Source organism: Lepus europaeus, chromosome 5 (assembly GCF_033115175.1).
Source record: "Lepus europaeus isolate LE1 chromosome 5, mLepTim1.pri, whole genome shotgun sequence".
NCBI classification, from domain to species: domain Eukaryota; kingdom Metazoa; phylum Chordata; class Mammalia; order Lagomorpha; family Leporidae; genus Lepus; species Lepus europaeus.
Genome location: NC_084831.1, coordinates 26,838,787 through 26,908,559, shown reverse-complemented (window position 1 = coordinate 26,908,559; position 69,773 = coordinate 26,838,787). Strand labels below are relative to the sequence as shown.

Sequence of the window (69,773 nt, the reverse complement as noted above, 5' to 3'; positions counted from 1 at the left end):
TGGCCTGGCCCAGTGCTGGCTGTTTTGGCCATCTGGGAAGCGAACCAGCAGATGGAAGAGTCTCTCTCCCTCCCTACACCCTCCCTCCCTCTCTCTCTCCTTTGTGTGTAACTTTGACTTTCAAATTAAAAAAAAAAAAAAGACTCTGGCTAATGGACACACAGGTCAGGGGCAAGCCAGGCTGAGTTGTGGGCGGGGTCTTTAGACTTTAGAAGGGAGCAGGAGGCTGTAGATTTTGATGTCCTGAAAACGGGTGTCTCCACCTGGGCCCACCCCCTTCAGTGTGTGTGTACCCGGAGGAGGATAAAGGCCTGGCTTCCCTCCTGGCAGCCATGCCTCTGTGGGACGCCTGACAAACAGGAAGCACTGGTGCTCTGGGTTCAAGTGCCTGATAATAAGAATCTATCAGGGGTAGGGAGTAGATTAATAAACTGCATCAAGACAGGATAGGCAGACTTGGTTTAAAGATAGCTAAGCTGCTGCTTGGGATGCCTGAATCCCATATCAGAATGCTGGTTTGTATCCCAGCTGCTCTACGTCCAATCCAGCTCCCTGCTAATGCAACTGGGCAAACCGCAGAAGATGGGCCAAGTGCTTGGGTCCCTGCTACCTATATGGGAGGCCCAGATGGAGTTCCAGGCTCCTTGCTTTAGCCTGGCTCAGCCCCAGCTGTTGCGGCTGTTTGGGGAGTGAACCAGGGGATGGAAGATCTCTTCGTCTCTTTCTGGAACTCTGCCTTTCAAATAAATCTTTTTTTAAAAATAGTTAATCTTTTTCTTTTTAAAGATTTATTTATCTATTTGAAAGAATTACAGAGAGAGAAGGAGAGACAGAGAGAGAGAGAGAGAGATCTCCCATTCACTGGTTCATTCTCCAAATGCCTGCAATGACTAGGACTAGGACAGGCCAAAGCCAGGAGCCAGGAGCTTCATCCAGGTCTCCCATACACTTGGCTCATCTTCTGTTGCTTTCCCAGGTGCATTAGCAGGGAGCTGGACTAGATGTGGGGCATCTAGGATTCAAAGTGATGACCATACAGGATGCCAGTGCTACAGGCTGCTGCTTAACCCACTGTTCTACAGCGCTGGCCCCTAAAAAAATATAGTTAATCTAAAAAGCAACCTTGGGGCTGGAGGCAGGTTCTCAACAAGGGAGTGGAGGGCAAGGGCTTAGGCTGGTGACGGGGAAGTCCCTGGGATGTGTGCTGTGAGAGGAAATGTCCTCCCCAGTTAGACGTCCTGAGTTCTGGGTGCTGCTCCTCCCCCTGCTCCCTGGGAAAAGCCCTCAGGGCAAGTTCTGGCTGGGTCGCTCGGTCCCCAGCAAAAGCTGGTACCAGGTCATTGGCCCCGGAAGGGAGCACACAGAGGTGGTGTCCTTGGGGGCCAGGATCAAGGGTCAGCTGGAGGCTGCGACAGGAACATGGCAGCTGGGAGCTCCCTGGAGGAGAAGCTTTTGACCTCAAGCCTGTGACCTCAAAAAGGCCCTTTGCCCTGGGACCTAAGGCGAGGAGGTGCCACCGTGACCTGCTGTGTGTCCTGCTGGCTTTCGTTCTCCATGAAGAGACGCTGAAGGCCAGGCTGAGGCACGCGCACGCACATGGAGGCACACTCACCCACATGCACACAATCCCGGGCACGTGCAGCCCACATGGCACACGGGAACCCTGACGCATCCTTCCTGTCTGCAGCCATTCCCTCTGCAGACTTCACCCAGGCCCGGGGCTGCCTGTCCCCTCCTGCTCTGCCCTCACACCCCTCCCCCCAGCCAGCCCCACCCCTGAGAAAGGACGGCTCAGGGGTCCCCAGGGCTGCACAGGAAATGCCTCACACACTGAGGGTCAGCCAGGCTATTTTCTGTCCCAGGCTCGGGGGAGGCTGGGCCGGGAGCAGCCAGTCACGACACAGTCAGCTGTTTGCTGGCTCTTTCTCCGGGGCTGTTTCTCCGCCAGGGCGGCTTGCAGTCGGGGATTGTCTCTCTCTTCTCTCTGCTTTTCTCTTCCAGGCCTCAGGGTGTTTTTGACCCAGCGCCTTGCCAGCTTTCCCTCGATGATGGCTCCAACACTCGGCGCGGGGGTGGGCCTCGTGGGTTAAGTGGGTTAAGGAAGACCTGGTTCGGATCCCGGCTGCTCCATTTTCAATCCAGCTTTCTGTTATTGCATTCTGAGAAGCAATAGGAAACGGCCTGAACGCTCGCATCCTTGCCACCCATGTGGGAGACCCAGGTGGGGCTCCTCGTTCCTGGCTTTGGACTGGCTAGTATGGGCCTTTGTGAACCAGCAAGTGGAAGCGCGCTCTCTCTCTCTTGCTCTCGCTCTCTCTGCCTTTCAAATAAATAAGTACATAGTGTAAGACACTCAGCACAGTGCCGTCTCTTCCAGGAAGCTTTCCCTGACCCTTCCTGTGCCCTTTGAATTCCTTTTCGCTTTGCTCTCCGAGCACTGTGCTGCTGGGGGTGAGTCACGTCCCTGGCTGCCGAAGTGGACTCTGAGGAACCAAGGGCAGGTACCGGGTCTAAGGACTGTTCCTCCGCCTGTGTACTCGGAGACAGACGCCCGCGTGTGCATCCGCCTGAACCTCGTGTGCTTGCTGGGAGACAGTGTGCCGAGCCCCGACTCCAGAGGCAGACTGCCTGCGGGACAGTCCCCTCCGTGTTCAGCCTCTGCGCTGCGTTCCCTGACAGTGGCCTCGGCCCCCAGCCCACGCCCACACACGCCGGCTATGTTGTTATCTCACTAGCGCTATGAGGAGGATGGGGTCAGCGGCCCTTCCTCTAGGGAGAGCACTGGCTGCGAGGGACACTTGGAGCAGCTGCTGGGGCCTGAGCCCTCGCACGGAGCCTTGAGGCCTTGAGTCCCAACAGGTGGTTGCTAAGCTGCCTTTATTTCAGGAAGGCCGGTCAGTCTGGCCAACTGCAGGGTCTGTGCTTAGCTGCGTGAGAGGTGCAGGTCTGGGGCCAGAGCAACTGCTTGAGACAGGAGGGTCTGGGCATGGCATGTGGCGAGAGCGAGGAGGATGGGTTGGTGCATGGCTGCAGCCAGAGCAAAAGGCCACACACTTGGTGGCTTGAAGCAACACCCGTATTGCTAGTTGCAATCTTAACTAGTTACAATCTTAACAGTTTCAGTTATAATCTTGACATTAGTCCCGGTATTGGCTTAAATCATATGCAGAACATAGACAAACTACATCTTTATCATTCACACAGGTGCAGCCTCTCTGCTTCCAAGCTTGAGCGATCGTGCTAGGGGGTTTCTATGCTCTGCCAAGTGTGATGCAGGTTGCCAGGTGTGATGTAGTGAACTGCTATTGTCCGAGTGTTTTAGATCATAGTTGCAGAGCAGAGTCTCACGGCGGGGTGGGGGTGGGGGTGCTTTCTCAAGATGGAGTCTCAGGTGCTCCAAAATGGAGTCCCTACCGTCAAGGTGTTACTTCAGAATGTATGTGTGAGTGTGAGAGTGTGTATGTGTATGAGTGAGTGTGTATGTGTGTATGAGTGTGTGTGAATTCAAGCACAGCTCCTGGCCTCCAACAACCCTCAGTAAATGCTTCAGGAGCGAAGCTGAGCCCTCTCTGTTTCATGGCCGGTCATGGCTCTGTCAAACTTAACCAAACAGCAGACATCTCTGGGGCCCGCCTACCGCCATGGCGTCCCCGAGAAGGCTGCCATCAGAAGAGGAGCGTTTGTTCCTGCGCCATCTCCCGCGTAGCCATGACTCCTGAAGGCTTCGTACCTAACGGGATGCATGTGGTTGAAATGTCTCAAGTGACCCTCCCTCCTCTCCCACTGCTGAACACAGAGAGGCTCAGAGAATTCGCCACCCCCTCCCAAGGCCACAGCCAAGTAACAGGTGCAGGACTGGACTCCAGCATCCCTGCTTCCCAGCCGGCCCCCAGCTGGGCCCCCTCCCCCTTCCCAGGCTACCAAGGAAGCTGGAGGGTGGGTCCAGGTGGCCTCGAGCTGCCCAAGCTGTGGTCAAGGCTTCCTGAGGGTGGAAGTGAAGCCCGCGGGCATGGGGAGTATGCATTGTTCAGCCGCACCTGGAGAGTGAGCTCATGGCAGCAGGCAGGATGGGAAGGCGGCCACAGGCCCTTGGCCCAGGTCCTGGCCTCCATCGTTGAGTCTCGGGCAGTTAGGAGACCAGGGACCAAGCGAGGCCAGGAAAGTCCCTTCATTTCCCGCTCTGACAATGAGCAGGTTGGGTTATGTCGGGGTTCCCCTATGTCTGGGCTGCTGAATGTTAGCCCCACAGAATACACTGTCGAGAGACGGGCTGCTTAAGCCGGGGGAGAGGGGACAATCTCTTCTGCCCTGGGGCATTCACAGTGCACGGAGGCATAGGAAAGGCTGAGAAGTCCTGCAAAGAGAAAAAGATCCCCACGTTTGCCAGTGTTTCTCAAAGGACCTATTCGACCACAGACCCTCTCTCGTGCCCCTGACCTCACAGGGTCCATGGATAGCACTTTGGGAAATGCTGGACCAGCCGACCCCTAAGGCCCGTAATCTTCCCCCACCGTCCTGGGGGCTCGGCACCTTGCTTCTGTGGTCTCGGCTGCCTCGCGTCCTGAGCATGCCCGCGTTTGGTCGGGGCCTCAGGGGAGCCCTGGGTGGAAGCAGAGCCCCAGTTCTCAGGGCAGAGCTCTAGGGGAGTGAGACAGGGCCTCCTCCCTCAGGGCTCTGCACCCGGGCACACGGGGACGGCAGAGCATTCCTCCCAACAACTGCAGGCCTGGGCCCGCACAGCAGCCTGCTCCGGGCCTCTGCCCACCTCATCACCGCAGCCAGGGCTGCTCTGCCAGGCCTCCCGGGACTCCTGACTGTTCTCAGGGCCTCAATATATTTTTAAAAACATCCATTTATTTTACTTGAACTCACAGTTACACACAGAGAGAGGGAGAGGGAGAGGGAGAGGGAGAGGGAGAGAGAGAGAGAGAGAGAGAGAAAAGCGAGCACTTCCATCCTCTGGTTCACTCCCCAGATTGCAGCAACAGCAGGAACTGGGCCGATCTGAGCTGATCTGAAGCCAGGAGCCAGGAGCTTCTTCCAGGTCCCCCACATGGGTGCAGGGGCCAAGCACTTGGGCCATTTTCCACTGTTTTCCCAGGTGTATTAGCAGGGAGATGGAGCAGAAGTGGAGCGGCCGGGACTTGAACCAATGTCCATATGGGATGCTACCCTGCAGGTGGTGGTGGCTTCACCTGCTGCATCTGAGCCTCAGTTTCCTAATCTGTAAAAATGGGCACGACACAACTCAGTGCAGTTGTCGGGTTCCTGTGCTGGACGATGACTCCCTTCTGGGACTGAACTACTTCTTGAGGGGAGGGACTGTGCCTTTTCTCTCCCTCTTCTTACGTAGTGCCTGGGGCAGAGCCACTGCCAGCTGACGGCCTTTGAATGGGAGACGCCTGGACAGAGAGCAGCGGCTGGGGCTGGGGTGGAGGAAGGAACAGAGAGCGAGATTGTTGGCAGCCAGGCTGCTGTGGGAGGCACCCAGGCTGGGGATGAGAAGCCAGCCAGCCCTGGAGAGTGATGTCTGGCTGGAGGAAGCAGCACCCTCACTCGGCAGTGCGTGAATGCAGGGCTGAGGACGAGCGAGCCTTCGGAGAACTGGAAGGCCCTTGCCCTGTGCACACCGAAGGAGAAAAGCTTTCTGTTTTGGGCATTCTGGCTTGCAAGCGTCTGGTGCACACTTCGATGAACCTGCAGTTGAGCCCGACAGAGGAGCCGCGCTGCTTTTGTGTGGCTCGAGGAGTTTCAGGGATGGAAGGACACGGAGCGAGAGTTTAGCTCGGACGATGGACAGAATTTGGGAGCGATTGCCTTGGAAGGTGATCAGGTTTCTGTTAACAGAGCAGAAGCCGCTCAGCCACTAGCAGAGAGGCCAGAGTACAGCGAGGTCGGTGCTCATCTCTGGTGGGGGCAGGGGGACGGGGGCCCATTCGGCAGCTTTTGCCGCTTGTGAACCACGAAACCTCAGTGGCACCCCTCAGGGAGGATTTGCGGCTCTCAGGTCTGGAGTATGCTGGGGGTTGGCTCACGGCTCTGCTGAACTTGGATGGGCTCATTCACAGCTCTGCGGGTTGGCCGGGCAGCAGCTGACCTACACTGCCCTGCCTCGGGGAGCTGGTGTGGCCCAGCTCGGCTGCACCTGCCTGTGTCTCACCCCGTGGTGTGCCGGCCTCTTGGCTTTGGTGGCAGTGCAAACAGACGCAACCTTGCAAGGCTCCAAACTGGCACCCAGGGCTTCTGCTGCGCCTTGTTGGCCTGAGCAAGCCCAAGGCCTGCCCAGTATTCAAGGGGGGGTGGGGTGGGGTGGGGACAAGACTCTGCCTCTTAGATGAGAAAAACTGCAAGCCCCATGGCCAAGGCAGTGGGTGCGGTAAGGGGTGTGGAGCGAGGATCACTCACCCAAGCCAAAATGCGTGGTGCTTAGAACAGCGGTTTTGAATCTGAGTGCTCTGCAAACCTGAGCTTGAACATTTTCTTCTGAGGCCCTTGTCAGGTGAAGGGGAGGCTGAGAGAGTCGGCATTTCCTCCTGCGCTATCATAAAAGCCTTTTAACCTAGAATCAATAATGGCCCGCACTCCGGGAGCTTGCTGCACACCTGGCATGTTTGCTCTCCCTCTTTCACCCTAGAAGGACCCTTGGGTATTTTTACTTTTGCCACTTTGCTGATGAGAGGACCCTGGCTCCTAGAGAGGTTAAGTACACGGTCCACGGTCACAGGGCTGGTGGGGTCCGAGCTCGCAAACCCTCTGCTTCTCCATCTCCTGGGTTTGCACCCCTGGGGTCACCGGTTGGTTGGACAGGGAAGCAGAGGACTGGTGAGAACACAGGGGGAAAGCAGCAGAGCACAGCAGAGGCTGGAGCAGACTTGGGGGTGGGGGGCCAGGGGCAGCAGCCTGGAGCTCTGTGGGGTGAAGGGCAAGTGTGCAAGGAGAGGGCTCGGGGCTGAGGTCCAGAGCCAGAGCCATCTTGGACACTGAGGCTGTCCCCGGCGGATCTGGACCTCTGTGGCCAAAGAGTGGGCCAAGGAAAGCCCGTCCACTTCTTCCATCGCCTGAGAGCTACTGGCTGAGCACCTGCTGGTCCTGCGGACTCAGCAGCAAAGAAGAGGGACCAATCTTCCCTCTGGGAACTTCCACTCTGGTGGAGGGACACAGACACCAGGCCTGTAGGAGCAGGTGCATAATAGCACTTCAGAGGAGGATCAGAACACAAGGCAACATGTCCCCAGGGCGGTCGAGATTAGATGGATGACACAAGGCACAGGTGAGAAGTCACCTTCCAGTGCTGTCTGACCACACAGAGAGCACAGTGCACAGGCCGGCGGGCAGGAGGCCAGGACTTTCTGGATTGAATTTTTGGGCCAGGACCCTAGGTGCCTTGTGGGCAGGAAGCAGGTGTGCCGTTGGATAAGCACAGGGTAAAAATAGAGCTGAGGACAGTGAGGAGAGATTAGTGGGGACTGTGAACTCAGCCAGGTGGGCTCAGGGCCCAGCTGGACCCCTCCAGCCCAGCATACAGCCTGTGGACCCCTCTCGATCAGAGCCTGGATTAAGACCCTTAGGTCCCAGAGATCTTGGGTGCCAGGGGTCATTTCTGATGGCAGCTTAGAGTGTGGGTGCTTAGAGTAATATGTGGAGGGTTCTGAGGCAGCATTTCACTTCCAGGGATTACATTTTTTAAAAAATTTGTTTCAGAGAGAAAGAGAAAGGGAGGGAGGGAGAGAGAGAGAGAGAGAATGGTGGGGCTGAGCTGGAGCTGAAGCCAGGAGCCAGGAACTCAATCCAGGTCTCCCATCTTGGGCCATCACTACTGCCTCCCAGGGACTACACGAGCAGGGAACTGGAATCAGGAGCTGGAGTCAGGATTCGAACCCCGGCACTCCAATGAGGGCTGCAGGGGTCTTTTAGGGCAGGGTAACCCCTGTGCTGAACACCTGCCCTGACAGATCTGACTCATTCCTAATGTCCACAGGGCTGCAGAATGCATGGTGCATCTCAGTGTGAGGAGTCAGACGGTTAACCGGCAGTCAGGGTGGTCCCGGTGGAAATTTAGGGTGCAAAATGCTTCTTTCCCAAAAGTTACCTTTAGCAAGGTCAAAGTGCCTGCCCCACCCCTGAAGGATTTCCAATTTCACCATGAGAATAGCAAGGGAGTTGTGATTCCACCCTTCTGAGCTCCCAGTTTACTGTAAAACAAGTTAGGTGTCCCACCCTTCTAATGGCTCTTTTGTTTTATCATGAGCAAGCCAGAGTAAAAGATTACAGATCAGGTCTTTTGGTGGCTTTGACCCCACCTTGTACTGATTGACAGTTTCTTCCCCAAAATTGTGCTTTAAACCCCAGGACCACCGGCGCCTTCGGGTTTTGCCTCTCTTGGCAGAGTGGCCAGGCGGTCTCTAACTTGAATAAATCTTGCTTTTAAACACATTTTGCTTTCCTCTTTGCCTTGTCCATTTTGGAATTCTTCCATGAAGAAGAACCAGGGTGATCTTTTCTCTGCCGCCATTTCACCCATAACATCAGGTCCCTACCCCGACAAGGAGGGAAAAGAAATGCTGCCCCAGCTTTCCAGAGGGAGAGTTGTAGGCAGAAAAGCAAGGCATTTGGGGAGCTAGGGAGGAATCTAAGGACACAGACTCTGGATAGGATAAGAATCAGCAGGGACCCCAGCCTGTGGGGTTGGTTGCAGGGGCTGCTGTGTCCCTGGGAGAGAGGTCATCCCTTTCCTTACAGCTGAGAAGGGTCCCAGCATGCACAGGGTATGGGGATGGTGTGGCCTGGAGGGACCAGGGTGACATCTACTAAATGGGTGTGATGCTCTGTGTGTTTTGGATTGGCACGGGGTCATGCTCAGCCCCTCCCCTGGCGGTCTGGAAGCCTGGGGATTAAAGCCCAATGAACAGCTCTCACCCGGTGGTGGCGAGGGTAGCAGGTCAATATTCCAATTCCCTGGCATCTCTGGGGGTCAGTTCTATTCCAGGCTGTCTCCCCAGTGGGGTTGGGCCCCAGTGGCCTCAAGCAGTCCCTGTTCATGACTGCAGCCTGTATTGGTTTCCTCCTTCCTTATCTCTCTCCTCTTACAAGTTTCTGGGGTCAGTCCCCCAAGTAAACCACTTTGCACTCAAATTCTTACCTCCAGCTTTGGTGGGAGTGGGGGAGTTCCCAAACTAAGACTTTGACCTAACTGGTCTGTTGGATGCTACTTGGCCAAAAAAATGAGCGAGAGCAGTAGCAGATGGGTAATGGTTTTCACTGCAGCTGCAGCAGCCTGAGACATGCTTTGGAAACTACAGGCCCCCCTCAAATGTGAGGGACTCGGGGACTGGCCAGGGACTTGGTGCTCGGGCAGGTGCGGGCTGATATCCCAAGTGGACAGGGACTGCTGCATGACGCTGGGCGTCTCTTAGCCTCTGGGAACCTCTGCTCCCTCATCTGAAAAGCTGATGGGCAGCAATGCATACATCCCATGTTCTCTATGAGCATGGACACTGGTGCTGCTGATTAGGGGCCTGGTGGAGGGACCGGCCAGGGAGCAGGTGCCCAGTGGAGCTCTCCCGCTCTGAAAGGGCTGCCTGCCGGGCTTCTGAGGGCAGCCACTGCGTCTGTGAAGACGGACTTGGAGTTGAGCGCTCTGTCCCTGGAAGACCCAGCACAACTCTGAACCTGGCAGGCCGGCCTGGGTGACCTCAGGCGTGGCCCACCCTTGGCCTTGCCTCTGCAGCGCTGCTGACTGCCTGGCCGCCAGCTCTGTCCCTGCTTATCAGCTCCTGTGTTTGCTCAGGATGGGCACAGGCCTCCGCCTCCCCCTCAGAAAACAAGCAAACATGTTTTGCCAGTGGCGGGGGTACAGTGGGGTGGCCTCCCTGGCTCCGGGCCGGCCCCCAGCGAGGCGGCCAGCGGGCACGCAGTCTGTTGTTGTTGGAGCCAAGCGCTGGCTCACGGCCGCCGGCTCCCTCCAGCTGTCCAAGCACGGCAAGAGCTGGAGAGGAAGTCCCCGGCCGCGGGCCCCAGCCGAACCCCCTGTCACAACAAGGGAACAATGGCTTGGTTGGGCTGGTTAGGGGGTGGGGTGGGGGAGGGCAGTCCCTGTTCCCTGTCTCCACCAGCGACAGACAGGTTGCTGAAGGCGGCAGGCAAGGCTTCCCCCTGCCTCCCCCCACCCCTGTCTTGTTTTCCACTTTCTTGGGCACACTTGTCTCCCACTTCAGGGGCCAAGGAAAGCAGCAGTCTCTCTGTTGCTGGGGTTCTGCAGCTCTTGGAGGCCACAGAGCTGGGGAGGGGACCAGAAAGAGAGGCATAGGCAGGGCACGGGCTCCGTCTTCTGTGGGTCCTGGGCCTGTTTGCCCCCTGCACCTCGAGGGCTGTGTCTGCTTGCATCTTCGTGTCCTCAGGCCCAGCATGTGGCCCGGCAAGGAGCAGATGGCAGACAGTGTGTCGACTAAATCAACCAAAGATTGGACACCTGCATACATTCATTTTCTAGCTCTGCTACCTGTGTGATTTTCTGCAGGTTCTGTGGCCTCTCTTAACCTTATTGTCCTCATCTGCAGAATATGTGCTTCACAGAAATGCTGCAAAAATTGAGTGTGCTTCTAGCATCCCGACTCTGTCCAGGGGAGCATCCCATCCAATAAACCAGGGAGTTGTTGGTTGTGGTGCATGCGTGTCACCGCTGCTGGTGGTGTTGCTGTCGGTATAAGATGTAGAGGAGGTTGCCACACTATTTCCAAGAAGAGGCCTGTAGCTTTGTCTGCAGGGTGCAGGAGAGCAGGCTAAGCAGATGCTTTGCCTTCCCTGGTCAGGAGCCCATCTCTCCACCTGCTCACGGCCCTCTGTCCTTAGGCTGGTTTCAGGGAGCCGGGTCAGCTCTGGTAGCCCATGGGAATGAGGGCAGTAGTCTGGGGTCTACTGAGACCCATGTGTAGCAGTGGCTATGCAGGGCCCTTTACACATCCATTATCTAGTTTATTCATTATTTCTCCCATCTTACAGATGGTGACACTGTGGCAGGGACACACACACCCCCGCCCCGACCCGAGAAAGAGAAAAACTGGCTAAGGCAAAAATGATAGAAGCTTTCAAGCAGGGACTTTCTGGGAACAGGGGGTGGAAGGGGGCTCTCTGAGAAATACTGCAATGCAACTAGGCCAACTGCAGGGCTTCAGGTGCACAGAGGTGTGACACTGGGTGACGGTTGTGTAAGTGGTGCTGTAGCTCTAAGATAGCCAATCAAAAGTTATATAACTGAATATGTATTAGAAGACTTACAAGTTGTTTGTGCTATGGTGTATACGACAACACCCTGAATTTGGAGACAAAACTCTCCCCTGGGCCTGCCAACAAGAATAAAGGCTGTTTTTCTATTAAGAGCCTTGTCCTGCGTCCCTGCCCCAGAATCCCACTACATTTCTGTGGACTTGTCTGGGATTCGGAGCCGGCATTCTCCACCTTGTTTGTCCTGGGGGCGCTACACCAGGTGCCAATGGACCACTTGCTCTGAGGGTGACTAGCCCCTCCCAGCTTGCCAGGAAGCACAAAGGGACCTGTGGAGGTGCAACAACCAGCCAAGGGAGCTCTGCCTGTGGGGCCAGGTGGAAACCCAGGTCCAGGAAGTGGTGGGCCTGCCTCCTAAGAGGCAGAAGGGGAGCCCGATCACCTCCTAGAATTGCCGAGCAATCTCGTAGGGCCACAGAGACCAAGGTGTGGGAAGGCTCCCCTGAGACGAAGCTGCACTTCTTAGGAACTGGGCAGCAGACTGGAGATGTTGTCTGAGTGTATAATAAAAATTTGGAAACAAAATCGGGATACTATGGTGTTAAAATGACTCCAGGGTGATGTATATGGTTTGTGTGTTTTATATGTGTACTTGTATGTCTATGGGGAAAATTTTTAAAAGCTCTGTGTTAATTGGCTTATAAATCAAAGAGTGCTCGTATACATTAAAACGTTAACCCAAGATATCTTTTGGTTTATGTGGAAATAGGGGGTGGGGTGGGTGCAGTGCTTTAGCACAGAGGGTTAAAGCCCTGGCCTGCAGTGTCAGCATCATATACAGGCTCCGGTTCAAGTCCTGGCTGCTCCATGTCCATTCCAGCTCTCTGCTAATGTGCCTGGGAAAGCAGTAGAATATGGTCCAAGTACTTGGGCCCCTGCGCCCATGTGGGATACCCAGAAGAAGCTCCTGGCTCCTGGCTTCAGGCCCAGCTCTGGCCATTGTGGCCATTTAGGAAGTGAACCAGCAGATGGAAGTCTTTCTCTCTCTCTCTCTCTCTCTCTCTCTCTGTAACGCTTCCAAATAAATAAAATAAATCTTTTTTTTTTTTTTAAAAGGAGGGGGTACATGTTTATGTTTGGATTTGCTGGTCAAATGACCTTCAAAATGCCAACAAGAATCTAAGAAAGCTCATTTTACCTTGGGATTCAGAGAAAGTTCCCCTGCCTTGTCACCACTGTGTCTTCTGCTTCCGTCTGCACTTGCCACAGCCCAGAGCTTGAATATTTCCAGTAAGAAAAAGGCACCCACACTGGGCCACCAAGACGCTGGGAATTCCTCTGGCCCTCAGACTTTGATTTAAGGATCAACTTAAGGAGACACTTTGAAAAAAGGAGTCTTAAGAAAATTATCTCTAAAATGTTAAACTGTAAACTGAGTCTCCGATCTTGGGACTTCCAGCTGGATCCGTGGAACACTCAAATGATAAGACTAAAATACCGGGGTTGGCACTGTGGCGTAGCAGGTAAAGCAGCTGCCTGCAGTGCTGGATCCCAAATGGGCGCTGGTTCAAGTCCCAGCTGCTCCACTTCTGATCCAGCTCTCTGCTATGGCCTGGGAGAGAAGTAGAAGATGGCCCAAGTCCTTGGGCCCCTGGCCCGCGTGGGAGACCCGGAAGAAGCTCCTGGTTCCTGGCTTCAGATCAAGGCAGCTCCAGCCGTTGCGGCCAACTGGGGAGTGAACCAGAGGATGGAAGACCTCTCTCTCTCTCTCTCTCTGCCTCTCCTTCTCTATGTAACTCTTTTAAATCAATCAATCAATCTAAAAAAAGTGTTAATTTTTTTAAAAAAAGACTAAATTCGGGACCAGTGCTATGGCGCAGTGGGTTAATGCCCTGGCCTGAAGCGCCGGCATCCCATATGGGCACTGGTTCTAGTCCTGGCTGCTCCACTTCCTCTCCAGCTCTCTGCTATGGCCTGGGAAAGCAGTGGTAGATGACCCAAGTGCTTGGGCCCTGCACCCATGTGGGAGACCTGGAAGAAGCTCCTGGCTCCTGGCTTCAGATCGGCACAGCTCCGGCCGTTGCGGCCATCTGGGGAGTGAACCAGAGGATGGAAGACCTCTCTGTTTCTCTCTCTGCCTCTCCTCTCTCTGTGTAACTCTGACTTTCAAATAAATAAATAAATCTTAAAAAAATACTAAATTACAGCACAAAATTGGTATCATCTTTTTCATAACCTAAAATCCACTATTAGGTTATAAAGTCTAACTTCTATTGTGCATGAATAAGGGCCTAAAGGGTTAAACCCCACTCCCTCCCCTCTTCTATGACTGCAGTTTCTGAAAGAGCGAGAGCAAGAGCGAGAGCAAGAGAGAGAGAGAGAGAGAGAGAGAGAGTTAACTCTTCTCTGGTTGGAAGTATGTTAGCTCTGTCCCTCTGCTGGGAGCGGGAAGGAAGAAGCCAGTTATTTCAGCCTGGGGCGGTGGCACTCAGAAATTTCTGGGACATAAGGTTAAGATACAATATGTTCTTTTATTTTAAAAATGTTATCTTAACTTAGAGATCTTTTTTTAAAAAGATGATTTCAGGGACCAGCACCATGAGGCATCCCATGTGGGTGCCAGTTCGAGCCCCAGCTGCTCCACTTCCGATCCAGCGCTCTGCTAAGGCCTGGGAAAGCAGCAAAAAAGATGGCCCAAGTGCTTGGGCCCCTGAGCCCACTTGGGGGATCCGGAAGAAGCTCTTGGCTCCTAGCTTTGGATCAGCACAGCTCCGCCTTTGTGGCCATTTGGGGAGTGAACCGGTGGATGGAAGTCTCTCTCTCTGCCTCTATGTAATTCTGCCTTTCAAATAAATAAATAAACCTTTAAAACAAAAGATTATTTCAAATGTAAAAATGTCTAAGGGTTTAAATAAGTTACAAAAGTTTTGAGCAAGTTACAGCAAATGAGAGAGATAAATATTTTTGTGTGTGATAAAATATAGTTCTGGGGCTGGTGCTGTGGCTCAGTGGGTTAACGCCCTGGCCTGAAGTGCCAACGTCCCATATGGGCGCCAGTTCAAGACCCGGCTGCTCCACTTCCAATCTAGCTCTCTGCTATGGCCTAGGAAAGCAGTAGAAGATGGCCCAAGTCATTTGGGCCCCTGCACCTGTTTGGGAGACTGGGAAGAAGCTCCTGGCTCCTGGCTTCGGATCAACACTATTCCGGCCGTTGCGGCCAACTGGGGAGTGAGCCAGCGGTTGGAAGACCTCTCTCTCTCTGTATCTCCTCTCTGTGTGTAACTCTTTCAAATAAATAAATAAATCTTTAAAAAAATTAACTATAGTTCTTAAAATATTATTTATAGGGTTCTTTAAAAATTAAATATTAGGGGGCTGGCACTGTGGTGTAGCGGGTAAAGTTGCCGCCTGCAATGCCGGCATTCCATATGGACGCCAATTTGACTCTCAGCTACTCCACTTCTGATCCAGATCTCTGCTATGGCCTGGGAAAACCATGGAAGATGGTCCAAGTCCTTGTACCCCTGCACCCACATGGGATACCCAGAAGAAGCTCCTGGCTCCTGGCTTCGGACTGGCACAGCTCCAGCTGTTGCGACCATCTGGGGAGTGAACCAGCAAATGGAAGACCTCTCTCTCTCTCTGCCTCTGCCTCTCTGTAACTCTGCCTGTCAAATAAAATAAATAAATCTTTTTTAAAAAATTAAACATTAGATCAAAGCTAATCTATTAAAGCAATGAGATTTTAAAATATATGTATATCAATATGTTAACAAATACCTAAAAACAGACTTGATCTTAAAGAGGTCTTTTATTTTTTTTTTTAAAGATTTATTTATTTATTTGACACAGAGAGAGAAGGAGAGGCAGAGAGAGAGAGGGGTCTTCTATCTGCTGGTTCACTCCCCAATTGGCTGCAATGGCCAGAGCTGTGCCGATCCGAAGCCAGGAGCCAGGAGCCTCCTCTGGGTCTCCCACATGGGTGCCGAGGTGGCCATCCGCTACTGCTTTCCCAGGCCATAGCAGAGAGCTGGATTGGAAGTGGAGCAGCCAGGACTTGAACTGACGTCCATTTGGGATGCCGGTACTGCAGGCAGTGGCTTTACCCACTATGGCACAGCACTGGCCCTTGATCTTAGATTTTAAAATCTTTTTGCAAACAACTGCAATGTCTCCTTTCAATAATTTTCTTCTGAATTGGTTATTCCCTGTCAATTTTCTAGTTAGGTCCTAGAATCTCTTTTCTGGCTCTGACTGAAAAGAGCTGAGTTTTAAACGGGTTAAGGTTGTTTTTGGATATTTACTTATTTTAAAGTATTTGAGTATTCACTCTATTTATAACTTGGCATAAATCTGATCTATAACTGGTTAAATCGCCCTGGTTAAATAAACGGATACTATTTCACAATGTTAAATCTTATTTTGACTAGATATTTTAAGTCTCCTGGAATCTTTGACAGGCTTCCTAAAAATCAAAGTTCTAAATTCCTTGGACCTTGCTATTTCCAGCTGCGCCCTTGGAAATGTCAAAGGATACATCTGTCATCTTGTAGAGACACCAACCAATCAGGCTCTTTGGATTATGTTAAAGGATGTAAAGTGGTACTACACTTTAAATTGTGATAATATACAATGTTACTGATACAAATGTCCAGAAGTTACAAAAGTCTAATGATCTTTTGTTACCAGACATGATGGTTATTTTAATAAAAAGGCCCAGAGGCCTAAGAGGGATACATGTTTATAAAATCCTACAGGTGCTTTCTAAAATACTGCGTGGAGTAAACAGGTGCCTCTTCTTGTCAATTAATGCGTTTTATAATTTAGCTGTTTAAAGTCTCCTGTCATCCATAGTTCTGTATTCTCCTCTAAAACCACTTTGACTGAAAGATTTGTTTTAAAAGACTCTGACAAACATACTTAAATACAGGTTTTCTGAAAACTTTAAAATCAGTGGATTAAATAAGAGGTTCCAAAGATCTGAAAATAATGATACAAAAACGAACTGCTCATAAAAATTAAAATATTGTTGGTCTGTGTTTAAATGTTTCCTCTTCTAGGTCCCAAAGGAATCTTTCTGTGACTTCTATCATTTCAGTACTTTAAAAACAGCTCTGGAAATAAATAAAGCTAAAGTCTAGCAATGAACTACAAATTACAACTACAAAAGTGTGGTTAAATCAGGATACTAAGAGCAAAAGGTAATTCTAATTACTTAAAGGTAATTTAAAAAAAAAACAGTCAAAGATTTTAAAAAGCTGTTACCAAAACCACTTTATTGTTCTGTTCTGTAAAGTTACATTAGACATCTGCAATCAGAAAGATATGATGCGATCAATGCACATAATTCCCTATAAAGTCCAATTTAGCTCCTAGGGTTGTTCGTTGGTAGGATCATGACTTAAGATAATAGCCATGCTTATCTAATACTTTAGTTTCTTAAAATATTAATGTACGTTAATATTTTAAGAATAGTAAGTAAATATAGGTAATTTCAGTAGAGTTGTTAAAAAAATTGAATTGGGGCCAGTGCCGTGGCTTAACAGGCTAATCCTCCGCCTTGCGGCGCCGGCACACCAGGTTCTAGTCCCAGTTGGGGCATCGGATTCTATCCCGGTTGCCCCTCTTCCAGGCCAGCTCTCTGCTATGGCCCGGGAAGGCAGTGGAGGATGGCCCAAGTGCTTGGGCCCTGCACCCGCATGGGAGACCAGGAGAAGCACCTGGCTCCTGGCTTCGGATCAGTGAGATGCACCGGCCACAGCAGCCATTGGAGGGTGAACCAATGGCAAAAAGGAAGACCTTTCTCTCTGTCTCTCTCTCTCACTATCCACTCTGTCAAAACAAAGAAATAAACAAAAATCTTAAAAAAAAAATTGAATTGGTAAGTGTAAAAGATCAGTGTTTCCAAACATTTGTATTCTAGCCTTAACATTTATAAAAGCATTGGAACTTTTGGTAAATGTTTTGCAAGTTGTTATTATTTGACAGTTAACATTACCTGCAACACCAGCATACCATATGGGCACTGGTTCAAGCCCCAGGTGCTCAACTTCTGATCCAGCTCTCTGCTGTGGCCTGGAAAGGCAGTAGAAGATGGCCCAAGTCCTTAGGCCCCTAAACCCACATAGGAGAACTGGAAGAAGCTCCTGGCTCCTGGCTTCAGATCGACCCAGCTCCAGCTGTTGTAGCCATCTGGGGAGTGAACCAGCAGATAGAAGATGCCTCTCTCTCTCTCTCTCGCTCTCTCTCTCTCTCTCTGCCTCTCTGTAACTCTGCCTTTCAAATAAATAAATAAATAAATCTTTAAAAAAAAATCAATTGCTAAGTTTAAGCAATCTGGGAGGCCTAACTTGTTGCCTCATTTCTCCTCTACTCTCTTCAAGATAAAGAAGAAGTGTTCTAAAAGACTCTCCATCTGGATGTACAGTTTAATTCCCCAGGCCTTATAAAGAGGATGCTTACTCTTTTTCTGTAATAATGCCTGGCCACATAAAACAGACTAAATAACATAACCAAAAATCAAAGCTTCATTATGATATGGTTTTACAGCTAGAGTTAAACAAAGTCCCTCTTTTGACCCAAACTAAAAGAAAAAAGAGAGAAAAAGTTTTACTAATGACTTCAAAATGTGCAGACAGCTTGGGTAAGGTGATCATCCTGTTTTGATCTCACCTGAAGGGACTTGGCTCTCCTCGTGGGCATTGTCTTGTCTCACAGGAAAAGCACTGTCAAAACACGCCTGTAGCTCAAGCCACTAAAGATTAGAGATGGGACTGGACACCCCCCTTGGCTGACATCCTAAATGCTGCCTCTGTGGTCTACTTTAACCAAGACCAAGAGGAGGAGGAGCGAGCTAGGCAGCAGGAGCAATATAAGCATGAGTGACAGAGATCTGCCATCAGGAAGACTCCAGGCCAGTCTGCTCCAAATGGCATTGGTTTTCAATATGGAAGCCAGGGCTTTGGGCAAACAGCAGTCGTAACAAAAGCAGGCCTCTAAAGAGTCCCCTCAGCTCTGCCAAAAGAGCTGGGCCACTGGAAACAGAACTGCCTGGGGTCGAAGGGCTCCTTGGTCAGGACTAAAGACCCTGCTGCCCCACCCCCTTAGGCTGCAAAGGCCCTCCACTCTGCCCAGCTTCCAAAGTAACCGCTGCTATTTTTTAAAAAAAGATTTATTTATTTATTTGCAAGTCAGAGTTACACAGAGAGAGGAGAGGCAGAGAGAGAGAGAGAGAGAGAGAGAGAGAGGTCTTCCATCCCATGGTTCACTCCCCAGTTTGCCGCAACAGCTGGAGCTGTGCCGATCCAAAGACAGGAGCCAGGAGCTTCTTCTGGGTCTCCCACATGGGTGCAGGGGCCCAAGGACTTGGGCCATCTTCTACTGCTTTCCCAGGCCATAGCAGAGAGCTGGATTGGAAATGGAGCAGCTGGGACTAGAATTGGCTCCCATATGGGATGCCGGTGCTTCAGGCCAGGGCTTTAACCTGCTGCGCCACAGCGAGCCGGTCCCAGTGGTTGCAATTCTTGCCCTGCTGTCTGTCTTAGCATTGGCTGAGACCACCTTGGCTGACTAGACCTGGGACGAAAAACTCCTACTGGAATTTCTTTATCTCTTTTGGGCAGGATGCTTGGCTTTTGCCCCTCCTCGTGACTCCAGACTCTTGAGACGCGGGCCTCTGTACAGCTAGATCTGCAGAGGGAGTCACTACCACCTGCTCTACTACACCCAATATCCCTGGGAGGGAACTGTTCAGGAGTCTGTACTTACAATGGAACTACTTACACCGTTTGCCAACATCAAGGCCTGGACCCACCTCACCGCAAATAGAATGCAGCAAGCCCCAGGGGGGCTGTGCCCAGATGTGCAATGCCACTTATCAAAACCGCCTGGCTTTAGACTATTTACTCTGAGGGTGGGGTTTGTGGAAAAATCAACCTGAATAACTGCAACCTGGAAACAGATGATTCAAGAAAAGTCACAAATGAGATTGCTGACCGAATGAGAAAAATTGCCCACGCTCCTGTCCAAACTGGGAAAGGTTGAAACCGAGGCAGCTGCTTTGGAGAATGACTTCCATCTCTTCCAAGAGGGCGAGAGTTCAAAGCCTGCATAAGCGCTGTGGTTTTAATGTTGAGGAGTTGCCTGATTCTTCCTTGCCTGGCTCCCCTGGTAATGAGATCAGCTTCCAACCTCATCGAGGGTATGGTGGAGAGAAAGACAGCCGCTCGTGTCGTGATGATGTGGGAATATCATCTGTAAGCCAAGATAATGATTTAAGATGATGCTCTTTGACCCTAAGAGGGTCTGAGCATCAAAGGGGGGAATGTGGCAGGGACCCCTCCCCTTGAGGAAGAGGAAAACTGGCTAAGGCAAAAATGACAGAGGCTTTCAAGCAGGGGTTTTCTGGGAACAGGGGGTGGAGGGGGCTCTCTGAGAAACACCACCATGCAGCTAGGCCAACTGCAGCAGTTCAGGTGCTCACAGGTGTGACTGTGCGATGGTTGTGTAACTAGTGCTGCACCTCTAAGATAGCCACTAAAAAGTTGTGTAACTGGGGCCAGCACTGTAGTGTAGTGAGTAAAGCTGCCGCCTGGAGCACCGGCATCCTATATGGGCGCTGGTTCCAGTCCCAGCTACTCCTCTTCTGATCCAGCTCCTTGCTAATGCAACCTAGGAAAGTAGCAGACGAGGGCCCAAGTCCTTGGACCCCTGCACCCATGTGGGAGACCCAAAAGAAGGTCCTGGCTTCGTTCGGGGAAAAAAAACAGTGGATGGAAGACCTCTCTCTCTCTGTAACCCTGTCTTTAAAATAAATCAAAATCTTTTTTAAAAAGTTGTATAATTGAATATATATTTAAAAAGTTGTTTGGGCTAGGGTGCTTTGTTCAGGGCCCAGAATTCAGAGACAAAACTCTCCCCTGGGCCTGCTAGCAAGAATAGAATTTGTTTTCCTATGAAGAGCCTAGGTGTCCCGCATCTCTGTCCCAGAATTCCGCTGCAACATTGAGGCTCAGAGATGGAACCACATGGCAAGGTCCCACGACTGGTTATTTGTAGAACTGACATTCCAGTCTAGGCCTTTGAAATGCCAAGCTATGTTCATTCTCTCGTCCCTCATTGCCTAGGGGTCAAGATGTGCCACTTAAAGCCTTGGGTTGTTGGTAGATATTTGGTTCATTGGAGATTCTCAACTCAGGATTACAACAGGAAGTAGGAGTGGAGGTAAAAGCAGGATGGAAACTAAAGAGTGGGAAGTCGAGCTCGATGTATACTAGGAGCTGGGTTTGGAGTAGAAAGGATAGGGAGTGAAGGAGTGACCAGTGTTATACAAGGGTAGGCACACACATGGATATAATAGAGCAGTTGGACTGATGCTGTAGTCACAATAAAAATAAAAACTCTACCGCCCATGGCTTAACATAGTGAATGTTTGGTTTTTACTTATTTCACCCCCCAGTGCAATTGGGACCACTCTGCTCCATGTGGTTGTTTGCAGACCCAGTCTCCTGTCCAGCTGTGGTTCCCTCATTTCCAGGGGCTCAGAGTCCTCCCCTGGATCCCTTCCATCCTCTAGCAAACATAGAGCACGTAAAAGGCAACCCACCTTTCCCCGCCTTGTCTGGAGGTAGCACACATCGTTTCCACCCACATCCTACTGGAGTAGCAGATGCAAGGAGTCTAGTGGAAGAAGGGGACAACATGATATGGTCGAACCCCAGCAGGCTGAGGCATAATGACAGCAATTATTTAAAAATACAGCTAACAACGATTGAACTCCCTTGTATGTAAGATACTGTGCTCTATAGAAGTTATTTCCTTCATTTCTCAATCTATATAACAATGCTGTGGCAAAGGCGAGAATTTATATAGATGACAACCCTACTTTAAGGATCAGGAAACTTGGAATCATCAATCTGCTTTGTCTCATTAAGGTCTTTTGTAGAACTTCATATAAGTGTATGGATCTATTTATAGATTTTTATTCTGTTCTGTTATTCTGTGTGGCTAGTCTTATGTTGACACCACATACTTTGGTTATATCTTTCTAGGAAATCTTGAAAACAGATAATGTATGTGCTTGAAACTTGTCCTTTTCTAGATAAATTTCCACCTGAAAAGCCTGTTAATATTCATTGGGGATGAATTTAATTTATAAATGTCTTTAAAAATTTAATCTTATCCATGAACATGGTATATCATTCACTTATAGATCTTTAATTTCTCTATACTGTGTGTCATAGTTTTCAGGATAGATAGATAGATAGATAGATAATCTGTGTGTATGTCCTAGGAAACTGATCCTGATATGGACCAGTTGTCTATATGATCTTTTTCTTCTTTCTTTCTCTTTTTAAGAAAAAAGATTTATTTTATTTATTTGAAAGGCAGGATGACAGAGAGAGGGGGAGAGAAATAGAGAAAGAGAGATCTTCCATCTGCTGGTTCACTCTCCAGATAGCCACAATGGCTTGGATTGGGCCAAGCCAAAGACAGGAACCAGGAGCTTCTTCTGGGTCTCCCACATGGGTAGTAGGGGCCCAAACACTTGGGCCACCTTCTTCTTTTCACAGGCATATTAGCAGGGAGCTGGATCAGAAGTAGAGCAGCTAGGACATGGACTAGCAACCATATGAGATGCTTGCGTTGCAGGCAGTGGCTTTACTCCCTACACCATATTGCCTGCCCCAGAGAGTGAATCAGAAGCAGGTAGCTGAGACCTGAACAAGCACTCTGATATGGGATACCAGCATCTTAGGTGGAAACTTTACCCACTTTGCCACAATGCCATGCCCTTTTCAACTTCTTAATGGAATCTTTCACAGAGCATATTTTTTTTTAATGAAGTTGTCATCAATTTTTTAAATGGATCATGCTGTTGGTATACAGTCTAAGAACTCTGCCTTAGATATAAGCCCTATATATCATTTCTTAAATTTTTATAATTTTATATTTAAGTCCATGATCTATTTTGGATTAATGTGAGACTCAGGTTGAAGTATGTTAAAATATTTTTAAATTTTTGCTTATGGATTTCCAATTGCTCCAGCACCATTTGTTGAAAAGATTACCTTCTGGGGCTGGCACTGTGGTGTAGCAGGTAGAGCCGCCGCCTGCAGTGCCAGCATCACATATGGGCGCTGGTTTGAGTCCTGGCTTCTCCACTTCCTATCAAGCTCTCTGCTATGGCCTGGGAAAGCAATAGAAGATGGCCCACATACTTGGGTCCCTGCACCCATGTGGGAGACTTGGAAGAAGCTCCTTGGCTCCTGGCTTCGGATCGGCACAGCTCCTGCCATTGCAGCCAGTTGGGGTGTGAACCAGCGGATGGAAGATCTCTCTCTCTCTCTCTCTCTCTCTCTCTCTCTCTCTGCCTCTCCTCTCTCTGTATAATCCTGACTTTCAAGTAAAATAAATAAATCTTAAAAAAAAAAAAGATTACCTTCTACCACTGAGTGACTTTTGTGCCCTTGTCAAACTGAATCTTTGTGTGGATCTATTTCTGAATTCTCCATTCTGTTCCACTGACATCCATCCCTCTACCAGCATCACACATCTCTGTATATGATAATTATTTAATATGTCCAGAAATTGGGTAGACTGATTTTACCCACTATATTATTTTATTTCAGAAAAAATGTTTAGCTATTCTAGTTTGTTTCTCTTTTCTGTATAAAAATTAGAAAAACCATATCTATACATATAATAAAACTTGCTAGGATTTTTTAAAAAAGATTTATTTATTTTTTACTTGAGAGTCAGAGTTACACAGAGAGAGGAGAGGCAGAGAGAGAGAGAGAGAGAGAGAGAGAGAGAGAGCTTGCATCCAATGGTTCACTCACCAATTGGCCGTGACAGCTGAAACTGCGCTGATCCAAAGCCAGGAACCAGGAGCTTCTTCTGGGTTTCCTACACAGGTGCAGGGGCCCAAGGACTTGGGCTATCTTCCACTGCTATCCCAGGCCATAACAGACAGCTGGATCAGAAGTGGAGCAGCGGGGACTAGAACCGGCACCCATATGGGATGCTGGCGCTTCACGCCAGGGTATTAACCTGTTGCGCCACAGCACCAGCCCCAAACTTGCTAAGATTTTGATGGAAATTTCATTAGTCCTGCCTATAAATTTGGGAAAATTTGTCTTCTTTATTAGGTTGAATTTTCCTGTTCATGAACATGGTATGTCTTTCCACTTATTTAGCCATTCTTAAAATTTCTTTCATTAGCATTATGTGGTACTAAGCATACAAGTCCTGTATTCATTCTGTTAGATTTATATTTCCATTTTTTTTGAGTGAGTGTAAATGGTGTTGTATTTCAAGTTCCCTGTCCGTATGTTCATTGCTGGAATACAGAATTACTAATGGCATTCTGCATAGACAATCCTGTCATCTGCCAACAGAGATCGTACCATTTCATTTAAATGCACGTGAATTTCATTGACTGGCTCCCTACTTGGCTTTCTCTACACCCACACTGCTAGGGAGGCTCCTGAGGGTGGAAATCACTCATTGAGACTTTCCTGGTGTGCATGGGGATATGGCCATGAATATCCACATGTGGACCACTGTGAGTTGTACAGTTTTTTTGTGTGGTGTTTGGCTGGAGTGGCTGTTGTCTAAGATTTTCTGTCTTGCAAGGCTTCCTTGTCCTTGTCCTTTGACTGGAGAGAACAGACTTCTGTTGGAATGTTTATTTTTTAAATACATGCCTATGGACATTTCAGGCTATTGGCACTGCCTCCAAATCTGAGATTTTAGTGGCATAAAGGAAATGCAGGGAGCTCACTATCACTCATGCCTCTGGCCCTGAGGTCCCTGCTACGTGACATAGCAGAGGCTCTGTGACTTACAGTCTGTCTCCCCTATAGCTTGTAGACGCACTACTGTGTTCTATTATTCTTTAGTAGTGATTCCTCCAGGATTTACAATATTTATCTTTAACTTATTATCACAGTGTACTTTCTAATAATATTATAGTAGTTCACATATTATCTATGAGCAGTATTCAGAGTTCATGAAAATAAATATTATGAAAAATACACATGAATTTAAAACATTTCAGACTTGAAACAAGGTCATTTTTTATTCCATTTTTCGTGGAGTTTTTGAAATGCTGTCATGTGAACCTTATAGCAGTATATTTCTTCTCTCTCTGTTCTTGCCTATGGGCTTTAGCTGTCATAATTTTCTTCCAACACCTGTTATAAACATAACAATATGTTATTACTTTTTGCTTTAATTACCAATTGTCCTTTTCTTAAATTTATTTGAAAGGCAGAGTTACACAGAGGGAGAGACACAGAGAGAGAAGTCTGCCATCCACTGGTTTATTCTCCAAATGGCCGTTAATAACCAGGACTGGGCCAGAGCGAAGCCAGGAACTTCATGCAGATCTCCTACATGGGGGCAGGGGCCCAAGCACTTGGGCAATTCTCTGCTGCTTTCCCAGGTGCATTAGCAGGGAGCTGGATTGGAAGTGGAGCAGCTGGGACTGGAACCGGTGCCTATATGGGATGCTAGCACTGCATGCGGCAGTTTAACTCACTACGCCACAACACTGGCCTCTATCAACTGTCTTTTAATCAGATTTTAAAAGACAGCTTCTATGTTTCCCACATATTCACTGTTTTGCTTTCTTGACTCATTTGTGTAGATGTAAATTTTCATTTGTTTCATTTTCTTCTGCCTTGAAGAACTTCCTTTACCATATCTTCTAGTGCAGGTCTGCTGGCCATGAATTCTCTTAGTTTTTCTGTTGTTTTCAAAGGTCTTTGTTTTGCTTTAATTAAAAAAAAAAAAACAGCTTTGATAAGATAGGATTCCCATACCGTACAGTTCACTCATTTCAAGAGTACAAGTCAGTGGTTCTTCACAGAGCTGTGTGATGTTCAAGGCCATGGTGATCTCTTCTGGGCGTTTGAATTGTGCCAGACAGAAGCCCTGTGCCCATTAGCAGTCATTTCCCTCCTCCTCCAAGATCGCAGCCCCAGGCCACCCCTAATCTGTTTTCTGTTCTGCACACTTGCTGTAAATGGAATCCTACAGTGTGTGGTCTTTGCAGAGTGGCTTCCCCTCCCAGACCGGAGCGGTTGCTCCGTGTTGTCTTGGCTCGTTCCCTTGCTGGCAAGAAGTCTTCTTTTGTTCTTTGTTCCTCTGTACGTACTGCTTTTTCTCTGAATGCTTTAAGATTTTCTCTGTTCCTCTGACTTCTGATTATTTGATTATGCTGTGCCTTGGTGTGGCTTTCTTTATATTTATTCGCTTGGGTCTCATTGAGCTTTTTAGTTGAGATTCTATGAATTCATGATTTTCATCAGATTTGAAATTTGGGGTCACTTTTTCTTTTCTTTTTTAAAAAGAAGTATTTATTTATTTGAAAGGCAGAGTTACAGAGAGAGAGGGAGAGATCTTCCATCTGCTAGTTCATTCCCCAAATGCCCACAGTGGCCAGGACTGGGCCAGACTGAACCCAGGAACCAGGAGCTTCATCTGGGTGGGAGGGGTCCAAGCACTTGAATCATCTTCTGCTGCTTTCCCAGTATTGGCTTTAAGCAGGACTCTCAAACTCAACTCCCCAAGTGGATTCAAGTCTTGTCTCTTATTCTCATGTCATCATTAAAAGCCAATCTTGGGGCTGGTGCCATGGCGTAGTGAATCAAGCTGCTACCCGTGACACTGGCATCCCATATGGGCACCGATTCATGTCCTGGCTGCTCCACTTTTGATCCAGTTCCCTACTAATGGCCTGCAAAAGCAGCAGAGGATGGCCCAAGTGCTTGGGCCACTGCACCCACGTGGGAGACCCAGATGAAGCTCCTGGCCCCTGGCTTCAGTCTGGCCCAGCCTTGACTGTAGCAGACATCTAGGGAGCAAAACAGCAGATGGAAGATCTCTCTCTGTCTCTGCAACTGTGCCTTTCAAATAAATAAATAAATAAATAATTTTAAAAAATCTCATGTTACCCAAAGCAGGACATCCCAAAATATTGGTACGCAGGTACTCGGCTTGGTTTTAAATATCATGTCTTTCCTTCCGGCTAAGCTGTGTGTTTGGAAAGCTGTTTGTAAGCTCTGACCCAGCATTTCCCTCTGTTCTGTTTTGGAGGGGGAGGACTTTCAAGGCCTTTCTTCTGCTGTGTTGCTCATTTGCCCTGGGTTCGCCCTTCCCCTGCCTCTTCTCTACTGAATCCTCTAGGACATTAGATGTCCCTGTTATTCTCGCTCCTGGAAAAGTGATTTCCCTGCATAGCACCTGTGTAATCCTCTGCTTTACTTCTGTCTCTCCCACTGGACTACAAGTGGCTTGCGGACAGAGGCCAGATCTATTTTGTTTTCTAACAATCCCCAGAGCTTAGTACAAAGCTTAGCTATTTGTTGAGTGAATCATTATATTTGGAAATACTACATGTCATTAGAGCTGGATATGTGATGTTCTAGTTGAAGTAGTTTCTGCAGTTTAACTACTGTTGAGAAATATGGTGTCTGGTGGCCTACTTTAGGACTCAGTCCTAGTCCATTCTTGCGACATGAGAATGGATGGTGACGTTTATGTGCTGTGTCAGAGAATTATACAGGCTCCATATCCAGCCAGACTCTTGGCTGAAAACAATAAAAAGGGATTCTGAGTATTTTATTATTCGCTTTTACAATCCAAACCATGTGAGACGCAGTATTCCACCATGTGAAGACACAACATCATCTCCAGAGAATGCAGCAGCAAAGTGCAACTTAAAGCAGTGGGCGGCCCTTGGGAGACACTAAATCTAACAGCACCTTAATCTTGGACTTCTCATCTTCCAGAACTAAAAAATTAAATCTCTGTTCAATGTAAATGACCTAATCTTGGGTATTTTGTTATAGTAATATAAAAGGACTAAGACATACATTGGTACCAGGAGTGGGGTGTTGTTATAGCAAATACCTGCAAATGTCGAAGCAGCTTTGGAATTGGGTAATGGGTAGATATTGGAAGAGTGTGTGCTGGAAAAGGCCTGGGTTACCACGTATGGGGCAGTAAGGGTGATTCTGATGAAGTCTCAGAAGAGAAAAGGGGTAGAGTGCTTCTCTTGATTGTTTATTGCACAATTCAAAAAGAGAGAAATGATTAAAGATGGAACTTATAAGGAAAAGCAAAACAGAATTCAAAATTTTTAAAATTCAGATGATGTTTAGATGAGACTTTGTGGAATGAGTTAAGACTTTTGGGGCCACTGAGCTAGAATGAATCTATTTTGTGTTTGAGAGGACATGAATTTGGGGTGGGCAGGTTCAGAATGCTGTGGTGCGAATGTTTGTATCCCATGCAAATTTCACGTTGAACTTAATCCCAGATATGAGTCGGAAGAGCAGGCCCTTCCGGAGGTGATGCATGGGGCCGGCTACCTTACAAAGCGGCTGCTGGCAACCCACGAGGCCCCCCTTTGCCCTTCCACTCTTTCCAGTGGTGAGACAGTGCACAGCTGGTCCGGAGCAGGCCACAGGAAGACATCGTCTTAGAAGCAGAAATCGGGCCCTTTCCAGACACCGAACCTCCTGGAACTTTGATCTTTGCCTCCCCATCCTCTCAAAGTGTGAGAAACAAATTTCTCTTCTTCATAGATTATGCTGTCTCAAGCAGACTAAGACACCATCACCTGATCGTGTCTGTTCCGGATTTGTCCAGCTCTGAAGCACCTTGGTGTCGTGTGCTCTGTCCTGCCTCCTAAAGCCTCCTGGGGAGGGGACTTGGGGACCCTGCCTATTACGAGCTGGCCTTGGCAGGAACTGACAAGCACGGGCTAAGCTGCTTATTCCTGTGGCTATCACTTGGCTTTTGCACCCATGGTCCTAACCTAGTGCCTGGGCGTCTCCTCCTGGGAACCCTTAGGAACCCTGTGCTGGGCCTCGCTTCCTGTGTCTGCCTCCCATGCCTGTTCAAGAGAAGTCACTGTCCCTCAACCCTAGAGTCCCTGTTCCTGGGGTTAGAGACTCCTCCATTGTCACAGAGTTGGACTGGCTGAGGTTTCCTGTACTCAGTGAATGGCCCAGGTGTCAGGTCCCCAAACCTGTGTTCTGCTGCCTCCCATCCCATAGGGTGCAGTAGGGCAAGGGGGGCGCCCTTTTAGGAATAGCATTTTGCATTTGACAAGGCCTCAGACACACAGACCCAGGAACAAGCATCGTCTCCACTGGGGAATGCCATTTAAGTGCATTAAGCTTCTTAGCTTTATCGGATGAAGGGCAAATCCGATTGATCAAAGCTAGACGTGGCTAATGCTGGATGAATCCAGATTTAACAGGATGGTTCTTGTCAGTGGGGTCAATGAGCTAAGGTGGACATGATCGCATTTAATTGGTGCAGATGTCGGATTTATCCCTTGTATTGCCCCAATTCCCAATTATAAAAGCTTGTGCCCAGTAATAGCCTAGGGGTGGTCACTTGTAAAAGGCTCAGGGGTTTTAATTGAAAAGCTTTCCAAGAGGTCACCAAACCAGCATAACCCTGATTGGACATCTCCACGTGGCTCACATGGACGCCAAGGGATAAGTTCATGTAGGGTTTTTAGTCAATGTGTTAACAAAATGAAAAGATACGGTGCAAAGATACGGTTCAGCTACCTGAACGCTTACTTTCTTGGTGAGGAAACACACGTCACTAAAATAGATTCATGGTGGAAATCTGAATGGAAAAGCAGCTGCTGAAGACACTGTAAAAGATTTCTGAAGAATGACTTGTAAAAAAGGCACCCAGGCCAGCTGGCTCCACACCTTCAGGAAATCCTGCCACAGAAACAATTCAGGCTGGAGTAGAGAATTCCAGGTAGGGGCCGGCACTGTGGTATAGCAAGTAAAGCCACTGCCTGCAAGGCCGGCATCCCATATGGGTGCCAGTTTGAGTCCCGGACACTCCACTTCCGATCCAGCTCTCTTCCATGGCCTGGGATAGCAGTAGAGGATGGCCCAAGTCCTTGGGCCCCTGCACCCATGTGGAAAACCTGGAAGAAGCTCCTGGCTTCAGGTCAGCGCAGCTCCTGCCATTGCAGCCAATTGGGGAGTGAACCAGCGGATGGAAGACCTTTCTCTCTCTCTCTTTCTCTGCCCCTCCTTCTCTCTCTGTGTAACTCTTTCAAATAAATAAATAAATATTAAAAAAAAAAAGAATTACAGGTAGAAAATCACATTTCTCAGGACTTTGAATGCACTGTTCCTTTGTCTTGTAGCTTCTACTCTTGTTGCTAAGTCTAACACCATTGTGATTCTTAAGACTGCTGTTGGAGGCTGGCGCTGTAGTAGGTTAAGCCTCTACCTGTGGCATCAGCATCCCATATGGACACCAGTTCAAGTCCCAGCTGCTCTACTTCCAATTCAGTTCCCTGTTAATGGCCTGGGAAAGCAGTAGAAGATGGCCCAAGTCCTTGGGCCCTGGCACCCATGTGGGAGACCTGGAAGAAGCTCCTGGCTCCTGGCTCCTGGCTTCAGATTGGCCCAGCTATGGTCATTGTGGCCATTTGGGGAGTGAACCAGCAGATGGAAGACCTATCTCCATCTCTCTCTCTCTCTCTGTCTCTGTCTCTTTTTCTATAACTCTGTTTCTCAAATAAATAAATAAATCTTAAAAAAAAAAAAAAAAGACTGCTTTTGAAACTAGGAACTAGGTCCTCTCTCCAGAAACTTGGAGGCTCACCACTTTGCCTCTGGTGTTCTGAAGACATTTGCTGGGCCCTCGGTTCATCCGCTGGGCTCGTCACTCAGTGACCCTCTCAAACTGGACATCCTTGAATCTTCGATTACTTAGACGCCTGTTTTTTCCTGTTTCCCCTTTCAGGCGCTCCTGTTGATTGTACTTCCTGTAATAGTCTTCTAATCATTTTTTATCTTTTCTAATGCTTCTGCCTTTATGTTTGTGGGGAGTTGCTTAACTCCATTCTAATCTTTCTACTGAACTTTCCAATTCTGCCATCATGCTTTTACGTTCCAATAACTTGGTTTTGTCATGTCTCTATGTGTTTCTTTCTTTCTTTTTTTTTTTAATGGAACATTATCTTATTTCCTGGATGCCATTGACTTTTATCTTTCTGAACAAAGCAGTGGTAGCTTAAAAAACAGTTTTGTTCTCCATGCGTACTCTCTGTTTCCTCTGGGAACTTTATTCTGTCTATTGAGGACTCTTTCATGGGAGAGCCTTTCCTTGAATGGCTGGCATCCTGAGCCGTGTGCCCCTGCTGAAGAGAATGGCACCACAAAGCTGCAGGGGCAGGTGGAGTCTTCCTGTTAACCGTGGGCCCTCGGAGGAGGAGGAGGCGTCAGCGTGGCTTCCTCCGTTGTAGCACTGGGAAGACACTGATCACAGTGGGGCTGGGCATGCGTGGGGACAGAGGGTGCATGGGATATCTCTCTATCTTCTGCTTGATTTTGCTGTGAACCAAATGTTGCTCTGAAACTTAACAGACAAAACCACAACACTGCACAGAAAGTTTTAACCAGGGCATTTAGGCAAACAAAGACTCGTGTAATGAAAAGAAAGCTGATGGGATGATGCTCTGTGTGTGAGCCCGGGACCTGGTGATTGCGCTGTCCTTGCATGGTTGTCCAGCATGTGAGGCTTATGAACAGCAAATAGGGGTGGTGTTGTGGTGCAGTAGGTTGGGTAAGTTGTTTGGGTTGGAGTCCCGGCTACTCCGCTTCTGATCCAGCTTCTTGCTACTGCACCTTGGGAGGCAGAAGATGATGGCTCAAGTGTTTGGGTCTCTGCCACTCACATGGGAGACTTGGATGGAGTTCCTGGCTGCTGGCTTTGGCCTGGCCCTGCCCCAGATGTTGCAGGCACTTAGAGAGTGAACCAGCAAATGCAAAATCTCTCTGTCTGTCTGTCCCTCTTCCTTCCCCTGTCACTCAGCCTTTTAAGTAGATGAAAACAAACCAAACAACAACAACAACAGATACTTCTCTCTCACAGTTTTGGAGGCTGGCAAGTCTGAGGCCAAGATGCCAGTGGAGTCGGTATGTACAGAGTGCCCACTTTCTGCAGCGACCTCATGTGGCGGAACAGGCAGGGGCTTCTCTCGGCCTTTTTTTTTTTTTTTTAATTTTTTAAAAAGATTTATTTATTTGTTAGAAAGGCAGAGTTACAGAAAGGCAGAGCAGAGGCAGAGAGAGAGGTCTTCCATCCACTGGTTCACTCCTCAAATGGCCTCAATGGCCAGAGCTGGCCTGATCTGAAGCCAGGAGCCAGGAGCTTCTTCCAGGTCCCTTACGTGGGTGCAGGGGCCCAAGCACTTGGGCCATCCGCTGTTGCTTTCCCAAGGACATTGGCAGGGAGCTGGATCAGAAGTGGAGCAGCCGGGTCTTGAACTAATGCATATATGGGATGCTGGCACTGCAGGCAATGGCTTTACCAGCTACGCCATAGTGCTTGGCCCCTTGGACCTTCTTTATAAGGGCACTGATCCCATCCACAAGGGGTCCACCTTCAAGGCCTCATTACCTCCCAGTTCTACCCTCTTGAGGATTAGAATTTCAACATATAAATCTGGGAGGACTTAAAATCCAGACAGCAGCGCTCTGTTTTTGTTTTTTTTTTTTTTTTTTTTTAAAGGCCTATACAAATTGATCAGGAAACCTTAAAACTTGATGGGAAAATGGGCCATACGTTAAAATGTCAACCCTTGGTGGCCATCGGGGCCCACCCATGGAAAAGTGATTCCATTTTTTGCCCATTTGATTATTGATAAGCAAGGGAATTAAAACTTATAACCCTGCTGGTGTGGGTGCCTGGAAATGAGTGCCTTCATACTGTGCCCTTGAACATGGAAGTCCTTTTTTCCTGGACGGCAGTAGGGCAGGGCACAGCAAACAGCCCTGAGCACCACCGGAATCCAGCTCCTTTCCCCTTCAGAGCCTTGGAAACGCCGTTCCTGTTACTGGAATGATCTTGCCCACCTCTTCCGGGCTCACCTCCCGGCAGGCTCTCACCACCTCCAGGGTGGATCAGGTCTTTGGTTTTTTTTGTTTGTTTGTTTGTTTTTTCTTTTGTTTGTTTTTTTTTTTTTTTTTTAGGCTTTGTCCATCAACCGGTGTTCTGGGAGCTAACTGATGAGAGATGCCTGAAGTCTCACCACATAAGATGTAAACTTCTGCCTCATTCCTCTGTATTTTTTTTTTCTCTCTCTATTTTAAAAAGATTGATTTATTATTTGAGAGGCAGAGTTACAGACAGAGAGGGAGAGACAAAGAGAATCTTCCATTCTCTGGTTCACTCCGCAAATGGCTACCATGGCTGGGGCCGAGATGGTCTGAAGCCAGGAACCAGGAGTTTCTTCCAGGTCTCCCATGTGGGTGCAGGGGCCTATGCACTTGGGCCATCCTCTGTTGCTTTCCCAAGGACATTGGCAGGGAGCTGGATCAGAAGTGGAGCAGCCAGGACTTGAACCAGTGCCCATATGGGATGCCAGCACCAAAGGTGGAGACTTAACCTACTACACCACAGCACTAGCCCCTTCTCTCTCTCTTAAATATAAATTTAATTATTTATTTGTGAGGCAGAGAGAGAGAGACAGAGACAGATAGACAGACACAGAGAGAGTGCTCCTATCTTTTGGTTTACTTCTCACAACAGCCAGTGTTGGGCCAGATGGAAGCTAGGAGCCAGGAATTCAATCCCCATCTCCCACCTGGTGGCAGGTGGGCCATCGCCATTGCCTGCCTGCCTTTGGCAGGAAGCTGGAGTCAGCAGCCAGGGCTGGGAACTGAACCCAGGTCCTCCAGTGTAGGATACGGGTATCCTAACTGCTAGGCTAAACGCTCACCCCACAGTTTACTTGGTGACACCCCACCATGCATGGCATTTCCCCATCCTAGGACTGTTTCTTCCTCTCCAGAGAATAAATTTCCATCCTTCCACAGGGTGGGGGCAAAACAGCGGGGCCACCCCTGGGCCAGCTGTCTCCCCTGCGTTAGCTCCACATCTGCTCCCTCTCAGAGGTAGTTGGTTCTTTCGCTTGTCATTGCCTTGTGTTTTTTGGGGTTTCTGAATGATCTACAATGTCTTACTTTCACAATCAGAAAAAGTCCCTAAATTTCTTTTAATTCAAGATTTCATACCTTTTGACCCAGTAATTTCACTTCTTAGAATATCTTTAAGGAAATAGAAATTTGGAAAACACTGACTTACAGGCACCTACATCACAGTACAATTGATTATGGAGGATACTTCTTTGCAGTCGCTTGAAAAATCCAATGTCAGGGTCATGGTTAAATAGCCAATGACAAAGCCATAGCATAAAGCATTAAGTGGTGTTTCCAAAGATACTTCATGACACGAGTAAGGACTTAACGACTGAATATAAAGAGGGAAAAGAACATGAAAGTGTAGACACTCCTGGACTTAGATTTCATTAAGAAGCATGCATGGAGGCTCCAGGGAGCGACTTCTGAGTATTTAAGTTGTTACCCCAGCTGGTGGGATCTCACTGTCTACAGCCGTCATGCATTACCTTTATAATAAACCAATTCTGCAAATGAAAACGGAAATGGAAAAGTCAGCATAAACCTAGGTTGCATTACTAGAGGTAGGAATTTCAGAGCAGGGGAGGTGATAGTCTGGATTCTGATCACCCAGCACGTGGGCAGGGTGGGACACGGTGGCAGGACTGCCAGAGACTCCTGTGCATTGGGGTCAGCTGCCTGGGGCTGCAGTGTCCTGGGAAGGACAGCACTGCAGAGTGCCAGTGGGAGACCACGCGGGCAGTAGCCCAGCGGCCAGTGCACAAGTGCGTCAGGTTGGGCAGAAGCTTTGCCGTCACCCAGCGTGACAGCTCTCTGCCTTGTGTATGTGCAGCCATGACATTCACATGCTCCCTGGGTCACAGATTACATGACCTTGGGTTTTGCAAAAGTCCCAGTGCACTCCCCGTAACCTCTCCTTCCCCCTCAGGAAGGCAATCTGAATCCAAGTGCCTGGAATTTCTCTTTTTATAGAAATAGCCCTGTGTCTGCTCTGATTCATGAAAACAGCACATCCCTCGGGAGCTGCAGCCCCGGGAGGAGGGACAAGGGACCCATGCAGGGCTGCTCATCCCCAGTCGCCCTGCTCCCCATTCAACCCTTTTATTGCACAGTGGGGTCACCGAGGCCCATGGAAGGGAAGGGAAGGGACCACCAGCCAGCCATCACGAGAGGTGGAAGGCAGAGGCTCTTTCCGTGAGGGTGGCCTGTTGTCCACTTCTGTTTTGGTGGTGGCGAGCATAGGCTTTTGGGGGGAAGAAGGCGGCAAAGGGAGAAGCAAGGCGTGAGCCTGCTGCGTTCTTCCAGGACCCACGGCCAACAGGCACCTTCCCCACCCCGAGGCCAATACAGCCTTTAGAGTCTCCTCCACTCCCCGACTGGTAGTGAGGTGGGGCTGGAAGGGGCGCGGGGCGGGGGCACTGGGGTGAGTGGAGCTGTGCTCCTGCTCGAGGTCATGTTCAGATCTTAACCCCCCAGCCCCTCTGAACGCAGCACTGCTTGGAAAGAGGGTCTTTGTGGAGGTAATGAGTGAAGTTGAGCTCCTCTCCCCACAGGACTCGTGTTCTGATCAAAGAGGGTGTTTAGACACCAAGGCACACAGGTGTGCAGCAACGACCCAGGTTGTAAGGGACCCCTAGCTAATGAACCTCAGGGGAGGGGCTCACAATGCTCAACCCCACTCCCCATGGCCCCAGGGTAGCCTCTCTGTCCATTGGCCTGAGTGGCCATCAGCCTGGGTCCTGGTCTTGCTGAAGGTTGAGTCCCTGAGCCCCGGCCCAACACCAAGCTGAGAGAGTGAGTTTAAGGGAGGGGCAGGGAGCTTTCCTCTCCCACCTGTCTGACCCAGGACAGGTAGGGGAGACCAGCAGTGGTCTCCTGGGGCCCACAGGTGGGGCTGGCTCTAAGAGACCAACCTCTAACCCTCAGTCTCTGGCCTCTCACCCTGCCTGGGGGAGGAATCTCTTAGCCTCAGCTTCCAGCGGTCCTGCCTTTCTAAGATGCCCACAACCTTCCTTCTGCCCAGCCTAACTCAATCCCTCAGGTCATACTCAAGGCTGATGTTGCGCTACACCCCTGCAGGATGAAAGTGCGTCCCTGGCGATGCTTAGAGACGCGCAAAGATGGGCAGACAGGGAGCAGCGCTTCAGACCCTTTGAGAGCTCAGGTCATTGCTGCAGAGTGGCTGGAGAAGTAAGGAAGGGCTTCCTGGAGGAGGAAGGACCTACATTAGTCTCCTGCAAAGTGTGAGCTTTACTGTGTGACTACTATGAACCAGGCAGAGTCACATTGTTACAAAAAAAAAAATGCTTATTTTATTTATTTTAATCTACTTGAAAGGGAGAGAGAGAGAGAGAATATCTTCCGTCTGCTGGTTCATTCCTCAAACGCCCGTGACAGGGCAGTCAAGAGTCCAGAACTCCATCTGGGGCTCCCACATGCATGGCAGGGAATCCAGCACTTGAGCCATCCCCTCTGCCTCCCGCCCCCATGCTGTTCATGATCAGGAAGCTGAATCAGAGGCAGAGGAGTGGGGATTTGAGCCCAGGCAGTTGGATAGCAGATGCCGGCACTGCCCGGGGCAGCTTACCCTGCTGCCCCCCACCCCCCACCCCGTCATACCCATCTTCTAGTTTCTGCCACGTGTGGGCAGGCGGTGTTGACCTGACAGAGTTGAAAACACTGAGACCCAGAGAAGCGCGATGACAGGCAGAAGAGCCTGTCGCTGCCCCCATTGGAGGCAGCGTTTAAACCAGGTCCCTCTAAGGCCAAAGCTCATTTGCCTCCTCCTTCTGCACCAGGCTCCGCCCTTCCCAGGGCAGCTTCGTGTTTGAGGACTGACGGGGTCAGGAAGTGTAGGCGCAGGGATGCCCCAGGCTGGCCAAGGAGCCAGGTGGGGATGGAGGGGTGGGTTTGGGGGGCCACACACAGCAGGGCTGATTGGACCTCTGGGTCTTGGGGAACATGGGGACGGCGGTTGGCACAGTGAGGGGCCAGAGCTTCTCAGGCTGTCGTGCCCGCTTGGTGGGTAGGGAGCAGTTAGCTCTGGGCGAGGTATCCGAGCTGGCGTTTCGTCCCTGGCCTGACAGATGGGAGGGGCCAAGGTGCCCGCCTATTCCAAAGGCACCCAAGAAGCACGTGGTCACACAAGGCGGCCCCCTTCCCTCCTCCCTCCCCAGGCCCAGCCCTGGCCAGCTGGGGGAATGATAACCTGCTGCCTCTGAGAGCCGCTGCTGCGGAACCACCTGCCCCCGTCACCCTCCACACGGGAGGGCAGCACAGCCAGCTCTGGGCTCAGCCCCCATCAGGCCTCCTGTGCTCTCCAAGTGCCCTGCACCATTCCCCTGCACAGGGCCTTGCAAGGCAGTGTCCTCTGCTCAAAGCCCGCGTGGTCTCCCTGCTGCCCCAGCCAACTCCCACTGACCCCCACCGCGATCCAGCTCTTCATTTTGCTCCTGCAGCTTTCGTCACTGAGCTAGGCTCAGTCCCTACGCCCTCGGCACGGTCCCCTCGTCTGTTCTCACTGAGCTTCGGGTGCACGGGGTGAGGATTCGCTCCTTCTGCCGCCCCGGTCAGGAGGACAGTGACACAAACCAAGGGCCCCAGGATGAGGTGGGGTGCATGGGTGTACCTGGATTGGATGGTGAAGGGCGTGGCTGGAAGGCGTGCTTGCGGAGTAAGGCGCCTGGCAGGGGCCAGCATGTCAGGGGCACCAGCCGGGTTTGGGTCAGGACAGGGAAGGACACTGCTTTGGCCGCCAGTTACTGGGCAGGCACGGCACCAGGTGGGCCAAGAGGACAGAGCCTGGGGCCCTACAGGAGGACTCAGGGCCATCGGGGAGGCAGAACGCATGGCTTCTGAGCGTGTGCAGTGCTGGCTGGGGCTGCAGAGACCAAAGACAGACTATGCAGGAGCGAGGGGAGAAGGAATCTGGGGCGAAACAAGCCGGCCCCAGCCCCTGCCCCAAGGCACGTCTTCACAGCGCAACACACACCTCGCTGGTGATCAAGTCCGGTTTATTTTCGAAGCATAAACAGCGGAACTAGGAAGGAGTGATGGGAACAAGGCCCCAGTCCTGTCGCCAGGCCCAGATCCAGCGCAGGCTCTGTCTGGCTGTGTGGTCAGGGCCGACCCAGCAGCTTTTGCCTGGGAGCAGAGGGCGTGCGGACAGCCCAGGCACAGGCGGATTCCAGCGGGGTGGGGGTGGGGCAAACGTTGGCTCTGGGTCCCTCTGGACCAGGTGAAAATGAACAAAGGGTCCACGCGGCACCCTTGGCCAAAGGCAGGCTGGGCCAGCTCTGTCTGTGCCTGTGACAAAGCCACGTTCTACAGAGGAAGCCACCGTGCCCTCCGGTCACCAGGATGGCCTGAGTGTTCCAGAATGACCTGCCAGCCAGCTCTGGTTTTCTGAGCTCCGTCCTCTCCGCTGAGCCTTGGCCGAGGGGACATCCAAGGCAGCCACCCGTCTCAGGATCCCTCTGCTGGGTGACAAGCCTCAGCACCCACCCCCCTACACATACTGCTTCTTGGAAGCTGAGCTGCTAGGGCGACTGGGGGATTTCCGGCCACTCTGGGGCGGTGGGTCCAGGAACAGGGGGGGCCTGGAGGAAGCCAGCCTCTCCTCGGTGGTCAGGTTGGCCCAGTTTTGCTCGCTGGACGAGAGCCCGTTGTAGGTCGGGCATGGTGGGGACGAGGGCCCCTCGCCCATGGGGAGGTAGAAGAAGACCTGGTCGGCGTAAGGGTCTGAGGCGGTGCCCTGGGCTGGGGGGGCGCCCTGGCCCTGCCGTGCCCGCAGCCCCCGACTGAGGCAGCGGCACAGCAGGTGCACCAGCTCCAGCAGGTTGAGCACCAGGGAGATGAGTCCGACCACCAGCATGAAGATGATGAAGATGGTCTTCTCCGTGGGGCGAGACACGAAGCAGTCCACGAGGTAGGGGCAGGGTGCACGCTGGCACACGAACACGGGCGCCATGGTCCAGCCATAGAGGCGCCACTGGCCATAGAGGAAGCCCGCCTCCAGCACGCTCTTGCACAGCACGCTGGCCACGTAGGTGCCCATCAGCGCCCCGCGGATGCGCAGGCGGCCATCCTCCGCCACCGAGATCTTGGCCATCTGATGCTCCACGGCTGCCAGCGCCCGCTCCACCTGCGGGTCCTTGGCTGGCAGGGCCTGCAGCTCCCTCTCTTTCTGTCGCAGTCGCTCCTCGCGCCGAGACAGGTAAATGACGTGGCCCAGGTAGACGAGGGTGGGCGTGCTGACGAAGAGGAACTGCAGCACCCAGTAGCGGATGTGGGAGATGGGGAAGGCCTGGTCGTAGCAGACGTTGGTGCAGCCCGGCTGCGCCGTGTTGCACTCGAAGTCTGACTGCTCGTCGCCCCACACCGACTCCCCGGCCAGGCCCAAGATGAGGATGCGGAAGATGAAGAGCACCGTCAGCCAGATCTTGCCCACCACCGTCGAGTGCTCCTGGACCTGGTCCAGCAGCTTCTCCAGGAAGCCCCAGTCACCCATGGCTCCCGGGCCACCGTCTGTGGGGACACAGGGAGCGTCAGCCTGCCACCTTTGCCCACCTGTCTCAGCCACGAGGCCACAAGGAAACCCAGGCTCAGGGAGCAGCAGGACAGGCCTGGGGCTCCCACCCAGCGGGCCATCAGGACCCAAAGCACAGCTTCGGACAGCGGCTGCCAAGTCCTCTGCAGGCCCTCATTCTGAATCCCTAGGTGGTAGGTGCGACCAGAGCCCCTATCTAACGACACATGTGTCCCCTCTTGTCCCCAGCCAGAGCCCCGGGATGACCACAGCCCCAGATCTGAAGTGGGTTGAGGCTGCTTCGCTTCGGGGAAACAGAGGATTTGAGGATCTTATCCAAGGCCACCCAGCTGCGCCATGTCCTTCCTCCCTTCAGCCAGACGCTGCCTCCCCCAGGCGCAGGGTGGGGGCAGAGGGAGGTGGGGGGCGCGCAGGTGTTGTGCAGGGCTCTTAGGCTCAGGCCTCAGGTCTTTCTCTCCCTATCACCTCTCCCCCAGCTGGCCTCGCTCTCACCTTTGCATTCCCAGTGGAAGGCACAGCTTCATGCATCAGCTCCACCTGCCAGCAACACGGTTCACCTGCGACCTTCATCCTCGTCCTCCACCCCCAGGCCTACCCCACCTCCAACTCCGGACTGCAAAGATTGTCACCGCAGGGCTAAGGCAGAGGCCACAGAGCTCCCAGGCCATCTGGGGGCCAGGTGCCTCTTTCCCTAAGCAGGCTGTTTCTCTGGCCAGGCTCTGGAGGCAGACTTGGGTTCAAATCCTAGCACCCCGCGCGTGCTCTCTCTCTTAACTGGGCCCTGGGGTAAAGTCACCACTAGTGGACACCTCCGTCTCCTCTCCCGGGAAATGGAAACAGCCACCCTCCTACCTTCTAGGGCTGGGGTCCGGGTTTCGTGAAAACAGGGAGGACCCGCTCTGGACACAGAGCCTGGGCGGTTCCTCTCCGGGCTTCTCGGCCCGTGGACACCGGGGCAGAAACTCTCTGCGTGCCACCCGACCTCCCGCGGGCAGGCGGCACCACCCGGTCCCCCACTCACCGCTTGCCTGCCGGGCCGGCCCAGGTGCAGGTGGGGACGACGGCAGAGCGGCGCCCGCGGAAGCCCTGCGGGACCGCGCCACGGGCGCCTTAAATAGCACGGAGGCGGCGGTGTGGGGCAGGAAACGCGGGGGGAGGGCGGCGGGGCGCTCGGGAGAGACGGGGCGGGGCCTGGCCCGGGAGGTGCGGCGCCCCGCACCCACCCCCTCCCGGAGGTGGCCCCCGGAGTCGGGGTCCCCGCCCCGCGCCTCCGCTGCGGTCTCTGCGTCCCGTATTCCCGACGGCGCAGTCCCCTCGCTCGGTTTCTTTGGCTGGACGGGAAGCACTGGCCCGAGAGCGTGCGAAGGGGATGCGCGTGCTGGGGCTGCTCCTTTGCCAGTTGTGCGCGGGACTTTCCTCCTTAGCGCTTGGGGTTGGGGACCGCGATGGGAGACCGGGGTGCAGTCCCCCTTCCTAGAGCCGCAGCAGCGAATTCGGGACTGTCCCGGTTCCTGGCAGGGCACACAACCAGAGGCCACTGAGCACCTCCCTGGAGGGTCGCGGCTGGGGGCTTCCTGATCTTCGTCTTGAGTCCCAGCCCCCTCCACCTCTAAATGGGGCAAGAGGGTGGGGCGGGCCATGGGAACGCAGTGTGCAGCTTGGGGTGCGCGGGCCAAACCCGGCCTCTAGCAATCCCTCCGCTAACTAGGCAGGTGCAGACTAAGATCATGGTTGGTGGGAGGGTGTGATTCACACGTGGGCAGTTCTCCCCAGGGTTCCAGGTGAGTCGCAGGGGCTCGGATGGGGATATTGGTGCAGGAGGCTGTTGGCCAGGTGCCGGGCGAAGGGCCAGAGGGCTGGGGGCTGTGAGGCCTTGGGAAGGTGGCGGGGAGCCCAGAGGTTGCAGCTTTGCTCTTGACTCCTGTGCCCTGGGCCTGTTTCTTCCTCTGTGGAGGGCGCAGGAGTTGCTGGGAGATGCAAGCCCATGGTGTGGCACAGGTGTGGGGAGATGGCACCAGTGACATCTGGAAGCATTGTGGCAAAATGCAACAAAGGATCTGTGAGTTGGTCTGGGAGAGAGCTGAGGAGCCCTTGGTGGGGGCCGGGCAGCCAGTGGCAGGTGGACGTCGGGGCCAGGGGTTGGTGGCAGAGCCCAGCAGCTGGGTGTGTAGAGCAGCAGGTAGGGTGGGCTTGGACCCCAGAGCTCCAGGGCTGGCTGCTCCTGGGGGCCTTCCCTCCCAGGCCTCTCCCTCTGGGCCAGGCCAAATGGAGTGTTCTGGATCTGCAGAGCTGACAACTTCGTGCCTGCTCAGTTCTGACCTCCGAGGTCGTGAGAACAAAGGCCCCTGGAGGCTGGCTTCCGCCCCGCCCTGCCCCCACAGCAGCCTCTTCGCCTGACTCCTCTCCTGGGGCTGGGCCTGGCTCTCCACATGGCTGTCTGCTCCCATCTCCTGGGTGGGAGCAGGTGGCAGGCGGGGTGGGGGGTGGGGGGTGGGTGACGTCAATTCTACACTGACCAGTCCTCAGAGGCTGTGGAGGCCAGCGTTTGAATAGCCCAGCACTTTCCCCAGAGGAAGAAGGAGCTGGGATCCACCGGGAGGACCCCCCCTCACAACCAGGCCAGTCCACCCGGAACCCTGCATGTCCCTGACCTTTCCAGGAAGCAGCCATCTCAGGGGCTTCCCACCTGAGCTCCTGGCCTCTAGCCCACCCCTCCACCCAGCCTCCACTCTTCCCAGAAATCTGGCCGTGACTCTGCTTAAAGCCCTTCCATGGCTTCCGATGGCCGCCAGGGCAAGGCCCGAGCTCTCCAAGCCCCAGGCCACTGACAGCGGCCATCTGCAATGGTGTGTGACAGTGAGAGCAGCCACATGCCGTGGTGCACAGCTCCGTGCGCTCTGCCAGTATCTGTTCTGTTCCTGCTGAGCCCCCACGCCCCTCAGCACTTGATCAGATGGATACCGGCTAGCCTTATTAATCATTGTGATATTAATAATTTTGGGCATCCTTGCCATCTAGTCCAATAAGAATTCTGAATATCAGCTCAAAATAAACCAGGCTACATGGTAAGTTTTTAACATTTTATTTAGTGAAAGAAATGCACAGGGGAGAAAGAAGTGTAGAAGCTGAGTCCGTACCAGGCAGAGAGCAGACCAGGAGCCATGCGGAGTGAAGTGTATGGTAATGAGCAGCCGTAGGTAGCTCAACACGGGCAGGAAAGCAAAGGCAGAGAGCGAGCCTTGGACGCTCCACGCCTTATATGTGCTTTCCAAAGGGGAGTGGTTACTTATAGGTCAGATCAGGTAGGGGCATGAGGTGACACAGAGGGCATGGGGAAGGCATGGTCTTCCAGCCCACAAATCTAATCAATTTAATCCTATCTGCCTTCCTATAACAAGATGTCACCTTCTCCCAGAAGTCGCCTCCTGACCTCCAGTGCTGCATCTGTGCCCTCGGCACTCAGGTACTGCCCCACGGTGTGGGGTGTGTGTGTGTGTGTGTGTGTGTGGTGTGAGAGAGAGAGAGAGTGTGTGTGTGTGTGAATTCCTGATTGTGTTAAGAAATAGAGGAACCATAAAGTTGTATTTCTTTTACTTAAAGATTTGTTTTATTTTGCTTGAAAGGCAGAGTTAGAGAAGAAGAAGAGAGAAAAATCTTCTATCTGTTGGTTCACTGCCCAAATGGCTGCAATGGCTGGGTTTGGCCAGGCCGAAGCCAGGAGCCAGGAGCTTCATCCAGGTCTCCCACGTGGGAGCAGGGGCCCAAGCACTTGGACCATCTTCTGCTGTTTTCCCAGGCACATTAGTGGGAGCTGGATTGGAAGTGGAGCCACCAGGATTCAAATCGGCACCCACATGGGATGCTGGCATTGCAGGCAGTGGCTTAACTTATTATGCCATGATGCCAGCCCCGAAACTGACTGTCTTAACTGTGCCGGCCTGCAGCACAGCACAAAGAACCGGGTTTCCTGAAACAGAGTAGGAATGCGGGGACAAGGACGCAAAGAATGGAGCCAAGACAAATCCTGATCAGGCTCGTTTATTCAACAAGTCCAGTAGTATTTAAACATGACCAGTTGTATACAAGAAGGCACACAAAAGATTTACATATCCAAAAGACTTTTGGGGTTACAGAGAGTTCCCGATAATAAAATTCTTCCCTTAACAGATCACAAAATGTTATCAATCATTGATTACAAGGGTATAATAAAACACCTAGGTGATAAATGCAGGTTTCAGGTGTGACTGATTATCTCCATAATCTCTTGTGAGAAGTTTAGCAGTGAGATAAGGGTCTTCCTGCCTCTTCCTGGAATCCTTAGCCTAATGGTCTGTGCCGAGATGTCTCCATTTATATGTTTAAGTGGAAACAAAAGGGGCGACTGCTTGTGGCTGCCCACACTTAACCACTTTAGATGCTCAGCTCCATACTGCTGCGTATGTTCCCTGTGTCAGATGGCAGGTCTCAAAACAGAAACTGTCCCCACCCTCCCCCATTGGCCTGGGAGTCCCTGGAGGGCGGGCAGCTGGGGCTCACCTACATGGACAGCACCCAGCAGGGCTCCAGGCCTGTGTATTCATTCAACACAGTTTACGGAGCACGGTTTACGGTGTTGCGCACCGTCCCAGACACTGGAGATCATCCAGGGATCAAGGTCAGCATCACGAAGATCCCTGTCCTCGGGGAAGACAGGTGATGAAGTAACACAGAGAACAGGTTAGGTGGTGAGCAAAGCTATGGGGAAAGTAAAGTTGGGATTGAGAGCACAGGGAGTTTCAGTTCTGAGTACAAGAGAAATTCCGGCTGAGCAGGTGGCAACTTGATGTAGCCCTGAAGGAGGAGAGGGAGGGAGCCCCAGGGCTCCAAGCAGCTGGAGTGCAAAGGCCCTGAGGCAGGAGTGTCCCTGGGGCTTCTTGCTGGAGGAGCAGCGTGGAGCTCAGCCTCTGGCAGGCAGCACACGGTGACATCCCCTGTGCTAGGGACTGGCTGTGGCTGTACAGGGTCTGGTCACCCGGGAGCCCCCTGCTGGCCCACGCAGTCCTGGGCTGCCTGCATGGATGGTCTGTGCTTCAGACCTCCTGCCATAGACCTGCTTCCTCCCCTCTTCCATTGTAGGGTGTGGCCCCCAACACCCCCTCCACATTCTCCCCTCCTCTCCAGACCCTACATCCCACAGTCAGGGGCAGGGGCAGAGACAGATGGCAGAGTGTCTCTGTCAGTCCCGGCTGCTATACCAGAACGCCATAGACTGGGTCACTTAAGGTTGATTTTTCATAGTCTGGAGGCTAGAAGTCTAAGATTAAGGGGTTCAAGGGGTCAGGTTCTTGGTGAAGACCCTTCTTGCCTTGTTTACCAGATGGCTGTCTTTTCATTGACACACACCCACATGGGTGGCAGGGACCCAAGTCCTGGTGCCATCACCTCTGTCTCCCAGGGTGTGCATTAGCAGGAGGCTGGGTCAGGAGCCAGAGTTGGGAATAGCACGTGAGATACAGATGTCTTAACTGCTGGCCTAGAAGCTTGCTCCCTCTTCTCCCTGCTGATAAGAGGACTAATCTGCTTGGGCCAGCATTGTGGTACATTGGCTTAAGCCTCCGCTTGCAACTCTGACATCCCATATTGGAGTGCTCTTCCCATCCAGCTCTCTGCTAATGCACCTGGGAAGGCAGTAGAAGATGGCCTGAGTGCTTGTGATGTAGGTAGGCAGATAGGATAAAATTGATTAGGTTTGTGAGCTGGAAGGCCGCTCCTTCACCACGCCCCTGTGTGATCTCATGCCCCTACCTGACTCCACCTGTATGCCCACCTGCCAGTCAGTCTACATAACCACTCCCCTTTGGAAATGGATAAAAGGCCTGGACCACAGTGGGCCCCGCCCTTTCTACCCGTGACTTTGGGCGAGGCCTCTTGGCTGCCACGCTCTCTGCCTTGCTTGGCTACTCATGCTGAGTTACTTGTGGCTCCACGTGGCTCCTGGCCTGCTCTCTGCTTGGTGTGGACCAACTTAGCTTCTAGACTTCTCTTTCCCCTAAATAAAGCCCTTACTCTCCTGTGCATTTCTCTCACTGAATAAAATCCTAAAAACTTACCATTATTTAAGTGCCCACAAGGCTTATTACTATTGAAAAATTATTAATAAGCAGGACGATATCACTTGGATTCCTGCCATCCACATAAGAGACCTGGAAGAAGCTCCTAGCTCCTGGCTCCTGGCTTTGGTCTAACCCAGTCCTGGCTGTTGCAGGCACTGGGGGAGTGAACCAGCAGATGGAAGATCTCGCTCTACCTTTCAAATAAGTTAATCTTAAAAAGGAGGGGGAGAGTTCCACCTCTATGACCTAATCATTCCCGAAGGCCCCATTTGCTGATACCATAATAGAGGGGACACAGACACGCAGGGGGCTTGGACGGGGCAAATGAATAGAGAGCAGCCTTCTGCTGCCTGGGTGCAGGTGGGGGTGGTGGTGGTGGGGGGCTATCTGCAGAGGCTGCCTAAGAAACCGCCTCCTGGCACAGAAGGAAGCCTGGAAGGCATCCACAGCCAGCAGGGAAGAGGCCAGGAGGCGAGAGCTGCCTTGTGGTGACAGTGAGGCACTGGGGAGCACTAGCCCAACCCACATCACAGATCGGGGCGCTGCACTGCTCGGAACGGTGGCTCTCGGATCAAAGGCGGGATCTGCAGGCCTGGGATGTCCCCTCCTCTGTGGTCCTGGCCTGCAGCCTGGAGGAACGGGGACAGAACAGGAAGCCCAGGCGGTGCTGAGCAGTCCGTCTCCACTGGGACAGCCAGTGGTGTTTTCTGGTTGCCATGACTTCCAAGGTGCCCTTGGCCAAGCAGCCAGAACCACCTAGAAGATGCTGGAATGTCTGGCAGCAAGTAGGTGGAGATCACCCCTCCCTGAGACCTTTGTAGCCGTCCAGCCCAGAGCAGGCTGACCTCTGTCCTGGCTTGACATTAGGCAGACACTTGGTGGCTCCCTTGAACTTTGACTTCAGGATGGGGTGAACAAGAGCGGAGAGGGTGAAGTCGGGTGGTCGTTTGGTTGCTGTGGCTGCAAGTATCCCCAGCTCCTGCCCACTGTTAGCTGGGTACTAGCCCCAGGGCATTGCAGTGCCTCTAGTATCTTGCAAAATAGTCTCTCTAGGAAGCTCTTACCTGTTTTCTGCAGGGACCCTGATCAACACAGTTCCCCATTGCATTGATGACAAGACTGAGGTCCTGAAAGCTCGCCCCCGTGTGGCATGAGGAAGCTGTGCTTTTTGCAGTGGTCCAGCTCCATGACTCAGTCCTGGGACCCCCACACCCACCTTGCCCCCCGCAGTGGCCCCTGTGAACCTCAGCCAGCTTTGTCCACACAACAATTTGGCCTCTTGGCTCTCATTTCACTGGCTCCTGGCTTTGGCTTTCACCGTCACCAATGGCCTTCCGGGTTTTTATTGGCCTTGTACCCCCTTTCACTTCCGATACCAGTCTGGCCTTGGACGCTGATGTCCCCTAAATTTTGGGGTGCGGGGGAGGTTGGTTAATGCAGGGGAGTAATGCAAGGCACGGGCCTGTGGGGCTGTGGCCATCCCCTCCCCCCCCCCCCCCCCCCCCCCGCCCTGCAGTGAGCCTCTGGCCAGGGGCCTAGGGTGGAGAAAGTGCTCTGGATTTTTATGAGCTACTGAAATGCTGGGTGAGGCTGAGGCCGCATGCTTTAGAGCAGCTACATGGCCTTTGGTGAGTGTGCAGAGTGTGAATAACAGAGATTGTGTGTACCAAGGGTGAGGCTGCAGGCTGCGGTAGCAGGAACCGGCTGCCTGAGGAGGAGGCAGTGTGGTTTGTCCATAACCAATGACAGCGATTGCTGGGTGGGCTGGGACAGAGTGGAATCAGAAGGCTGGAGAACAGCGGCCTCTGGTGGCTAGTTCTAGAATCCCAACATGTAGGCCAGAGGGCTCCACCCCAAGCTCCAGCCTCCCTTCACACCCCTAGGTTTGGAGCTGTTTAGCCTTTTTTGTTTGTTTGTTTGATGGGTAGAGTTCTAGACAGTGAGAGAGAGAGACAGAAAGGTCTTCCTTCCATTGGTTCACCCCTCAAATGGCTGCCACGGCTGGTGCTGCGCTGACCTGAAGCCAGGAGCCAGGTGCTTCCTCCTGGTCTCCCATGGGGTGCAGGGCCCAAGCACTTGGGCCATCCTCCACTGCCTTCCTGGGCCACAGCAGAGAGCTGTCCTGGAAGAGGGGCAACCAGGACAGAACTGGCGCCCCAACCAGGACTAGAACTCGGGGTGCTGGCACCGCAGGCGGAGGATTAGCCAAGTGAGCTGCGGTGCCAGCCCCTGTTTAGCCTTCTGAGCGTTCCCTTCCCCGCCCCCAGGGTGCCATGGGTGGGAGTGTGGGAGAACTGAGGACAGAGCCAGCCTTAGAAAACAAGTCTTTATTGATTTCAAGGAAACTTCCTCCCCGTGCAGGTCCCCATCTGCAGCAAGCGCCTCCACCTGAATTCCCCAGAGCAGGGCAGCGCCCAGCTGCGCACATTTTGGGGGGGAAGAGGAGAGCACGGTGGCCTGGCTGTGGGGCTTCCACTAGGAGCCCCTCGGGTGGAGCAGAGCTGCTGCGGGGAGAAGACCTCCCTCCCACCCTGGGAACCGGGGAGGGGCTCCTGCCCGGCGTTGAAGATTCCCTTTGTCGGTACCCAGCTCAGGGCAAGCTTCTGTGTGACCCGGGGGGCCTCTGCTTGGAGCACAGCTCACTTTTCTCCCGTGCTGCCTCCTCAGGGAAGCCTGGCTTGGGCACCGCTCCCTGGTGAGTTCCCAAGCATCCCCAGGCTTGCGTGTAAGGCTTGTAGCATACAGTTAGTTTGCTTGTGTGGCAGTCTCCCCCAGAGCTGGCTCTGCACCTGGCAAGTTACCTGGACCTGGGTGCACTGGCAGAGGAGACACCCAGCACCTGGACGGCCCCGACACCCTCCAGCACCACCCCCACCCCCCGCCGGCTGTGCCCAGCCCGTGGTTAGATGGCACTCAGCTTGGGGGCCGAAGCCTGCAGCTTAGCATCGTTGGCTTCAGGCTCCAGGTCCCCAGCCTCCAAGAGCTTATGGTGGCAGTGGCAGGTGGAGGCCCGTCTGGTGGAGGCTGGGGGGCTGCGGCCCTTGGAGGGCCGGTTCCTCTGCAGGACTTTCAGGAGCCGGTGGAAGATGAGGTAGCAGATCTCGCAGATGGTGAGCACAATGCAGACGGCTGAGGCGCCCACCATGAAGTAGGTGAAGACCTTCTTCTCGGTGGGCCGGGCGATGTAACAGTCCACCACGTTGGGGCAGGGGGCCACGTTGGCGCACTGCACCAGGCGCGGCATGCCAAAGCCGTGCCACAGCGTGTGCAGCACGTACAGGAAGAGGAACTCGATGATCAGCTTGAAGACGAGGCTGAGCAGGTAGGTCCACCACAGGCCGCCGTGCTTCTTCCCGGTGTCGCTGTACAGCTTGGCGCACTGGTCGCCGTGCTTTTGCCGGTGGCGCCGCTCGCGCTCCTCGCGGTAGGCCACATGCAGGATGACAAGCAGCGAGGGGCACGTGACGAAGATGAGCTGCAGGGCCCAGAGGCGGATGTTGGAGATGGGGAAGAAGTTGTCGTAGCAGACGTTGGTGCAGCCCGGCTGCTTGGTGTTGCAGTCAAAGTCCTTCTGCTCGTCCCCCCACACGCGCTCTGCGGCCACCACGTACACCAGCACCCGGAAGACGAACACCACCGACAGCCAGATGCGCCCGAACGCCGTGGAGTACTTGTTCACGCCACTCAGCAGGGCCTGCAGGGTCTTCCAGTCCATGGTGCCTGGTGGGGGTTCCGGGGGCCGTGCCCACCTGTGGAGACAATGCACAGGTGAGCATTTACCACGTGCCAGGCGCCGTGCTGAGTGTTTAAGAAAATTGTGTATGTATTTTGGGGCCAGCGCTGTGGTACTGAAGGTTAAGCCTCCACCTGCAGTGCAGGCATCCCATATGGGCACCAGTTTAAGATCCGGCTGCTCCACTTCCAATCCAGCTCTCTGCTATGGCCTGGGAAAGCAGCAGAAGATGGCCCAAGTGCTTGGGCCTCTGCTCCCACATGAGAGACCCAGAAAAAGCTCCTGGCTTTGGCTTGGCCGCGACTGGGAGAGTGAACGAGTGGATGGAAGATCTCGGTCTCTCTCCTCTCTCTCTGCCTTTCAAATAAATAAATCTTTAAAAGAAAATTAATTATGCATTTCTGTTCATTTGAAAGAGAGCTCTATCCACGGAGAGACACACACAGATCTATCTAGGGTTTATTCCCCAAATGCCTACACGGCTGCCAGGCTGAACCCAGGAGCCGGGAACCCAGCCAGGATCTCCCATGTCGGGGGCAGAGACCCCAGCACTTGAGTCACCACTGCTGCCTTCAGAGCACACATTAGCAGGAAGCTGGAATCGGAAACAGGGCTGGGACGCAAAGCCATGGGATGTTAGCATCCAAGCACCAAATGCCCATCCTATTTGAGCTCTGAGTTCTTGACGTAAATGGACTCATTCAGTCGTTGTCACCAAGACGCCAAGGGATCTGAATATCATTCTTCCAAGCTCCAGACAGGAAACAAGCATGGTGTGGTTAAGTAACCTGCCCAGAGTCACAGAGTAAGGGCGCTGGGAAGGAAAGGAATGTGAGCTTGCTGATAAAAAGTCACCGGGGCAGTGCTGTGGTGTAGCAGGTAAAGCCGCCACCTGCAACACCAGCATCCCATATGGGCGCCAGTTCAAGTCCCAGCTGCTCCACTTCTGATCCAGCTCTCTGCTGCGGCCTGGGGAAGCAGCAGAGGATGGCCCGAGTCCTTGGGCCCCTGCACCCACATGGGAAGACCTGGAGAAAGCTCCTGGCTCCTAGCTTCGGATTGACGCAGCTCCAGCCGTTGCGGCCATTTGGATAGTGAACCAGTGGATGGAAGACCTCACTCTGTCTCTCCCTCTTTCTGTCTGTAACTCTACCTCTCAAATAAGTCAATGTTTTAGAAAAGAAAAAAAAAAGTCACCATGTACGAGCGTTTGCTCTAAGCTAGACAAGAGCTGGCCACTTCCTGTGCAGGATCTCCCTTAATCCTCTGCAGGCGGACCCCACCTGCATCCGGTCCCTCTGCTTCTGTCCCCTTTGTTCTGCTCAGAGCACTCAGACTTTAAGTGAGAGCATTTGCTGTGTTTGTGTCCTGATAGCAGATGAAGAAACTGACGGCGAAAGGACACACTGACAGCCACGCGGGGAGGATGCGATAACCCCCAGTCAAGGTGGCCACTCAGAGGGCAGGGCGACTGAAAACGGGAGTCAGGTTCATGGCCAATGCGCTCGGCCACCTCCCTGCCCTCCGCTGCTGCACGGCCGCAAGAACCCAGATTCTGGACTCTGTGACCGTGTTGATGGACACCCCCATCCTGGGAAGTCCCGGGGCTTAGAGGGGAAATGCACTGTCTCGGGTCTCACAGCCAGCTGGTGGTAAAGACAGAGGGGGCCAATTCAGGTAAGGGGTGCAGGGGGATGCCTAGGATCCGGCTCTTGTGGGGGGATACCAGCCCCAGGGGCTATCTACAGACATGCCTTCCTCCCCAGCCTCCCCCACCCCGGCCACACTGCTTGGCAAAACACTATCTGCCCTCAACTGCACACCTTCCTCCGTGATCCTGGAGTGACTCAGCGGTGTGGCCCGGTGGTCCTGCCTGGATTGGGCAGAGGCACGGGTGTGAGAGCGCGCCCCTCCCCGTGTGCACAGGTGGGCCTCACGGGGCGTGTGATGCCTGCCGCCAGCACACTGGCCTTCTGGCTTCCCCACTCACCCAGAGGGTCTGCTAAGTCAGAACCACGTCACTGGCTTCTCCCTGTGCCCGGAAGGAAAACCCTCTCACTTGGTTCTCACCTCCTCTCCTGCTCTCTTGCCTGCCTCTCTCTTGGCTGTGGCCGCTCCGGGGCCTTGGCATCGAGTCTGTCTGCCTCGAGTATTCCTCCTGCAGATCGCCACGCGGCTGGAACCTTCTCACCACGGAGGCTTCTGCTCCAGCGTGGGCTCCCCACGGCCTGCCCCGACTACCCTGCTTCTGAACCTGCGGCTGCCTCTGGTCACCTGGCTCTGGTTCCCTTGATTTTTTCCATAGCACACAACCACCATTTGCAGTGTTCTTACGGCTCATCTGTCTCTCCCACTGGAATGCCAGTTCTGTCTCGCTCACTGCTTCCTGTCGAGTGCCGGGGGCTTGGCACATGGTACGGGCTTCATCCATGTACTGCGTGTAAACAGATGGATGCGGAGTCCCCAGAGAGGCAGGGTGAGGGAGCGGGGTGAGGGGTGGGCAGGTGCCCCTGGGCGCAGCCTGGTCAGGGAGGCTTAGGAGAAAGACAGGGGAGAGCAATCAATTCCTTCTCAGCCTCCCAGGCCTCCCTCAGGCCTCTCCTTTGGGAATCCCAGACTGGGACAGGAGGGGGCGCTGGGGAAGACCTCAGCCCTGCGCACTCCCCCCCCCCCCCCCCCCAGCTCTGGCAGTCCTTAGGGGAGGGGAGGGCAATACGCACTGAACTCTGACTTGCACTTGGATCCAAATCTCGGCTCTGCCACTTACAAGCTGGGTGGCTTCCAAGAATTCCCTTAGCTGTGGATCCTGTTTCCTTATCTCTAAAGGAAAAGACTCAACTTTCTTGGCGGTTGGAAGAATCATAAGTCCCTTCCCACCCCAGCCCCACCTGGGGAGAGTTCAAGGCAACCCAAGTGGAGGTTGGAGCCCGCTCTGCCTGCCCTAGGAGAAGGCTCCTGCCAGCTGCTTCCTCCAAACCCCAGCCCTGGGCCCCCACTTTCCACCGCCACGCGTTGTCTGCCCAAAACCGCCCGTGGACACACCCCAGGGACGACTCATCGCCAAGGAATTTCCCGACCGGGCCAGGGCTGGTGGGGCCGGTTCTGGTCCCCCTGCCGCCCCCTTCCCCCCCAGTGCCAGCTCCCTGCACAGCTGCTCCTTCCCAGTCCCTGGACCCTGCACACCCAGCTTTTGCCTCTAAGTGCCCAAAGGCCTTCCAAAGTTAGAGCTCTCTCCCCTCCCCAGTCTCCCTCCGTTCCAGACGGTGTGGGAGCCCATGGGCCCTGGAGAAGGGTGCCGGTCCAGGAACCTTCCAGGAACCCCTACCCTACCAGGAATGGGGCAGCAACAAGTCAGAGGAGAGCCGGGGAGCTGGGGATCTGCCCTCACCCCAGCCCCAGCCCGGCTGCACGCGGTCGCCTGGAGCGCACCGTGCCCCGGGGGTCCCGTCTGCGCCCCGCACTTACCGGCAGCGGCGCGGCCACCGCGGGGCCCGGACCCCGCGTCCCCGAGGCCGGCAGCAGAGACCAGGGCGGCGGGAGCGGGCTCTGCTGTCTCGTTGAGGCGCCGCGGGAGGCAGAACCCGGGGGCGGCGGGGCGGAGGGAGGGTCGGAGGAGGAGCCGGAGCGCGGGGGGCGGCGGCGCTGCAGGGGTCTGGGTTCTAGTCCCGCCGCAGTCACGCGGTCCCTGGGCGACTTCGGCGACGACTCGCGGCTCGTTTGGGCCCAGGTGTCCGCCTGCGTGGGATGGGGGCGTCCGTGGCCATGGGCAGGGCTGTTGCAAAGGCTCCAATGAAACTATGGGCGTGAAGCACTCTGCGGACTGCGGAGCGCCCTGGCCGCGCGGCAGGACCCAGCGCGTCTCGCCCACGAGCTCCGGTCCCTGCGGATACTAAGCCCTGCCCTGCCCAGCCCGTTCCGACCGCGCCCGGCTAGGGGCTGGCCCCAGCGTGCGGCGCTCCCGGGGGCTTTTAGGGCCTGCCTTCGGGAGGGAGCGCTTCTCACTCGCCCGTTCACAAAGGACTTTGAAGGGCGGGCACAGCAAAGCCAGGGCCTGGGGATGAGGTGTGCAGGGGCGAGGACGCGAAGGGGGTCGTCGTGGCCCAGGGAGAGACCCCGCGCAGGGGGAGGGGGGAACAAGGAGGGGGCGGGTCAGCTGGGTTGGGCTCCAGGAACAAGGACTCTTGTCTTACTGGTGTACCACGAGACAGGGAGCCTAAAGACAGCCGTGGCTCCCAGCCTCGGGGAATCCCCAGGGCTTCCAGCCTCCCTGGAGCCCCTCCCTGAGCCCTAGTCACTTCAGGCCTGACCTGTCCCTGTCTGGACGGAGATAAGGTCGCCGCCGTGGTGACTGTGCGGGTTTATGCTTGGGGCGCCGGTACCTGGAGCAGTGTCCCCTCCTGCGGGGATCTCGGGGGACATCTTGGAGCCAGGCTACACACCCACGGGCCTCCCGATGAGGCAGCTATGAGCAGACCTGCTTTTATGGACCAGGAAACAGGGACACAGGGTGTGTAGGTGACTTGCCCAGGGCCACACAGATAACAAGGAGGAGAGCCCTGGACAAAGCTTCACTCCTGGTGGTCTTGGCCTTGACCACCTGCCAAGGCTGAGCAGTGCTGGGGTGTCCCTGTGGTTCTGTGCATGAGTGTGGCCACACAGCCATGGCTCTGGCACCTGCCCGTCGGCTGCGTTGCGGACAGAACAGACTTCCATTTCCTCATCTCCGAGTCACTCTGCAGAAGCTTGTGTGGACGCTCTGTGCCTCCTGTGTCATTCAAAAGGCCTTTCAAGGTCACAGTGGATCCGTGTGACGCTAAATTGCACAGTCCCACCTGTTACACAGCCAGCCGCTCCTTCTCTAAACTCTTGGTTCCCCTGGCTCCCTTGAACACCCCCCACCTTCCTGGGTGCCTTGTGCCCCAGAGCCCTCATTTCTAGCTTTCTTAGGGGGTGACTTTGGGTCCAGCCCTGTGGCCTTAAATACTACCCATTCACTGATGAGTTCCCCATTTCTGAAGACCTGCCGGTGCGGCCGGGCTGCCCAGGTGCCTGGCAGGGGAAGCAGTTTCTTGTGTTTCTTCCTGAACCACCTGTGCATATATAAACTATATGAATATTCTTTTTGACGTTTAACCTGCAGAAGTATGCTAGGCACACTGTTCTGCACTTTGCTTTCTCCACTTAACAAGATATGGGAGGGAGCCGCCGCTGTGGCATAGTGGGTGAAGCCACCGCCTGCAGTGCCGGCCTCCCATGGGGCACTGGTTCCAGTCCTGGCTGCTCCATGTCCATTCCAGCTCTCTGCTAATGTGCCTGGGAAAGCAGTGGAAGATGGCTCAAAACTTTGGGCCCCTGCACTCACATGGAAGACCCAGAAGAAGCTCCAAGCTCTTGGCTTTGGCCTGGTCCAGCCCTGGCCATTGTGGCCATTTAGGGGAGGGAACCAGAAGATGGAATTCCTCTCTCTCTCTCTGTAACTGTGCCTTTCAAATAAATATTAAAAAAAAAAATGATATGGGGGGCAGCACTGTGCCACCTACAGTGCCAGCATCCCATAAGGGCATCAGTTAGAGTCTTGGCTGCTCCGCTTCTGATCCGGCTCTCTGCTGTGGCCTGGGAAAGCAGTAGAAGATGGCCCAAGGCCTTGGACCCCTGCAACCATGTGGGAGACCCAGAAGAAGCTCCTGGCTCCTGGCTTCTGATCAGTGCAGCTCCAGCCGTTGCAGCCATCTGTGGAGTGAACTAACTAGTGGATGGAAGGCCTCTCTCTCTCTCCTCTCTCTCTCTGTCTCTCTCTCTCTCTCTCTGCTTCTGCCTCTCTGTAACTCTGCCTTTCAAATAAATAAATAAATAAATCTTTAAAAACAAACAAATGAAAAAAGGGATATGGGAATTTTCCCCCTCAGTAGATACGGGGCTGTCTTGCTCTTTTTAAAGACAGCTGAATAATACGTGTACTGTCAAATATATTTAATCAACCCTGTACTGATCAAGATTAAAGCTGTTTCCAGCCTTTTCTTTCTTTCTTCTATTACAAATCCATGGCAATGGATATCCTCCATTGCACGGTTAAAGATTGTGTCTAGGGCACAGCATTGTGGTGCAGCAGGTCCAGCTGCCGCTTGCAACACCAGTGTCCCGTATTGCAGCACTGATTCAAGTCCTGGCTGCTCTGCTGCTGCTTCCAACCCAGCTCCCTGCTAGCGTGCCTGAGAAAGCAGCAGAAGGTGGCCCAGGTGCTTGGAGCCCTGCCACCCACATGGCAGATACGGATGGGCTCCTGGCTTTGGCCTTGCCCTGCCCTGGAGGTTGCAACCATTTGGGGAGTGAACCAGTGGTTGGACAATCTCTGTCTCTCCCTCCCTCTCTCTGTCACTCTGCCTTTCAAATAAATAAATAAATAAATAAATCTTTCCAAAAAAATGTTGTCTGTCAACTACTGGCCGACGAAGTTTTGAGTTAAAATTGTATACTCCTTTGAAAATTGTTTGAAAGATTTGTTTATTTATTTGCTTTTCTGTGGACAGTCTTTGCCTTTGCCACATTCTGTTGGATATCTGCCTTATTATTATCGATTTTTTAGGAGCTCTTTACATATTAAGGAACGAGGCCTCTGCAACACTAATGGGATTTTCTCCCAGTTTGACATTTGTGTTTGGACTTGGTAAACCGAGTGAAGTATTTTTACGTAGTCTAATGCATGTATCTTATCTTTTATGGCCTCTAGGTCTGATCATAATTAGAAAGGACTTCACCACTGTAAGAACTGGATTAAAAACTTCTCCCATGGGCCGGCGCCGTGGCTTAACAGGCTAATCCTCCGCCTTGCGGCGCCGGCACACCAGGTTCTAGTTCCGGTTGGGGCGCCGGATTCTGTCCCGGTTGCCCCTCTTCCAGGCCAGCTCTCTGCTATGACCCGGGAAGGCAGTGGAGGATGGCCCAAGTGCTTGGGCCCTGCACCTGCATGGGAGACCAGGAGAAGCACCTGGCTCCTGGCTTTGGATCAGCACGATGCGCCAGCCGCAGCGGCCATTGGAGGGTGAACCAACGGCAAAAAGGAAGACCTTTCTCTCTGTCTCTCTCTCTCACTATCCACTCTGCCTGTCAAAAAAACAAAACATTATAAAGATAATTGGAAATGGAAAAAAAAAACCCTGGTGTTAATTGGAAATGGCATAGAAAATTAATTAATTTTTAAAAAAAATATTATGTAGGATCTCTGTCTTTAATGTGCTGTACACTGTTATTTAATGCTATATCTAGTACTCTAACAGTATTTTTTTTTTCACTTTGTGTTGCTATATGGGGGCAAACTGTTGAAATCGTTACCTAATATATACTAAACTGATCTTCTGTATATAAAGAGAATTGAAAATGAATCAGATTTGATGTGATTGGAAGGGGAGAGGGAGCGGGAAAGGGGAGGGTTGTGGGTGGGAGGCAAGTTTTGGGAGGGGGAAGCCATTGTAACTCATAAGCTGTACTTTGGAAATTTATATTCATTAAATAAAAGTTTAATAAAAAAAAAAACTTCTCCTATGGTTTCTTCTTGTTAAAGTAGTGTTTGAAAGATAGCAATCAGAACGGGCCACTTCCCTGTTATACCTTGCCGTGACTTGTGACTTATCGTTACTTTTAGACGAATCCCTCCTCTCCAGATGGTGTCTGCCTCTCCTCCAATCACCTGTCCTCCTGAAGCCTAACTGCAGCCGCATCCAAGCCGCATCCACCCCCCCCCCCCTTTGCATTTGCTGTCCCTCCTGTCCCTCCTCATTCAGGTCTCACCTTACAGAGGCGTGTCCTGGTCATCCCTCTTGAAAGCCCCTCCCCCTACTCCCTCTGCAGCCACTCATCCTAACATCCCCTGGTGACCCCCAGGAGAGCAGGTGGAAACCCCCACCCCACCCCGGGCATGCTCCATCTGTGTCTTTAGGGCTTGGGGTGTAGCCGATGCTCAGCCACTGTCTGTGACGTACATGCTGGGCACGTGAGTGCTCACAGGATCATGTATGAGAATGGGCTGGGTATGGAAGACAGGAGGGGGTAGTTGTGTATGGAGGGTGGCAGTGTGGGCGGGGCAAGTGTGCATGTTTTGCTGGGAAGTTGTGTGCAGGTGTGGCTGCGTCTGCTGTGGTGCCAATGTGTGCTTTTGGGTCATTCTGCTCTGGTGACCCGATGACTTGACTGCATAAATCCTACCTTTCTGATCCTGCCTGATGCCACCTCTTTGCTCTTGACACCGGGCAGTGCCCCACACAGCTGACCTTGGCTTTCTCTGGAATGAGTCGGAAGTGTTCTCCAACCCACCCCAAGACAGAGGCTCTGAGGACCTTAAGGCTCCACCCTAAATGTCTGCTCCTTGAGCTGGGGACTGTGTGGGAGGCCATCTAGGCCATTCCCCTCCCTCAGGGCAAGGCCGTGTTGCGCCAGGGTTCGGAGGGTGGCTCAGCCTCCCCCGCTCCCCCGGGACCTACAGCTGCTGTCTGTGGGTGGCAGGCTCGAAGCCACTGTGGCCAGCTCTGGCGCAGGCTGGCCTTGCTCCCAGGAGTGCTGCCCAGGGCTCAGGCAGGGGCTGCCTGGGATGGGCAGGAGCCTCCTCGTGTGTGTGTGTCTGCTGCAGAGCCGGAAGGCCCTCTCCTCCGCTCAGCAGAGAGGTGGAGCAGGCAGGCAGGGGCCACCGGCCAGGTGGGTCTGGGGCTCTGCCGGCCTGGGCCGGTGGGGAGGACGCGGTGCCCCAGCACCCAGGCTGGGATGTGGCTGTCCTTCCAAGACACCCAGAGTCCCTTGGAACGTCTGCCCATGCTGCTGTGTCCTCAGAGTGCGATGATGAGTTTGCTGAGTTGTATTGGGGTTCTGCCATCCTCCGTGCGCACCCACCCCTGCCTACCCACCAAGGACCTCACTCTGACTTCCAGCTTGCTCCACCATCACCACTTTCTGCTCTTTGCTGGATTTTCCCCATCACAACAAGAGCACCCATCTGTCTCCTCCTTAAAACAAGAAAAAAGCCCTTTGCTCCCACATCTCTTCCGGAGTTCGGCTCCTTTCTTTTTGCTCCTTTGTAGCAAAATACCTCCCAAGAGTGCCCATGACTCGTCACCTTCCTTGTCCCTCTTTTCCCTCCTGAACTTCAGATCACTGAGCAGCACTGCTCGTGTCAGGGTGCTCGTAGCTGCACCCTAGGGTCCAGTGTCTGCCCTCAACCCCCTCCCAGGGGGGCCCTGGGTGCTTTGAGTGAAGTGGCTTCTTCTCTCCCTGAAACACTGCTCCTTGGACTGCTAGGCCATTCCCCTTTCCTGAATTCCTCCTTCCTGCGCTTGCTTTCTCAGTTGCCTTTGCTGGTTCCTCTGGGTCTCCTCACTTGTAAATGTTGGGGTGCTTTGGGGCTCGGTCCCCGGACTCCTCTGTCCATACTCCCTCTCCTGGTGATGCACCTGGCCCCCAGCTCCGAGATGCTCTCCCCTCCCCGACTGTTGCCCTGAGCGTGGTACTCCTGTGTCCCCCCCGAAACTTGACTTCCTCCTGTGGTTGCTTAGTGGACGGCGTGAGCTCACCACATCCCCAGGGGCGCTCTCTACTTACGAGGGCTGCTAGACTTGGGAACAAAGCCAGCCAGCCAACAAGCAAAGAACCAAGACCAAGATGCCTATTGGAGTTTGAATTTCAGCTTGTATGTGAAAAACTACTTGCTTATCTGAAATGTGTTTATCTGGCAATCTACCCTTTTTACTCCTCTCCTGTCTCTTTTCACTGATTCCTCTAGCAAATGACTCTTGTATTCATCTACTTGCTCTGCTCTAAACCTCAGTGTCCTTGTCTGCCCTCCTTCACGTTCAATGTCAAGGTCACTTTGGTGTTACTTTCAGGATGTTTTCAAGGCTGGGCGATTGGCCTAGCAGTTAAGGCGCTGGCTAAGACCCCAGTATCCCACATCAGAGTGCTGGGTTCCATAGTTGGCCCTGCTCCTGACTCCAGCTTCCTGCCAGTGTAGACGCTGGGAGGCAGTGGTGATGACTCAAGTGACTGGGTTCCTGTCGCCTATGTGGGAGACCTGGACTGAATTCCCGGCTCTTGGCTTTGCCTTCCCCGCCTTATGGCCATTGGAGGGCTCTCCCCCTCTTTGTCTCTTTCTTTCTCTGTCTCTCAAATAGGGATAAACAGCAGTAAACTTATTCCCAGAATCTGGCTACTTGCCACCAATTCTGTGACAGCCACATGCTGCCTGATTTGGCCGCCGGCAGACGACGGCTGTGACAGTGGTGGTAACGGGGCGGAGAGGTTCCTTTTACCTGGTGACACTATAGGGCAGTGCATCACTCATGCACATGTGGTGATGCTCGGGTTAGCCAGCCGGCTGCCCTGTGGATCCTGTAAAAGTCCGCAGCAGGCACAATTGGGTACAGTGCATAACCCCCGACAATAAAGCACTGTGTTGCTGGTTTATGCATTTACTATGCCATGGCTTTTATTGTTACTCCAGCACGGACCTCCACTCCTGGAGAAAAGTTTGCTGGGAAACAGTGCACGCTGTCATGCGGGCAACAGCCCCGTGCATCTTGTATTTGCTGACTCCTCATCCCACCCAGGGTTGCACGAGCCCCTCCGGCACAGTTGTCCAACAGCTCTGCTCTCAGAGCAAGCGTCCACGGCTCAGCCGGGCTGTACCCTAGCGTCGCCCTGGTAACGGTAAACTGTGAATCATTTCTTCCCCTGATCACAGCAATAGCTTTGGAACTGATCTCCTGTGTTAACCTTTGCCCCGATGAGTTTACTGCAAACACAATCACCGGAGAGGTCTTGACCCTTCCTTTTTAAAATACTCTCCACCAACTTTGTGCTCCCGGAGAGTGGCAGCCCAAGGCCCCTGCACGGCCTGTGAGACCCTCGAGCAGCTGGCTCTTCTCAGGCCCCAGTCCCACTTCTCTTGGCTCTCTGGCTGCATTGGCTCATTGGCTTCCTTGCTGCCCAGGTGCACGTGGTGTCTGGCCCAGCCTCAGTACCTGGAACAGGCTTACTCAGCCTAGCTGGCATTGCTAAGTAAGTCATTATCTGAACACTCCCTCCCCCTTGCTGCTGTATTTTCCCCTGGAGCAGTATAATCCATCCAGCAGTTCTGCAGTTTGCTACTTTTTTTATTTTTAAGATTTTTTATTTACTTATTTGAGAGGTAGAGTTACAGACAATGAGAGTAAGAGACAGAGAGAAAGGTTTTCCTTCCACTGGTTCACTCCCCAAATGGCTGCAATGGCTGGAGCTGCACCCATCCAAAGCCAGGAGCAAGAAGCTTCCTCCGGGTCTCTCACACGGGTGCAGGGGCCTAAGCACTCAGGCCATCTTCCACTGCTTTCCTAGGCCATAGTAGAGAGCTGGATCAGAAGTGGAGCAGCCGGGACTCGAACCGGCACTCATATGGGATGCTGGCGCTGCAGGTGGAGGATTAACCCATTGTGCCACAGTGTCAGACCATGCTTATTTTTCTTGTTTAGTTTCTTCCTCCACACTCGAATCTAAAAAGGCACTGATTTTTGTCTCTTGTGTCCACTACTGCACCGGGGGTCTTCCCAAAGGTCACAGAAGAAGCTTATTATGAAAAAAACTATGCATGGATTTAAGCATTCTTTTGTGACACCACAAACTTCTACTGACTGGTTAGAATATGCCTGAACATGATCGAGTTCAAGCCACTTATGCGGATAAGAGCAAGGTGAGTTCTGAAATCGAAACAAGAACAAGCATCAGATCGATGGTGAAACTGGCGCGGAAGAACGGTGACATCACTGATGCCTTATGAAAAGCTGATGGAGATAACACCCCAAAGATGCCCGTGGCTCACAATGGCTAAGTCAGTTTATGAAGGGATGAGACGGTGTTGGAGGTGAAGGCCCCTGTGGCCGCCCATCCCCAGCCACCTGTGAGGATCACCTTGTTTGTGCCCTCACTGAAGTGGACAGTGACCACCAACATCAGTAACAGCCCACATCTCACCTGTCCCGGTTGGTGCAGCCTGCACAATCCTGCCTGGAAAGTTTCGTGGAGCTAATCTGCTCCATGCATGCCACAACTGTTGCCCCCAGAGCAGCTGCAGGCAAGAGCGGGGCTGTTTCAATGGACATCTCAAACAAGTGGAGTCAAGACCCCAAAGCATGGGGCCGGAGTTGCTGCCTAGTGGGTGAAGCTGCCGTCTGTGACCATGGCATGCCTTATGAGTGGCTGTCCCACTTGTCATCTCCATGCTAATGGGCCTGGGAAAGCAACTGAAGATGACCCCGGAACTTGCACCCTCGCTACCCGCATGGGAGACCTGGATGGAGTTCTAGATTCATTCCTTGCTTGCTTTGGCCTGGTGCAGACTCAGTTGTTGTGGCCATTTGAAAAGTGAACCAGTGGAGAGATTTTCTCTCTCTCTCTCTCTCTCTCTCTCCCCTCTTTCAGTAACTCTGCCTTTCAAATAAGTAAATAAATCTTAAAAAGTCCTGAACACTCCTCAGAAGCATTGCAACAGAAGAGATGTGCCTTTACCAGTACGATGTTGAAGACAAAGCACAGTCCAAGCAACCGCTGCCGGGAGGTGGAAGCTGTTCAACCAAAGTCGAAGTGGACAGGTCAAGAGCAAAGGTCATGGCCACAGTGTTGTCGGTGCTCAAGGCATTTTGCTTGTTGACTTTTTTTGGAGGGTTAAGGAATGATAACATCTGCATAGTCAGAAATGTTCTGATAAAGTTAGCTCAGGAAAAAAAAGGCAGATATCTTTGCTAGGGAGTCCTCCACGGTGACAGTGCCCCTGCTCATTCCTGATATCAAATAAGGGCAATTTGGGGAGAATTTAAAAATTAGTTTAGAGGCAGAGAAAGAAAGAGAAAGAGCTCTCAGCTGCTGGCTCACTCCCCAGATACCCACAATGACTGGGGCTGGGCCAGGGCCTGAATGAGGAGCTGAGTGGTGATGATGGTTGCACCATGCTGTGAGTGTCATGAATTCTATTGCATTGTACACTGAAAGATGGTTACAATGATAATTTTATGTTGTATGTGTTCTATCAAATTAATTTTTTTTTAAGATAAAGAGGGGTGGACATACGGATTTGGGAGTCAACAGGATTCAGGTGGTAGCTGAGGCTATGAGACAGACAGGCATGGCCAGCCAGTGAGGGTGTGGAGACGGAGGGGAGCAGGGGGCCTGGTTGAGCTTGAGGATCTTCTCAATTGGAGGAGAGCAAGAGGGGGTGGTGGGAGTGGTGGGCAGAAGCCTGGATGGATTAGTCAACACCTTTAATTGCAAAAGATGGGCTTGCAGCTTGAATTAGTTTGAACACAATGGGGTATTTATTGAAGTACAGGAGAATGGGATGGGCAGGATGCCTGGGGCCTCAGAAGTCCCTGGAGTTGGGCGTGGAGTCTAGGACTCTCCTGCTGGCCACACCTGTGTGCCTCCTTGACTGTTGGCTTCTTTCTCTCCTGGGGATTTTGCACAGAGCTTTTGCACAAGGTCTTCAGCAGCCCTGAGCTCACTCACACCTTTGCAAGTTGTCACTTAACACACTCTCCCCTTAGCAACAGCAGACGCAACCTGGGGAGAACTCTGGCCTCACCTGCAGCTCAGATCCATGCTGGGCACAAGGGTCAGGGATGTGTGGCTGGTGGTCACCTGTAGACCCAGGTGGAGGGAGAGGAAAAGTGTTGGGGGACAGAACAAATAAGGGGTCCATGGCACAGGGCAAAGACTCAAAGAGGAAGGGCATCCGCTGTGTTAGATGCTTCATCACACAAGACAAGGCCTGGAAAGCATCCACTGGGCTCAGTGACAAAGGACTCCACTTGTAGGTGAACTTGGCAAAGGCAAGGCAGTTTGGGTGGTGCAGTGGGGGCAGACACAGATGGTGATTGGTGGAAGGTGAGGAACAGAGACAATGAGTCTACTCAGGGGGCCTGCTGGGAATCAGGAGATAAGGAGGTAGCTGCAGGGGACATGGGTTCAAGGAGGGGTTTTGCTTTTGTGCTTTGGGTGGGGCAGATCTGAGCATGCTTCAGTGCTGAGAGCCAGGAGAGAGAAGTAGAAGATCAGGAATAAAGCAAGGAGATGGGGACCAGCCCCACGCGGCACAGCCCATTAAGCCAGTGAAGCCAAAGAGAAAGTGTTGGCTCAGGCTTGGAGGTGCCTGTGGGGTGCTGAGCAGATGTTCAGTCAGGTGGTGGCAAGAGCCTCACCTTGCACCTGCCCCACCAGCTCTCCTTCCTTCTGGTTTCAACAGCTGAGCTGTCCTTTAGGGTCTAGGTTCCCTTGGCTGTCTTGGGCCCTTGACTTTCTCCACTGGATCCATCCTGGCACTATTTAGATGTTATCACGTCTCTCCCATCATAAAAGTAAAAAAAAAAGTCTTGATCCCGGCTTTCTTTCTTTTTCTTTTCTTTTCTTTTCTTTCTTTTTTTTGACAGGCAGAGTTAGACAGTGAGAGAGACAGAGAGAAAGGTCTTCCTTTTTCCGTTGGTTCACCCCCCAAATGGCCGCTATGGCTGACGCGCTGTGCCGATCCGAAGCCAGGAGCCAGGTGCTTCTCCTGGTCTCCCATGCAGGTGCAGGGCCCAAGGACTTGGGCCATCTTCCACTGCCTTCCCAGGCCACAGCAGAGAGCTGGACTGGAAGAGGAGCAACCGGGACAGAAACGGCGCCCCACCCGGGACTAGAACCCGGTGTGCCGGCGCCGCAGGCAGAGGATTAGCCTAGTGAGCCACGGTGCTGGCGGCTCCCGGCTTTCTTGACCTTGCCTCCTGTGGTGGATTGGGGGCTCCCGGCTAAGCTCGAGGCAGGTTCTTCTCTGTGCATGGGAGGGATGCAAGGGTGGAGGCCTGCCTGTGTCCAGGAGAGCAGGATTGATTTGGAACAGATTTGCAACCTCAAAAACCAAGTTGTGCATGAGCAAACAGCCAGAAATGGAAAAGGGCCTCAAAGAAAAGCCCCTCTCCAAGGACAATTTACCAAGGGTGAGGAATCCTCCACAAAGGAAAAAACCCTAGGAAAAAGGCTTCATTACCAGAAAAGCCCCTGATTCAGGAAAAAACCCTCAACAAGGTTAGGCCTGCCCTCCACACCCTCCAGAGGCATTGGGGGTTCTGTCCGGTGCAGAGCCCTATCGAATATTCAGGGGGCCAGCACTGCCTATTTCTGTGCCCATTTGGAGAAAAAGCGGCAGTGTCATGGCTGACAGGGGCATGCTGGGAGTGGGCGTGCCAAGCCACCACGGCAATATTATTGTAAGGACACCATAGTGACCTGAAGGTTGTGGGCTGGGGGCTCACATCCTGCAGCTGTGTTGGATAGTCCCAGCTAGAGCTGAACTTGCAGGGGTTTGCTGGTGCCTGGAGGTGGTCCTGCACCATGCCCAGGAAGGGAGGGGAGCCTGGGTGCTGCACCAAGGGGGCCCTGTCACGCAAATCAGGCCAGGCTGCCACAGGCAGCCCTGGCCGTAAAACACTTTGTCCAGAGCTGTCAATCAAGGACCTCTGGGATCCACAGTGAGCAATGAGTATAAGTTTGAGTTTGTTAATTTCAGGCACACTGTGTTTCAGGGTTCCCAGCAGCTGTCAAACTCCAGTTTCGCTGACCTGTCAATCATTAGCTCCTCCCCCTAATTACCCACAATTCCATATCTGTTCTCAAAGCCACCACTGTTCAGGCAGTGGTATGCATTCAATGTCTCCATTTGCTTGGCTCTCACTGTGTCCTCACCTCAGTACACCTGGTTTTAGAGTCTCTCTCTTTTTTTTTTTTTTTTTTTTTGACAGGCAGAGTGGACAGTGAGAGAGAGAGAGACAGAGAGAAAGGTCTTCCTTTGCCGTTGGTTCACCCTCCAATGGCCGCCGCGGCTGGCACACCACGCTGATCCGAAGGCAGGAGCCAGGTGCTTCTCCTGGTCTCCTGTGGGGTGCAGGGCCCAAGGACTTGGGCCATCCTCCACTGCCTTCCCGGGCCATAGCAGAGAGCTGGCCTGGAAGAGGGGCAACCAGGACAGAATCCGGTGCCCCGACCGGGACTAGAACCCGGTGTGCCGGCGCCGCTAGGTGGAGGATTAGCCTGTTGAGACATGGCGCCGGCCTAGAGTCTCAATCTCTACTAATGACATTTTTTCCACAGAGGGCCCGCTGACCCGTCGAATGACCACGCTGGTGTAAATCTAAGGGCATCTTCCCATCTTATTTGATTTGAACTACATCAGTGTTTGGCCCTGCCTGTTGGCTTCTATGATGTCGTCACCTTCCTCTGCTATGATGCCCTACGCCTTGGTTTCTGTAGCATCTACTTAAACCACCTTTAGCTGGCTTTTTCATAATCTTTTCTTTAAAAAAATGAATATTTACTTGAAAGGCAGAGGGAGAAGAGGGCATTTCCACTCAGTGGTTCACTCCCCAAATGCCTGCAATAGCCGGGTTTGGACCAGGCTGAAACTAGGAGTCCAGAGCTCCTTGGGGTCGGCCACATGGGTGACGGATCCAAGTGCTATCCAAGTGCCATCACCTGCTGCCTCCTTCCAGGGAAGCTAAATTGGGAACAGAGCAGTGGGACTCAGACGTAGGCACTCTGATATGGGATGGGGCATCCCAAGTGGCATCTTGGTCTTACCTACTGGGCCAAGTGCCCACCCCCCACTTTCCCATCTTCTTCTTCTTCTTTTTTAAAAATATTTATTTACTTATTTGAAAGGCAGAGTTACAGAGAGGCAGAGAGAGACGGGGAGAGAGGTCTTCCATCCACTGGTTCACTCCCCAGATGACCACAATGGCCGGAGCTGAGCTGATCAGAAGCCAGGAGCCAAGAGTTTCTTTCAGGTCTCCCATGTGGGTGCAGGGACCCAAGGACTTGGGCCATCTTCTACTGCCTTTCTCAGGCCACAGCAGAGAGCTGGATCGGAAGTGGAACAGCTGGGACTCGAACCGGCACCCGTATGAAGCCGACACTGCAGGCGGCAGCTTTACCTGCTACGCTACAGCACCAGCTCTTCCCATGTTCTAGTTGGTCTTCAGGCCCTTCTCCAGGGTCATCTTCTTTCAGCCCTGCAGCCTCTGCACAGCGGCCTCTGCTTTTGAGACTCCACCCAAGAGGCTCAGCCACAAGTTCTCCTCAAAAAAAAAAAAAAAAAAAAAGGAACCCTCCAAAGCGTTTGGGGACTAATTTGATTATACCAAGTTTAATGTGGTTGAAATCATGTGCTTTATTCACTTAGTTTGCTGTGCAGTTTTTAAGATTGCATATTATCTAGAACTGTTATAGGTGAAATGGTCGCAGAGAAAAGATCACCTTGGTTCTTTGTCTCACATGAAAGAATTTCCACATGGACCAGGCAGAGAGAAAAATCAAGATTTATTTAAGTCAGAAACCTCTCGCTGCAGTAGCCAGGAGGCGGGCTCCAAGAGAGGCACACCCAAGAGGCTGGTGGAAGTGGTTTTTTTAAAAGCACAATTTTAGGGAAAAACTAACAATCAGTTAGAAGGCGGAGACAAAACCCATCAAAAGGCCAGGGTTTGCAATCTTGTTTGCCCTGTCTGGTGGGATTGGTGACTTCTGATTGCACAGTGTACTGGGAGCTCAGAAGGGTGGAATCACCACCCCCTTGCTATTCCCATGATAAGATTGAAGCTCCCAAGGAGTGGGAAATTCTCTTTCGTCTCACTAAAGGTAGCTTTGGGAGGTGGAAACTTGCCATGGGATTCAGCAGTTTTTTCTTACTAAAGACAACTTTTGGGGGACGCAAGCATTTTGCACCCTCTTAAACGGACTTCCCTCATTTTCCACTGAGATCAACCTATTGTTCCATCTGGCTACTCATTGTCTGTCGCATCCACTCGTCAGCTAAAACAAAATGTTACTAAAACCAGTGACAGTCACACATGAATTTTATTGAAAATGAGAAGCAAATGAGAGGCAACTGAGAGGCAAGGTGACCAATCGGGACTGGCCACTGATCGGGACCGACACTCCTTACCAGAGTGCAGGTTACATAGCTCACTAGGGCTCACAATTTCGAACCAGAGCCCTGGTATGCAGTGAACAATAAAGAGGAAAACCAGAATATGCTTGTAAGATAACAGTTAACAACAACAAACCCAATAACAGATCCAAGATACGTTGGTAAGATAACAGTGAAGGACACATTTGGGTCAACCTAGTTCCTGGGTATTTGAGCCCACATAGTTTCACAAGATACACCCTTAGCCATTAGCAAGCAAAGCTAATATGTACAGAAGCAAGAGATCAGCAATTAGCTTTTAGCCACATTCACTTAATTTTGATTCTGATTTGATTCATGAAACCATGTATTAGGAAATGTTACTTTTTTCCCTTTCATATTTTATGAAGCTGTTTTATTTAAACTTTTTGCATTGATATCTGGGTCAATATCATTAGGGCTTTCTTGGTTATCATCAACATTTTACAAAACACAAAAGCTCTATTTCTGGCCAAGCTGTTGGTGAGACAGTGCTGTTTGAATCTGTATATGAAGCTGGAAACTTTATTCTTTGTCACACACAAAAAAGAGGTTGCATAAATTAAAAAAAAATCATGCAGTAGGTGTGTATTTGTCATGCACACACCATAACTACCTCCTCTATTGTTTGTAAAGTGATTTGTTAAGGCTTGCCTAAGAAGACAATGCTCACAATCTCAGGTCCTACCCCCAGGAATGCTGATTAAATGTAGGTGAGATATCTTGGCCATTGTTTTCTGATTCTGTCAGGCTACCTCCCCAAGTATCCAAAACTTCATTGACTGAGGTTATTTCAGGCTAATGAATCTCACCCAAAGAGCATTTTGTCGTTCAAATGCAATAATTGAGGGCATGCCCCGTGGTGCATCTTCAGATGTTCACACTGACAGCCGTCCCCACACCACCCATGGCTATCTCCAGCCTGGTGCTTTCTCCCTCTTCTGTTCCCTTCTGCAGTCGGCGCTGATCCATGTTTACTGAGTGCCTACCGTACGGAGCATTCTTCTAGGTGCTGGGGAATAAAGGGTGAACACAACAGGGTCCTTGTTCCGAGGCCACTTCTCATCCTCTCTATGGACAACGAGGAAAATACACATGTGAATGTTACAGGTGAAATGGCGGTGGAGGTCCGGCGCCGTGGCTCAACAGGCTAATCCTCCGCCTAGCGACGCTGGCACACCGGGTTCTAGTCCTGGTTGGGGCGCCGGATTCTGGCCCGGTTGCCCCTCTTCCAGGCCAGCTCTCTGCTATGGCCCAGGAGTGCAGTGGAGGATGGCCCAAGTGCTTGGGCCCTGCACCCCATGGGAGACCAGGAGAAGCACCTGGCTCCTGGCTTTGGATCAGCACGATGCGCCAGCCACAGCGGCCATTGGAGGGTGAACCAACGGCAAAGGAAGACCTTTCTCTCTGTCTCTCTCTCTCACTATCCACTCTGCCTGTCAAAAATTAAAAGAAATGACGGCGGAGAAAATATTACCCTGGCTCTTTGTCTCTCACGTGGAAGAAGAATGTCCAAGTGGACAAGGCAGAGAGAAAGCATTTAGAAACATTTAAAAACAAGATTTATAGCCGGCGCCGTGACTTAACAGGCTAATCCTCCGCCTTGTGGCGCCGGCACACTGGGTTCTAGTCCTGGTTGGGGCGCCGGATTCTGGCCCGGTTGCCCCTCTTCCAGGCCAGCTCTCTGCTATGGCCCGGGAAGGCAGTGGAGGATGGCCCAAGTCCTTGGGCCCTGCACCCGCATGGGAGACCAGGAGAAGCACCTGGCTCCTGGCTTTGGATCAGCACCATGCGCTGGCTGCAGCAGCCTTTGGAGGGTGAACCAACGGCAAAAAGGAAGACCTTTCTCACTGTCTCTCTCTCACTGTCCACTCTGCCTGTCAAAAAACAACAACAACAAAAAAAAAAACAAAAACCAAGATTTATTAGAGTCAGAGATCTCCAGTAGAGAGTGGCATGGAGAGGGGATCCAAGAGAGACGAAACCTGGAAGGCTGGGGGTAGTGGGGTTTTTAAGCACAATCTTGGGGAAGAAACTGTCCATCAGTACAAGGTGGGGATAAGACCTGATTTATATTTTAATTTTTTTTTACCCTGTCTGGCTTGCTCTTGATAAAACAAAGAAGGATGGGATACCTAATTTACTTTACAATAAGCTGGGAGCTCAGAAGGAATCACCACTTCCTTGTTATTCTCATGGTAAAATTAGAGGTTCCTAAGGAAATAGGGCAGGCACTTTTATTCTTGCTAAAGATAACTTTTTTTGGGGGGGAAGAAAGCATTTTGCACCCTCAATCTCCACCGGGACCACCCTGGCTGCCTATTAACCCATCTGACTCCTCATATTAACAATAGGATGCGCTGGGACATCCTGGTAAATGCTACTGGGAGGAGAAAATGAGGTAGGTGACAGAGTAACCACGTGCTCCTTCTGTGGAGGTGGGTCAGAAAGGAGTTCCTGGAGCAGGGGATATGTGAGTTGAGAGCTGAGTGCGGGGAAGACAGGCAAGAGAAGGCAGGGGCGGGGCAGGGGAGACAGCTGTCGGCAGATGCACGTGCAAAGGCCCTGTGAGGGGAGAAGGCAGGTGAGGGCAGAGCGTGCAGAGAGGAGAATGTGGAAGGAGACAGCTTTGGAGAGGGTGGCCAGGGCTCAGACCTGTTGCACCCAACCTTGTGCAGCCATGTGGAAGAGTTGGGCTCATTATTTTTCTGGCCATAATAGGAAGGCACTTAAAGGGGGGCACTTGATTGATCTGACTTGCGTGCTAGAAAGATCTTTCAGGCTCCTGTGGGGATGTGGAGTTTCAGGGGAGCGAGAGGAAGCCGGGTACCCAGTTGCTGCAGGTGTGCAGGTATTGGGACGAGGACAGTCCACTGGAGAGGGTAGGAAGTGATTGGGTTTGAAAGCATGTTGGCATTATTGCCTACACGACTTGCTAATGGTGTGGGTGCGATTGTGAGGAAATAGGATGGTGGAGGTGCTCTTCCCAGCTGGGGAAGACACACACCTGTTCTCAGGTAGGGGCATGAGCAGTTCTATTTTAGATGAGCAATGGGAACTCGGATGCCTGAGTCTGACATGGGAGAGGATGGATCTGAACACATCAGCCGTTTATTGATGGTTTTATAGGTGCTACTGGATAAATCACCGATGGACAAATGCATAGAGAAAAGAGAGGGTGGAGAACTGGAACCTGGGCATCATGAATTTAGTGAGTAGGAAG

The 69,773-nt window shown here is 52.3% G+C and overlaps 2 protein-coding genes across 3 annotated transcripts; both read right to left on the bottom strand.

Annotated features, from left to right (window-relative positions):
* Positions 1-37,234: 37,234 nt before the first annotated feature.
* Positions 37,235-39,841, bottom strand: GJA4 (gap junction protein alpha 4). Of its 2 annotated transcripts, none has more exons than XM_062193247.1 (2): positions 39,770-39,841; positions 37,235-38,726 (listed from the first exon to the last, which is right to left on the bottom strand). In XM_062193247.1, exon 2 carries the CDS (start codon positions 38,707-38,709, stop codon positions 37,708-37,710), a length of 1,002 nt encoding a protein of 333 aa, XP_062049231.1. In that variant the 5' UTR covers positions 38,710-38,726; positions 39,770-39,841; the 3' UTR covers positions 37,235-37,707. The 2 variants fall into 2 exon arrangements, with proteins under 2 accessions (XP_062049231.1, XP_062049232.1); XM_062193248.1 differs by lacking the exon at positions 39,770-39,841 and adding an exon at positions 39,601-39,682.
* A 7,314-nt stretch (positions 39,842-47,155) lies between these two features.
* GJB3 (gap junction protein beta 3) lies at positions 47,156-52,138 on the bottom strand. The gene is made up of 2 exons (XM_062193246.1): positions 52,039-52,138; positions 47,156-48,589 (listed from the first exon to the last, which is right to left on the bottom strand). Exon 2 carries the CDS (start codon positions 48,553-48,555, stop codon positions 47,743-47,745), a length of 813 nt encoding a protein of 270 aa, XP_062049230.1. The 5' UTR covers positions 48,556-48,589; positions 52,039-52,138; the 3' UTR covers positions 47,156-47,742.
* Between the last annotated feature and the right edge of the window lie 17,635 nt (positions 52,139-69,773).

Bases quoted from the DNA above. Each gene is read 5' to 3' on its own strand.
- GJA4 (XM_062193247.1), bottom strand. From the start codon at position 38,709: ATGGGTGACTGGGGCTTCCTGGAGAAGCTGCTGGACCAGGTCCAGGAG.
- GJB3 (XM_062193246.1), bottom strand. From the start codon at position 48,555: ATGGACTGGAAGACCCTGCAGGCCCTGCTGAGTGGCGTGAACAAGTAC.